Here is a 70,473-nt window from a genome sequence, read left to right on the forward strand (position 1 = left end):
TGTAGTGAAAAATGAATGTTGCTAACACACTTCCACATTTTCTCTTCTGTTACGGCTGAAAGCTTACACTGGAGAAAGCCAGTTTACTGCAGCATTATTCCTTTTTTCTTCCAGGAGGTATTTTTCCTTTAAACCTTAGAGAATAATTAAAATTCCTCACACAGGACAATGGTAAATAAGATTAGGGCATGCATTTCAAATGTAGCATACTAATGGCATTTTTGGACCTCATAATAAATCATCTCTATTCTCTGCAAGCAGTAGAGAAAATGGATAAAATATCTGAAATATACATCCCAATATATGAGTCCCATAACTTCACTCTTATCTTTCCATGTCTCTGACTTGCCCAGACATCTTGGCATTGTAGACAGAATATTAGCTTTTTTTATACATCACACAACAACCCAATAATCTCATTAACTGCAAATACTGTAGGAATGCAGCAGCCTGCTGATACCCACAAAACCATTTCAGCTTTTGCCAGGGCCAGTTGTCAGCAATAAGCAGCCAAACATACATTGCTCTATCTGATTCACTTTATCATTTCATTTTACAGCTTCTGTTTAGCACTGAGCTGATAGAAGAGAAATGTTTTAACATTCAATATGAGGACTGCTTATGTCAATACACTGAAGCTGCTTTGGTTTTGTACCTAACCTTTGGATGATCTCATCTCTTCCATAGGTTTCTGACATTTATGTTTGTTCTGAGTAGCTGCAGTTTACCCTACTGCAAACAGTAGGATCATGACTGGATATTTCCCTTATCTGATAGGTTTTCTCTCAGCTTGCTTTTCTTTTTCCTTCCATATAACATCAGCAGAAACCATTGCAGTGTTTTCCACCTCCCCTGGGCTATATCACACTGTATCTATTGAGACAACTACAAACCTTGTTTCCTGGTTTGGGGCAAATCCATTTCTCCTGATTCAACTTTGAGTTCAGGTAAATCTCAGCCCTCTGTTAAACCCTGGGAGGGTGAAATGGCCATGTGTATGCTATGCCTGATAAACCCTGTCCTAGTTTGCAAGAAATCCTGCTGGTTTTGCACATTAGACATTTCTTAATATTTCTTTCCTCTAGGAAATCATTTTGGCTAAACAAGGATAACAAATTAGTTTGTCTTCTAGTTTTCACAACTAGTAGAAATGAAAAGAGGAATAAAAGATTAAGGAATATGGAGTGTGGGTGCTTTTATTTTCAGGAAATTGCATAGATAAAAGAGAATTTTTTTCTTCCAACAGACATTCTCCAAATCCCCTTTAAGTTCAATTTTCTGCTGTACTTCCCAGATAAGCATTCAGTACTTCTTGGTTTTAGCTCATGCAATCAATATAAATCAGAAAATTGTTACCCTCTGAATGCTAACTAACACATTTTCTCTTTTCTCTTCAATAACTTCAGGCTAGAGCAGGTACTCCTCACGCGGGTTGCTGTTTGCGGTCTTCAAAGATGAAATCTTTATCATGGACTTTTGTTACTTTACAATCTTTACTATTGACTTTCAAGTTCCTGTGACAATGGAAAGGCTGTCACTTTGAGGCCAGCCTTCAAAAAACTTCAGCTTATTTACAGCAGCATGAGCTGAGCGTGCCAGCTGACTCGTGCCTTATTCCTGTGTCTGTGGGAAGGCTCCTTTTCTGCACCAGATGCACCACCAGCATCACACCAGCCATCACAGCCTGAGGGCAAGCGCAGACCCCCATGGGGTTGGCATTAGTGCTCGCTCAGCTCCCTAAACCTACTGCCAAGTAGGCAGCTGGAAGCTGTGAAGTTTAGTCAGAAATTTTGATGGAAAATGCCAAAAAGATAACTAAAAGCTGCCGAGGCTTTTCTTACATCAAGGACTCAGAAGTTCCACTTACAGAAAGCTTAGAAGTGAGATCAGCAATTCAGGGAGCTGGAGAATTTGATTATATGATAGCTCAGTTATTGTGATTGTAATGGCAACTCCACCTGAGGCTACAACCACTTCCCAGGTCAACTCAGCTGTTCAGGATGTATCTGGTCTGGAGGATCTTGTTTAGAAATAGCTGTTAACTCTTTTGGGGAAGATTTCCACGGCAAGCCAGCAAAATCAGTGATACAACAATATTAACAAATCTCACTCACACAAAAATCCAGTTAAATGGAGAAATAAATGCACACTCATTTCCCAAAGTACAGCACACGTGAAGTCCTCCCCTAATGGATGAGCACCAAAGTGGGTGCCTGAATCATTCCAATGACTTTCTAGCAGAAAGTATCATTGTATGCAGGACTTGGTCACCATTTTCAGTTCAGCACTTGGAAAAAAGCAGTAACCTGCTTTGAAGGGGAGTCAATCCATTAATTAATAATGGGAGACAAATTAAAATACGGTAGCATTAAAACAGTATGAGAAGGAAGGTGTGACTGAGGTACTGTTCACCTAGACACAGGCAGCTCCCACACAAGCACAGAATTACAAACAGGCTAAGGTGACAGCCACACAAGTACACCCTTACCCCACTGCCCAGGGCACTGCACCTCTGGGGGTGTCCCCACAACACTGTGCCTCCAGTGGTGCTCACAAGCTATTTCAGATTCAGCAAACCCCATACACTCCTCCTGCAGCAATTCAGCATTTTTTTGGACCCCAAAACGACTTGACATTACTCTTGAAGCTATCCAGCTCTCCAGAAGCTCTTAAAAAACAGACACTCCACAAGCACAAAAACCCCTCCAGATTTCCTCAGTCAGCCACAACTTTTCCAGTTTGTGACACAGCCTTACTCATCGTCTAGCTACAGCACGTTTTTACAGCTACAATCCATTTAGCTACAAAATATGGGTCCAAGCCACTTCCAGATTTTTCCCCCCAGAGGAAAACCTTCTCATTTAACCCACTTCTCAGCTTATCCTTCCGACAACATAGCCACACTGCTTATCAGAAGGAGCAGAAAAGACAGGAATGAAGAAAACAGACAGAAATAACTCTTTTTCTTCCAGAAATTTCAAATGCTATCATTCTCTTATTGCTAGGCATCCTGCTCACCTCCTCCTCCATGCAAGTGTGAGCACCAGCAAGGGTACAGGTCTCAGAGGTATTGCACATAGTGCTGCTTTATAGCTGTCGTTTCTGATTAAAAGCTGCAGGTGTACTCCACTCGAGCGAGGCTGGATCTCTCTCCGGGACTGCCGTCAGTCCGCATAAGGCCCCTACATAAAACAAAAAGAAAAAAAAAAATGAAACGCTGCAGCTCTTTGTGTTCATCTGGCTCAGCAATGAACATCTAAATATAAAATGTTTATTGTCACTTAAGGTGAGCTCTGTGTCCCAAGCCAACGAGTTGGCATCCTGCAAAGCCAGGCATATATTTGCAATTGTTGCCATCCAATAGTTTGCATTGTTATGAACTAGATTTAATGGTTACACTCTGTATCTATTACCCATTTAAATTACTCTTCCAGCATGTGAATATTAAACACTGGAAAAGGCAGATGAATGCCTGTACAAAACTACAGTAAGAAAAGAAAGATTCTAACAAAATGTTTAATAGAAACAAGTGGCACCCTGACTCCAGTGATGTTTCACTCCTCTCTGCTGAGCCCAGAACTGGATGACATTGTTCCAAACTTGTTAGCGTAGAATCATAGAATAGTTTGGCTTAGAAGGGGCCTTCAAATGTCATCTAGTCCAACCCGCCCCCCCCCCGCAATGAGCACAGGCATCTTCAACTAGGTCAGGTTGCTCAGAGCCCTGTCCAACCTGACCTTGAAGTTTCCAGGGATGGGGCATCTACCACCTCTCTGGGCAACCTGTGCCAGTGTTTCACTACTCTCACTGTAAAAAATTTCTTCCTTATATCTAGTCTGAATCTACCCTTTTTTAGTGTAAAACCATTACCCCTTGTCCTATTGCAACACTCTCTACTATAAAGTCTGTCCCCAGTATGCCAGTAAAGAAAACATTTCCATCCTTACTATTGTCCTGTTTGAGTCTTGATTTATGAGATCTAAATTTTACACATGAAAGCATTCTTAAGAAAATCATACAAATTAGTCCCTCTGACCTAAATGGCAATAGGAAAATAAATAAATAAATAAAAAAAAATCACATCACCAAGCTGCTTTTGATAACTTTTTTCCCCACAAAAACTTTCCTGCAGACCAGGTGTTCTTCCATGTTTATTTTCAAATCTTTCTTCCGTCTTTCAAACTTAAGGGGAAGAGATTCAACATTTTTGAGCATGATTCCAAGTGCCACGAAGAATTATTGCACTGGGGAGAAAGGAGGACTTTCCACTCAAATTTTATTTTCTTAATTTGGTTTTTTGTTGGTTTTTTTTTTAAATCTCATGCCCAGGACATGGACATCTTTCCATAGACTATTTCTAAAGCTGAGTGCTTGGAAAAGTCCTGTCATCAGGACACTGCAGCGGTGTTCAGATCATTCTGCACTGGAGAGTCCAACATCACCAAAAACTTCCTGAGAAATTTTGAAGGAAAAAAAAAAAAATCTCTATTTTGAAGGAAAAAAAAAAAATCTCTATTTTGAAGGAAAAAAAAAAATCTCTATTTTGAAGGAAAAAAAAAATCTCTATTTTGAAGGAGAGAAAAAAATCTCTATTTTGAAGGAGAGAAAAAAATCTCTATTTTGAAGGAGAGAAAAAATCTCTATTTTGAAGGAAAAAAAATCTCTATTTTGAAGGAAAAAAAATCTCTATTTTGAAGGGAAAAAAAATCTCTATTTTGAAGGAAAAAAAATCTCTATTTTGAAGGAAAAAAATCTCTATTTTGAAGGGAAAAAAAATCTCTATTTTGAAGGAAAAAAAAAATCTCTATTTTGATTTTAAAAGACACCATTGTCAGGAACAATTATCCCTCATTTTTCTCATTCTCTTCTTTTGCTATAGCTTCTGGGAGGGAGCTATCCAGCTGTCATTTCCTCCTTAGCATGACACTGCATTTCTTTGTTGCAGCCAGCTCTAGGAAGTCATTTGGACAGTTAGTGTCCAGCCTGTAGAGGACAAGTCCAAGTCTCCCCACCAAGTGACACTGTAAGGACATCATGCTGCCATGGTCCATCCTCACCATGCAAGGAAGAAAAACAAGCCAAAAACGTTTTACTAGTTCGGGTTCCCCTGAAGACAGGGAAGGGGGCCAAGATTGTGCAAAGTTAATCGTGCCAGGGTGCGTGTACGAGGGGTCCCCGTACACGAGGGTATGACAGTCCCTTGGTACAAGACCTGGGCACAAATGTCCTTCATAGCACTGGGGTGGGAGGGAACAGTCATCATTCAAGCACATCCCTGCGTGGATCCTTTGGACTGTACCCCTGATCCCTCCTATGTACCTGAACTGCTCGTCTGGATTTCTACAGCAGCTGTTGACACCCTTCCTTGGCCTCCTCCCAGCAGAGCTTCCCTGCTCCTGCAGGGCTGGCTGGCAGAAAGGGCCACAGGACCTCCTGCCATCTTCCAAAGCAACAATCCCCGTAAAATGTAATGGATCCCAGAGGTGTTCAGTGGCAGCAGGAAGAAGCAAACAAAAAAACAAAACAAAAAACCCCAAGAACTTTCTAGCATGAACAACTGAAAAAAGATCCTTTGAATCACCAGATCTTCTCTGCTGCCCATAGTCAGTTCTCCTAAACTCCCCTAAAAAAAAAACACAAACCACAAACCAAACCAAAAGAAAGAGAAAAAAAAAAAACCCCACAAACCACAAAACCAAAACAAAAAAACCCCAGTGAACAAAGATCCTCACATTCAGCCTCCAGTGAATAAGGGCAGGGAATGAATTATGGGATAGCAGATCCTTCACAGACCAAGCCTGCCTGGTCTCTGCTCTCATTTTATTGCGCAGCATCTGCCTGCTGCTCCTGGCCCAGCAGTAGCCACTGCCACGACGCTACCTGTCATCGGAGAAGGGTGGCAGCTTCTCATAGGGCTTAGAGGCACAGTCTGACACATCATGAAAGTCATTCCCTTTCTTAGTCACTAATTGAAGTTGGTATTGCAATTTTCCTCTCTGACCTTTGGATTCTTGCAGCACGGGCATTACTGTAAAAATCTCCCAGCATTGTAGTCTGACCATTACAGGCTCTTATTTCCCATAACCTGCTCCCAGTGCAGCCCACTGACAATCCTCCCAATGCGGCAAACGCCAGAAACATCTGTGGTAGCAGATTCCCCCCAAGTTAAGGGAGAAGCTGGAGAGTGGATCAGCCTGGTTTGGTGAGAGCCCCTGCTAAATATTGCTAAATGCTTCTCTTCCCTGTCCCTCTGCTCCTGCCCTTGTGGGTGCTGTGGTCCCAAGAAATCTTCAGACAAGGGGTTTCACAAACCCTGGCCCTGGCTACAGCCCAGTCCCAGGGAGCTGCAGGAACACCCCAGATAAATGTGTGTGTGTGTGCACACACCATCCTCAGGCACTGGGACCACCGAGGTCCCCAAACACTGTGGTCCTCCCTCGCAGGTGCTGGGTAAAAGGGTGTTTTAAGGTGATTCCAACCAGTCTTGCACGAAGGAAACAGCCTGGAAAACAGCCTAAACATTTATGTAAACACCATGGAGAAGGGGTGCATGGGTATATACAGAGAGATTTTAATCTTCAGCTTTTCCAAAAGAAATAAGCACCGAAAACAAACAAAACCCACCCCAATTAGATGAGGGGTAAGCTTTCAACACCTCTGATTTGACCACACCACCTAAAAATAACCGACAACCATCACACCCTAGTGATCATCATAAAAAAAATTGTATTGAAGGCCTCCCCAGTACTAAGTTCCAATCAGATAGTTCAGAAACTCAGATTAAAAATAGACAGAACTCCACTTTTTGTTCTGAAACAAGTGCAATCATTTAAACTACTGTTAATAATATGTCATTGCCAGGTAGTTGCCCTCACAAGATATCTGACACCTAATCTATTACCATCTGCTTATATTCAACTAAAAATGAGATGCAACAGCATTTAAAGCTATACAGAGCTCTTTCAGCTGGATAAAAAAGCATGAACACATTTTCTTCACTCCTCTCAGTCTGGCTCATACCTCAAGGTCTGCATAGGTTGCAGAGGGTGATTTTTAAATTCCTACAGTCTTCTCAGAGTTTAAGCTTTAAGTTAACACGAAAAGATAGATTTGAGCTTCCAACACTGCAAGATACCGCTGTAATATGGCATCAACAGTCATGCCATTTTAATCAACAATGTTCCTATTCAGTGAAGCACATTTCTGATCTTCAGCCAAATCATGCAAGAGAAAATTGCATTCATACTCCCTGGTACTGCTGCTTCTCAGTAATCCATTACTGCATTGAAGCAGGTCAAAAAACCTGTCTCAAAGACACTTCTGCTATCAGATCTTCAGAGGAGGGGCAGAAGGGGCAAAAAGCAGCACATCTCCAGCCCACAGTCCCACCAGGGCTCCTTTACTCACAACTAGGGACACTCATGGACCTCAGCAAAAATGGGACAGTGGTGAAACACACTCCCAGAAGGCAAGCCTTCTTGCCTCCCCCGAAAAATGAAGCCAGACCTGCCTAAAGCTGAAAACAAGGCTGTAGAAAACATTATTCTCTGCAAACCGCAGAGAGCCGTGCTCTGCAGAGGGAAAGCTCCCATCTAGCTGCCTGCACAGGCACGTACCTGGGACAGAGAGCAGAAATCACAATTTGGCATCTCAGACAGGGACACAAGAACCCCCTTCCCTGCCTGCTACTGATATTCAGCACGATACCGAGATGATGAAGAGTCAGGCAATGTCCGAGATTCTGATTCATCTCTGATAATCAGAAAGTAGCTTTACCTGCACCCTGGGACCAGCAAGCAGCCAGCTCCTTCAGCACCTAGACATTTTGTTGGCAGTGAAAAGCTTCATAATCTTAAGCCTTTACTTCCAATTCAAATACTTCATTTACAAACAGCAAATAATATTTAAGTGCTGTTAGTACTGGGCAGATAAACATCTAGTATCTTTGGAAGAGAGGCAATCCACAATCTGAAGGAAATGCAGCATGGCTTCTTCTGCCTTTTTATTTATTTTATACTTAATGCATTATTATCATCCTACAATATGTGTACTATTTTGGTTCAGTAATTAGGTTTCTTCTCACAGTTGCATCCAGGAAGACAATCTCTTCTGGAAGTTGTCTTTTCTGTCGGTGAATAATTAAAGGAGTATTTTTGGCAGGACATTTTTCTCTCTTCCATCATCTTGGGTTTTGGTTTGGTTTGGTTCTTTTATGCCTAAGCTCTTGTTTCCAGCTTTTGTATCCACCTGTGTTTGCACTGTGCTTAGTCAACACCAAAGCCCAGACATCACATATTTGCAGTCTTGGCAAGTTTTATGAGTCCTGACAACTGTGTAGCTGAATTTCTCACTAATCTTTCAGCAGGACCATAACCCTCAGAACCTCTAAAAGAACTTTTACCCCTAAATTCTTGTGTGCCATGCGCCCATCGACTGAATAGCACTCCACAAAGCACTGTTAAATCTTTCAATTTCCAGGAAGTACATGCAAATTTTATGCCACATTTGAGAAAAGAAAATCAGCTCAGTAGTAGAGACAAAACAGAGAATTGGTCAGATGACAGGAGTGATTTAAGGTTACAGCAGATCACTAACTGCACTCAAGTCAAAATCTCAATGAAAGCAAAGATAAATCTCTTTTTGGACTTATTAGCAAGTGTGTCACCAAAACAAGAGTTCTCAAACCAAATCCCTAAACCTCAAAAGTGTTTTGGGAAAATGTATTTTTCCCCCCCCTCTCAATGTTGCTTCTTTACTTACAGTTGTGTCTCATTTTTTTAGCTTTCCCCTCTACCACAGGATCACAGCCCTAAGAGATGCCAATACCCTGACACAGATTTCCCCAAGAGCTTTGGCATTAGCACCAAATGCCACAATGCCGGTAAAGTCATGAGAGTCAGCAGAACCGATAAGCAGTGGAGATCCCTTAAATTACCTTTTCCTGGCACCCTGAACTGCCTTTCCACACAGAGAATGAACTGGGGCGACAGCTGGGGTCGACAGGTGGCGACTATTCCTGCAACTCCATCCCGACTCTTGCTTGATTTCTGCCTTTGGCTTCCCGAGGGCAGGCAGATGTTCGGCCACTGCCAGGGAAGCAGAGCTTCCTCACGCGTAATGGTGACCTGGGAAGAGAAGCACCACAACCCTCAATGCCCACCCTTCATCCTTGTCTCCCTGAGCGACGGACCTCCCCTCCCACGGCATTCCTGCGAGCAGTCCTGTCCCATTCCCTGCCCGCTGCAGACCACCCACCTGCAATTAGCAAGGGCGGGCACCAAATGAACTCCTCCTGGAGCCTTGCACAAGTGCTTCCACTTCAAGAAGCACAAGAAGAAGCGGGAGGGCAAGACGGGTTCCCGCCGAGCCCCCCTCGTCCAAATGCCTGCCGCTGGAGAACGCCCAGCTCAGCCGCTTGCCCTGCGCCTGGCACACTCAGCTCCCAGGACTGCCGGAGCCCTCGGCACTGCAGGTGCCTAGAGGAAACTCCTGGCCCCAGGAGAAGGCCCCACCTTCTTCTCCCATGGGTCAGCACAGCTGGGGAGGGCTGCCAGTCTCCTCCCTTCAGGCGGTGCTGCCTCGGAGGATCGCTCCCCTCGGCTGCCACTGTGCCCTGCTTTGGGGCCCGCCCTTCCCTGAGGCGATGTTTCCTCCGATTGGCTGCATGAGATCGCTCCTCCCATCCAGTGATGGGTCAGGCGGCTCATCAGTCATCTCTGCTTTGCTCTTGCCAGCTGTGATTGGTGGAGCGGGCATGCCCCGCCTCCAACCAACACCCCCCCCCCCACACACACCCGGCAGGGAGCCCGGCTTTTTCCCCTCTTGCCACCTCTCCTGCAGGCCTCGAAGCTTGACTGGTGGGTTACCTATCGATCACATGCCTTGCCCCCGCCTCCTCAAATGCGATTGGCTGTCCTGGGCCCACTGACTCCCCAGGGACTGCTGGGTGGAGGTTGCCAGGCAACGAACTCCACCTTTAGGGCTGAGAGCCTCAGCATGGAGCTGTGGGCCCTGAGGAAAGGCTGGGGGTCATCAAAGGCGGGTTTGGACCCGAAAACCGAGGATTTCGGCCCGAAACAGGAGGCTCTGGGCACTACAAAGGATAGGCGCGATGCTACAGCTGACGCTGGGGACCCTGCGAAGGAGGGGAACCTCTTGGTTCCTCTGCCCTTTGCCCCAGGGTGCCGTGTATGGGGCAGGACTCTGGACTCGGGGAGAGGGAAGCTTCCCCTGGGTCACGGGCAAGGCTGTGCCAGCCCAGAGCACGCAGGAGGTTGCCACCTCTGAAGACCAGGACGAAGGAAGACTGGCCAGCTTGGCCCTTGCCGGTGCCCCCGCCACAGCAGGAGCCCCCCTCAGCCTGCTGTTCAACCCAGAAAGGGGCTCCGTTCCCGCTTACATCCTCACCTTTACCAAGGAACACCTTTAGGAAGAACTGGGCAAGGCGGAAGCACGTGCTTCCTTTGAGCGAACTTTGCAGAGCGTTCCGTTTGGGTCACGCGCGTGTGGTGGGACCCGCGGGACAGGGGGCTGAGGCTCACGTGGGCTCGCAGCCGGGCCAGCGTGCACAGCAGCCCAAGGGACAAAACCACGTCTCTGCTGGTGGCCTCCCTGTGTGGAGCTGCCCCTGCCCCCTGCAGATGTGCGGAGGCTCGCTGGGGGTGAGGAACAGCACCAGTGGGGCCTGGGTTAACGGGCAGGGGTCCGATGGGCCAGCCAGATGCTACTCTCCGTCCCTCTGCTCGGCCCCTGTGCCGCTGCTGACCCTTTAAGGTCCCCCCGCCATTCCCCACTCGTCCCCCAGTGCCCCCCTTCCGCCCCCTGCCCACACACCTGTAACCTCCTGTGACCCCCTCGGTTCCCCCCAGTGCCCCCTACTCCCCCCAGTGTGTCACTGGGCAGTGCTGTGGGGGGTCCCAGCGTGATGGGACACCGGGAGGGCGAAGCCTGCTGTGGCGATACGGTCGGGGCTCTCGCGGGCTGTTCCCTGCACCAGCGCGGGCTGGTGCTGGAGGTGGTCGTGCCGCGGTGGGAGGGGTGGCGAGGGGATCCCCATGGGCAGTGGGAGGGCACGCCAAGGCCCCAGGACCCCACGGGGAGACCCCTGCTCTGGGCTCTGTCCTGGCATGACTCCATTGTCCCCAGCCCGGGAAGATCTGAGAGGGGCCCCACAGCTGGCAGCCCCCAGCCTCGGTGTCACCCACACGTTGTCTCACCAGCTGCCAGGGTGCTATTAGGGAAAGAACAGATACACTCCCCTTTCGGTGTCTTTTGATGAGCTTTAATTAACTCCGTGGTGCTGGCTGGGGCCAGGTATTGCGGAGGGATTGCTCTAGTGCCTGCCTCGCTCGGAGGTCCCTGTCGTCCTGCGGTCCCGAGAGATCTGGAACAACACCACAGGCAGCGCCGTGGGGACCTGGTCCCGGCCAGGTGCTCCCCTGGCCACCCCGCTCCAGGGACCCGTTCGCCAGGGATCTTCCCACAAAAAAAGACATCCCAAGCAGCAGTATCTCGGTAAAAGTCCTCTGACCCCTTCCTTCCCCATCTCCTGCCTTACCTCAGCAAAGAAAGCTGTAGCTGTCATCCGCAGTTGAACTGAGCAGGAATTCAGCCACGGCAAGAGGTTCTTCACCAGACAGGGGGAGACGACTCCAGCGTTGAGCAGGACACTGCGCAGGGGTCACAAGCGAGGGACACAGTTACCCAGGAAGGCCACAGGCCGGGCCTCCAAAATTCACTTGCGCTGATGCAGACACTACTCTTCAGCTCCCGACGGCTTCCCGGGCACGCCGGGAGGGTCCCAGCGGCCATTTCCCTGGGCACAGCCCTGCAGGAGTTGGCCAGATGCATCCCTGGGGCTCTTACCTGGTCAGGAGACGCACCCCCTCAGGGTGAGCCACGGGGACTTCCAGGCGAGCCCACACTCCCCAAATCTCGAGCAGCTGCGTCCATTTCTGCGCCATGCATTTGCCCAGCACCAACTTTATAGCTGAAAGGAAAATCCTGGCAAAAGAAACAAAGTGCAAAATAAACAAACCCAATCAAACAAAACAAGTCCAAAGAGCACCACCGCCAGAAACCCCAAGAACTCTCAAATCGCAGCAGGTTCGGGGAAGACTGATCTGCAGCAGAGCTAAATACCCCTGGAATGATGCTTCACAGCCTTCCAGACTGCAGCTAACGACACTGGCATTTTCTTCATGCCCCAGACCCACCGAAGCAGAAGAAAACCCACGCCTCTAGACTGACTCCACGCTAGGTGTCAACCAAGGCCAACACCTCATACCTCTTCCCACCAGCCTTTGGCCAAGAATGACACCAGTGCCCGCAAGAGTCACTGCTCCAGCGGGGGTCCGTTGAGGGAGTGCAATGCTATTGTGCACACAAGGGTATGCAGGAGGCAAGAGGACGGCCATCCGCAGTATGAGCTGCGTAAGACCTTCCTGCCTGGGAGCTGGAGTTGCTCCACGAAGGAACAGAAGTAAAACCAACCGCGACGACCGCTTTCCACATCTAGGAAGTGGGGCAGGCGAAGCCCTCCCTCAGCCCCACAAAGGCACATGCCTTGGCACGGGGAACTGAAGCCAGCCCCTCCATCTGCCCCTTCGGCTCTTTACCTGCACGGCTTCTCCACATGCAGTTGTTTCCAGCTGGTCATGAGCAAAAGCTGCCTCTCCCCACCCAGCATTTCACTGGCCCACCTGAGCAGGCTGGGAAGGAGGTGGGGAAGCAGTCGCCTGAGCTCCTCCGTGCTCCTCAGGGCAAACACCACCTCGGAGATGGCACGGGTGATCTGCAGAGAAACATGACCAAGAACCACCTGTTCAGGGAAGGCCTTTTCCCACCAGCCTGGTTCCCCCGCCTGCCCAGGGTGGGGGGTCACTGTCCGCACTTGTCACTTCTGCGACAGCCTTGTGGCTCAGGAGTACCAAACTGCCCTGGCTCCCCGCACTCCTTGAGGCCGGCCCAGCACAGCGCCCTGCGAATCTCCACGGGCACCCGCAAAGGGCACCTGACTCCCTTGCGCCCAAGCGTGAGTTAGCAAGCAGATGCCGAGCTGCAGAAAGGTGTCTGCCGTTGAACGTACCGTCAGAGTCTCCAGAGCAGTCTGACAGCTGTGCTGCTCACAAGGGGAGGAGTCCGTCCCCAGGCGGTCGTTTCCTGCTCTGTTTAATTTCTCCACTAAGCACCTCAGGATCTGAATCCCAAGGATGCTTCTCCCCAGGCTCCTCCACAGCTCCACCGTGTCACTGCAAGGGAAGAGACGTTCACCCCTGAGCCCGTATCCTTGCGGTCCTGCGGTGCCCTCAAACCTCCTCACCTGCAGTGCGGCTTACAATGCCCCACTCACAGCAGAGACACAAGCACGCAGTCTTGCAACACTCCAGACTGCTTGGGCAGAAAAAAAAGACCTGCTTCTCAACCGGACCCCCCCAGGGCAAGGAAGCTGCAGGGTCCCTGTTTGACTACAGTGGGGAGGTGGGTAGTGCCCGTACCTGTCCATGAGCAGACTCTTCTGGAGGAGACTGCTGATTACAGGCTCCTGGTGAAAGCGGGTGAGGAGAAACACTGCACGGAGCAGGAAGGGCCTGTGGGTGCTCTGCTGCATGTAGCTGTAAAGGGTGTTCAGGATTTTTGGCACCTGAATGGAAGAAGAGGAGAAAGAAGGGCTCCTTTACCCCCTCCTGTGGGGCCCAGGCAGAGTCATTCGGCACATGAGCGATGCCTGCTGCCTCGACACAGAGTCCAGATCCAGCTCGAAACCTCACGCCTTCCACCCTGCCTGACCCTGGCTCACATCTGGAGCCCAGTGTGCTCTTGGCAATCGTGCACCTGCATGCACACACGCACACGCATGCACACGCTCACATGCACAGCCTCGGTCGCTGCATGTGCCCAGGCCCAACCCCATGAGCGGCTGCGTGCCCTGTGTGCACACAGAGGACACGGACCCATTTCACGCTCAGCGCTTGGCTAACTCTCCCCATGTGTCTGTAGCGATGCAAGACCACGACCAAACACGCTCTTTGAGACCCCGCAGATGCCTTGCAGGGCCTCTGCAAGCGCACGTGTCTCCTTCCAGAGGAACCCCGTTCTCCAGGGACGCTTTTCCTTGCCTCTACCCTCCTGAGACTGAGTTAGTCTGCACTGCTTGAGCCACTGGTGGCCCTAGAGCCCAAGCGGAGCGCAGCAGAGCGTGAGCGGAGGAGAACAGGAGCCTTGAAAGGGCAGGCACAGCACGAGGCCAGAGGCTCCCAGGCTACAGATGGGCAGCAACTAGTGGCTAAAGGAAGGGCACCTCACAGGCTGGGTAACACCACAGTCGGGGAAAGCAGTGAGAGCAATGAACAACTATGCAACCTGTGGAAAACCTAGCGTGCCCAGCAAAGCTCAGAGTAGATGGAATTGGGGACCAGTGAAGAAAGAGAAGGGTGAGGTGGGTCCCAGGGCAGGGAGGACTGACAGTGACCCCAGAGGAAGGGGAGGAATGGCAAGGCTGGTGCCTCCCAGTGCCTCACTCATGGGAAGGACCCGGACCAATGGCAGCCTTTGGACAAGAAGTGCCCATAGCCTTGTCACCAGCCGGAGCAGGCGCCAGCAGCGGGTGCTAATGCACGACTCGGACCATCAGTAGCCCCTTGGCTCGGCACACAGGCGGCATTTCTTGAGCCCATGCCAACTGCACAGGGTGCAGTGCAACAGCCAACAGGAGAAAAGACGAAGTCTAATGGAAAAAAAGCTCTCCTTTACCTCCTGGACTATCTCCTCTCTGCATTCCACCAGGAAGATGAACACCCACTTTCTCACTGCTCTTGCACGTGGGGGCATGACATGCAGCAAGCTGTCCAGGATGGCAGTCAGAAAGTCCACAGCCTGTGCTGCAGGGATGCACCTGCAAACAGCCTGGAGAGAAGTCAGGAACAGGAGAGCCCGCATCACAGCTCTGCCCCAGCGATTCGGAAAGGAAAGGCAACTTGACGGGACTGTTAGTTCAGCAGTCATGGAGGGGCCAGTCTCTTGGCCCTCCTGCTGTGCCTACAGTGCTGTTTACATCTGGTGCAGCTAACCGATTTGGAAGTGTCTACCCCCTTGTTGTTTGCTTATATACCAAATTGGTATTCTGACAAGAGCACTCACGCACGCACACGTGTGTGCAAACGCACACATCACGGTGTCTGCTCCAGCGTGCCTTAAAGGACGGTCTTGCCTCAGAGCCTCCTGCTACTTGCTAACAACAGCTGTCCTGGACAGCCCGCTCTGGAGACAGAGACTCTGGAGGGGAGCAGGGAGACGTGCAGGAGCCCAGGAGCTGGGCCCCCACCCCACTGTTTCGGGGCCAGTTACCTTTGTTATTTGGGTACAGGTCTCCGCAAAAGTCTCGGTGTCCGGGCTGTTCAGCTCCTCACAAAGGCACCGGATCTCATCTGCCTGCGGCACCTTCATGCTCTTGGCTGGAACAAACAGCAGGAGAGAAGAGGAGTCACGTCTACAGAAAGCCAACCTCTGCCCCCAGATACCAATAAAGGAGAACCCCCGTGGTGGCAGGGAAGGCCACAGGGAAAGCCAGGGCCCTCCTGAACTTGGGGCAGCGGGATTTCCTGAGCCTGATAAATGGCTGACAAACCCCGGGCTGGAAAGAGCCCTCTTCCTCCTTAAACCTTTTGCTGGGGCTTCAGGGTTTCAGCAGCCTCTGCTCCTAGCAGCTGCGTCCCCTATTCCCACACAGGCCGCCATCGTCTCTGGGAGGCAGGAAACCTCCCTGTGACTTCCTCAGCACAGGCAGACCCTGCTGCCTGAAGAGGAAAGGCTGCAAACTCAACCCTTTGCAGCACGCTCTGGGCCTGCAGCTCAGATCCCTCCTCCCTGCCCAGTTTGCTCTGGGCAGCAAATTGGCTTCCTCTCTTGTGCTCCCCAGGAGATTTCTTCCCTGCCAGGGATGACTTTGGAGACTGCCTGGGTAGCTGCCTGTCTCTCCAGGCTGAAGGCAGGGAGCGAGGGGGAAGGCACCCTCTGAAACGTCGGGGACCTCATCCGAGCGAGTTGTCTGACCACCCTCTGTCTCTCCTGCCTGGACCGTGGAGAGGGACAGACGTGGAGGGGGACAGTCCCCAGCATTGGTGACGACGTCCTGCTCTCAGACAGCAGTGAGGGATGGCCCTGACCACCCAACCTCACGCACGCCCCGGGGAGGTGGGACTCGGCAACACTCTCTCAGGGATCCTTCCTGAGATGGGCAGGGGGGCAGAGGGCTAACAGGGTGGGGGCACAAAACCAGCCCAGCACGTTGCCTCCCCCTTCCCTCCACGGGACCCCGGTGGCGCCAGGCCAGGAAGGGAGGGAGGGAGGATCGGGCTGAGCAAGGCTGGGAAGCGCCTGCTCTCCTCACCTTGCATTTGGAGAAGGTAGCCAAGGCAGACCCATGCCCTCTGGTGGCACGTGTCCAGGCAGTCGCTGGTCAGAGACCCCAGCAGTCCCACCAGGGAGCCGAACTGCTTGTAGGGACATCCTCTCTGCAGGGGACAGCAGCAGGAAAAACGTTGCAGGCAGTCCCAGCGCCCGCTCGCCTCTACTGCCCAGCCTGCTCCCTGGGCAGCGACCAGGCAGAAGGGCTGCCCCATAATCCCAGGGGCCCCGAAAGCCAGCACCCAGCTGGGCAGGGCTCCTTTCCAGGGCCACGAATGGTGGGAATGGGGCACTAGGGCACGCGGAGGGTCCCTACTCACTGTGAGCTCACATCGCTCCTTGCAAGCGCCCAGCACGTGGGTGCAAACCCGCAGGGCTCTCTCCCGCTCCCATTCTTTGGCTGAGGTGAGCCAGCCCTTCAGGACCTGGGGCAGGGGGCATCTCTCTCGCAACAGGAATCTTTCTCTCCCCGAGATCCCTCTCCCTCTCCCTTCTTCTCTGGCCCCTTCCTGGCGCATCCCCCGCCCCACCAAGCACCGGCCCTGCAGCCTTCACCGCCTCGCGCTATGCAGCTGCCTCTGCCCTGTGTCAGGTCTTGCTTCCCTGCTGGCGTCTCCCTGCTCCGGCCTTCCCCCCAGGGCTGCTCTCGCCCAGCTCAGGGCTGGCTCTTGGCTTTCCCTCCACCAGGGCCCACTTCACTGCCTGTCCTGAGGCTGCAGTGGCCAGGCACTCCTGACCCCCAGCCCCGGCCAGATGCACAGCCCCAGAGCAAGGAGCCAAAGCCCCATTTGTCTGGAGGAAAGGTATCCACCTCCTATCACCCACTAAGGTCTCGATTCTCTGCCCTGGCAACGCTTTCCCTGTTGCCCCGTGGCTACTCACGTGGAACACTTTGCAAAAGCAGGCAGAGGTCGCCTCAGCCTCCAGAAGGGTTTCTATGAGGTGGCCCAGATCTTCCATGCCTCTCCTGTGCAGAAGCTAAAAGCAGCAAAGGAGAGCTGAGGCTATGCATCATGGGGGCTGCCAGGGCGTGCTGAGGTGGGATCCTGACCCAGAGGTGGGCAGGCACTGGCCGGTGGGTACCTCCATGTTCACAGCTGCCCTCACACTCTTCCTTCCCTTTTTCATCTGCTCCTCGGAAGGATGGGACAAAACACTCTGGCAGCACACTGCCAGCAGGTTGCCATTTTCCTTCCTGCTCAGAGGCGGCCTCAGCTTGCTGGCCAGAGGAAGAAGGGAGACAAAACAGAAAGGGGATTTACTAGCCCTCTCCAGGGTGGTTTAAACCACAACTGAGTCCCTCCTAATCGAGGGCCCCAAATCCAACCCCCCCAGCCCATGCCAGCGAGCACTGCCTTCAGCTCCAGCAATTCCTACCTCCTCCCAGGCAGCAGGCAACCCCCCCACCCCCCCCAGGTTAAGGAACCCCTGGGGCTCCCTTCTTCTGGGAGACACCTGGAATGGGGAACACCCTCCCACTCCACAGCCCCAGCAGCTCCTGGCCCCATGCTCAAGCTGGGCTGGGGCACACTGGGAGTGCCCAGAGCCTGGGGAACAGACCTCACCTCAACTCCTCCAGGGCCTGAAACACTCCATACACCAGGGAGTCCCAGGGCTCCCTCTTTATCCAGTCCTGCAAGTCCCAGAGACAAGTGCAGAGTTGGCAGCGGGCAGGGACACGGGACAGCCCTCCCGCCGCCCCGGGGACAGGCTCTGCTGCCAGGCTTGGGCAGACGCTGCCCCATCTCCCCCACGGAACCCCAAAGGCACAAAGGCACTGCAGGAGGGACCCTGCTCCTCAGCCACAGCCACCCAGTACCAGCACCCGAGGGCCCCACCAGCTGCGGACACAGCTCCAGGAGCTCGCGTGAAGCCGAGAGGCCATCATGCCTCTGGGGAAACCAGGCTGACGGCACAGCCCAAAACTCCCCCGTGTGACGGCTCCAGCTACGGACACTCACCAGCAGGGTCCGCATCGCCTCCTGCTTTAAGGAGAGCTCAAAGCTGCCGCAGTCGCCCACAGCCTGGATGGCACAACTGACCTCGGTGATGCTCTGCACCAGGGCGAGCTTGAGCTGCAAGTCCTGAGGCCAAAGAGAGCAAAGCACCCCTTGAACTCTTTGAAGGGCTGAGAGGTGGAAGAGGAGCATGGGCAGGGAGAAGCCACAGAGGGCTTGCATCTGGACACTGAGGACAAACCCCTCCTTGGGAGGTCTTTAGGAAGAGACCGCCCATCTCGGTACACCCCAGCCCCGAGGGGCCGGAGCTGGGGCACCCGGGCATCCCCACCCTACGCGCCCTGTGCTCCTACCCTCTCTTTATCTCTGGAGAGCCTCAGGATGTTGCCCATGATTTCTTTATCCACACAGGTGAGCAGCTGCTCCTTGGGGGCATGCAGCGCAATGCCGCTGTAGGTGCGCATGAGAGCAGCACGAATGGTCCGGGTTCGCTCCATCTTCTGCCGCCGCTGTACCTGTGTCGACAGAGATGCCCTGAGACATCAGCCCCGGGACTCCTGCGGCGGGCTCCTGCGGCAGGCCCTGCCCCGCACCCTCGCCAGCTCTTTGTTTCCCCCAGCACCTCCCAGCAGCTCCCCGAGCTGCGAGTGCTGGGGCTGGGAGTTGTTCCCACCCCGCAGCTTGAGTTCTCTCTCTCGGAGAGGGAGGAGGTGCAGCCAGCATCACACACGCTGCTGGCTGTTATACCACTGACTCGAGAGGCCGGGGAGCTGTCTGGAACCTTTCTGCGGACAGGTACCCGACATAGCCTGTCACGGTCCTGCTCAGAGCCGTGCAGCCTGTGCGGGTCAGTGGCGCAGATGAGCCCGGTCTGCTCACCTCCCCAGGCCAGGCTGCACTGCTCTCTCTGCAGGGCCCTGCCCTGCCCAGAAAGGCTTCCCCACAGCCCCCAGGTGGGGAGCAGAGCCAACGAGACCTCACCAGGCTCCTGCTCCCAGCCCTCAGCTTTGAGGAAGGGGCAGAGTGTCACACTGTGCCCACCCCCTTGTCACCAGCTCCTGCTGAAGTTAAGTCAGGGCAATGTGGCTGCGAGCAAGCAAGCAAGCAAGCAACTGCTGCAGCTGCCCCAGCTGGGTGGCTCTGATCCACCAGGTGCCAAACCCCATCCTCTCCAGAGACCCCTCAGGGGCCCCAAGGCCAGGATGTCCCCTCTGAAACACAGGTCTCGGGTAGCTCTTCCAAGAAGGTTAATCTCAAGGCAGCTGCCACAGGGTGGCTGCTGCAGGTGTAGAAGTGGAAAGAAGGCCAAAAAAGGAAAGCCAACCAGCAAGCCCCTCGTTCCTTTACCTCCCAGCCCGTGGAAGCCTGGCGGGACCAGTCTCTGGTGAAAGCGGCAGAGAACATAGTCACCGTGCCCAAGACCAGGTGGAAGTGGCTCTCGGCAGCGTGGGACACAACAGAAATCATTCCCTGCAACCACGGAGAAACGGGGAGTCGGTTCCAGTCCAGGCATTCAGCCGTGGCCAGCGACCGTGGCCGGGCAGGACGTTGCAGCAAGCCGGAAACAGCAGCAACGGGGAAAGGAAGGAGGTCTGGAGCTGGGCCAGGAGCAGCCCTCCCTCTCCCCCAGGAAAATCCAGGGGCTGCTCAGGACAGGAGCATCACCTCACCTTGGCCTCAGACAGCTCCACAGGGTTTGTCTCCTGGAGGAACCTCAGCACCTGCCCTTGGACGTGTCTGAGGTCCTGACAAGCTGCCAGCACCGTCCCAAGAGCCTTGTACAGGAAAAGCTGAAAGAGAAGAAGCCGAGCCCGAGATGCAGTCATGGCCCGACCCGTCAGGAGAGGGCTGGCCCCAGATGGACCCCACCACCTCCGGGAGCAGGCAGAGCCGGCCACGATGCCAGGCTGTGGCCAGCCGCTGGGGCAGCCCAGGGGAAACGCCTTTTGGGGACGAGGGAAAGGAAAGCAGTGAAATCTGCCTGCGTGGGCAGAGTACCAGCGCCAGCTCCAGCCCCAGTGCCGGGCAGGACACACACCTCCTCCCAGGAGCCGGCAGCAGAGCTGCCCAGCCGCTGGCTCAGCTCCTGGCTCAGGCCTACGGTCCAGGCCTTGTCCTCCACGGGCTCCAGCGACGCTCGCAGAAACTGGTGTGAACGGGAAAGGAAGCGAGTGTTCCCCAGACCTTGGCCAGGGCCCTTTCCACGCTCACGTGTCCCGGGATGCTGCGGGGGAGAGCTGCCGGGAACGGCAGTCTCCTCCCTCACCCCACCCAAGCCTCTTTTCACCAGCTTCCCTCTTCTCCTAACGCCTCATGTGAGACCCCCCGGCAGGCCGGACTTAGAGGAGGAGGCAGCGCTAAGGCGCGTGCCACAGCGTTAGAGGGCATTAGCCATCAGCCGTGGCACGTGTGCAGGCAGCAGCTCCTCTTGAGTGGGCAGGCACCTACTGCCGGGGGAGGCGCAGGGTGCTCAGGAGGTGCCCCCACCTCCTGGTGCCTACACAAGCAGCCCCGAGCTTCCTCCCACAACTTTGCTGCCTCTTCTCCCCCCTCGATTTGTGACACCCCCCGCAAGGATGCTATACCTTAAGCACACGGCGCTCCCACTCTGCAGAGGCCAGGGAGCTCTCAGTTCTGCCTAGGAAGCAAGAGGAAGCAAAAGCTCTCGCAGCTATTTAAGCTCACACCAAAGACGAGTCTGGCGCTCTCCTCTGCAGTCCGACCTCCCAAAAGTCCCAGGCCATCAGGCTAGAGAGGGCCTACGCGAAAGCCCTTGCGAGGCCAAAGACACAGGAGGGATCCCAGGGGCGGTCGTCAGAGGCATTGACTCAATCTGGGGAAGGACGCACTGGCCGCAGCAGATTCCCACTGAGCGACTGCAGCTCCCACAACAACTCCAACCACCCAGTCCCAACACACATTTTCTCCCGAGCCACCCATTGCCTTTTGCCCATTTCCAGCCCTTCTCCCAGGCTACTGCCGAGGACAGCTGCTGCAAACCTCGCCTGGCCTGGGGACTTGGTCCTCCAAAGCCGAGGGCTGCACCCCCTCCAGGAGCACCAGTCACGTCCCTCTCCCAGACACCATCCTTGGGTGATGCCAACACCTGCCCTCTGAGGGGACATCAACGGCCCCCTCCATCCCCTGGGCCGAACTGATGCCAGGGGACAGCTGCCCCCAGCCTCAGCACCGGCTCCCTGGAAGGGGAAAGGCAGCAGAGCAAGTGCTGGGGAACTGGGGACAATTGCCCTCCGTCGCGCCAGGCAGCTGCGTTTTCCTGCCCCCCTCCCTCCCCTCCAGCCTCTCCCTCCCCACCTGCACTTTACCTTCCAGGTACTGCAGCAGGAGGGGGATCTCGGTCGCCCACGCCGCCCCCAAGCCTCTGTGGATCCTGCCGTGGAGGGCCTGCAGCAGCTGCAAGGCAGCGACTGCACGTTCGCGGCTCGGGTAAGGAGCTGCCGCCACCACCTAGAGGAGGGCAGGAGAGAAGGGTCGCTCCTGCCGCCAGAGCCACAGCTTCTCCCAGGAGGGAGCTCGGGAGGGAGCTCGGTGCCGCTTGGCTGGCAGCAGGCAGCCGACGGCTTCACCCAGGGTGCTGCCAGCCCTGAGAACGGAGTGGGATCCCTGATGGGCTCGGGCATGCTGCCTCCTCCTTGGGGGCTCCCGGCGCTGGCCTCAACAGCATCTCTACCCCGGGATCTCCCACCACCCCTGGCCAGAAAAGCTCTTTCCCCAGGGCCCCGCTACTCACCAGCAGTCGAGCCAGCAGGGCCTGGGGAGCTGGCAGCCGGGCTGTGGGGAGGCAGAAAGGCTGGGTGAGCCGACGAGCCTCACGCCTCCGATAGCCCCACACAGGGCTGAGGGCTGAGAGCAGCTGCGCTGCAATAGCGCTGGCTGGGGGGCTCCCCAGGGCTGCCCAGCAGGAGATGAAGGCAGCTCCAGCACGGCCAGGAGCGAGCCCCGGCTCACCAGGAGAGCGCTGCGAGCAGGAGAGCCAGGCCTCTGCGCCGGGCAAGGGGCCACGCAGGGCAGAGCCCCTCGTGCCCAGCAGCAGAGCCTGTCTCTGCCCTTTGCTTTTCCTGGGCTCCTGCTCAGGGCTGGTGGGGCGCAGGGAGACGCGGGCTGGCCTGACCCCTGGCCAAACCCAGCAGCAGCACTCGCTGGGGCTCCTACCTTGCTCCTGGGAGTCCATGGCATCCGGCTCCTCCTCCTCGCACCCCGCTCTCTCCCGTCTCTCAACCAGGGCTCGGAGGCAGCGGGAGAGCGGGATCAGCATGCCGCTGTACTGGGCTGGCACCACGTACTGCAGCAGCCTCGGCCACAGGAGCTGCAGAGAAGAACCGGGCAATTCGCCACACTGGCATTTCCGCTCAGCGCGAAGACGAAAAGGACGGTCTGCATTTCACTGAGCCTGGTGCGCTTCAGCGCAGGAGGGGACAGGTTCAGGGCATGGGGGAGCACACGGAAAAATGTCCTGAAGGCAAGAAGCGGCCACAGCAGCAGGACAGAGGGCAACTTACTTTGGTCATCCCTCTCAGAGTGACGTCCAGTGAGCCCACGATGTCCAGGCACAGGGCTCGAATTGCTCCATCCTCTGGGTTTTCCCAGGCAAAAAGGCCTCCTGCCACCTGTAAGACAGAGTTGGCAAACCCCCAATTACCTTCAGCTCCCAACTGATGAGGCTCAGGCACCCCTCACCAGTGCTCTTCTTGCTCCTGTGCCTGCCCCCCTCCCGATGGCCAGACGGACCCAGCTCGAGGACCGGGTCCCAGACCCTGGGAAGGACTGGGAAGCCTGGGAGCAGACAGTGCCGCTGCTTGCCGACTCGGTCCCCTGGGGCCCAAATGCTGCTGTCGTGCCACCAAAGCAGAGGTGAGGAACGTGCCCTTCAGCAAGGCTGTGCTCAGTGCCAGCCCTGGAGGCAGCACACCCAGCCCGACAGATGTGGAGGAGCACCCAGAAGCCCTTTCCTTTGCCCTGCTCCCAAAGCAGAGCCTCCCCGAGCCTCAGAGTGACGCACATGGATCTCCCAGCTAGAGGGAAGGTGCGGCCAGAGGGAATGTCCTCGGCGAGTCAGCGGGAGGCTCGGCCATCCCCAGCTTTCACCTCCTGGGCACCCAGCTGAATGCTGGGAAACGCTCACCACAGGGACTGCCAAACGGCCCGTCCCCTTGCCAGAAGGGATGTGGGCCCCCAGACTGTTACTGGGTGGGCAGGGTGTGCTTTGGAGGGCCAGAGCACGAGAACACCACAGAAAGCTCCTCTAGCCAGGCCCACCTGTCCGCACTGGCTGTGTTTTGCTCACCGTCCATCAGCATTTAAGGACGGAAGATGTCCTGCCCCTACAAGACGCTCCCTTTGCAAGGCGGCTTTGCCGAAGGCGCCCGTGGGCACAGCTCGGCACCACAGTGCTGGGTGGCATGCCGAGGTGTAAACCCACATCATCCACTGACATCTCCACCAACATCGGCACAGACACCCACGAGGAACGGCCATTCGGAAGCGGCTCTGACGGCAGTGCCAGCGCCGATGGCTCTGCAGCATGGAGCTCTCCAAGGCCAAGGCCGCCGGCAGGAGCCCTCAGCACGGTCCAGGCACTGGTCAAAACAACCAGCCCTGGGTGTCCTGCTCTGCCCTTACCAGTGTGCCCGAGGTCCGGCTGAACTCGCTGAAGATGTGCCCCACCACATCCCATGGCCAGCAGCTCTGGGATCCGGAGCTGAGCAGCTCCCTGCTGAACTCCAGAACTGCCCTCCGCACCTGCCAGGGGAGAGTGTGGTTATGACCCTCCTGTTCAAAACCCAAAGAGTTTGCGCCTTTGTGGCTCGCAGAGAGGTGGCAAGGCCACGGCAGAAGCTTTCGCTCCTGGCGTCAGGGCTGGGCTTCAGCACCAGGCTGGACGGGCATTTGCCCCGCAGAGCCCAGAGACCTCCCCGCTCTGCCCTGCCAGCTCTCCCCAGGGAGGAGCCATCAGCCACCACCTGGGCAACGCGCCAGCACTTCCCCAGGCCCTCTGGCTCTGTCCCAAGGGAAAGGGTTTCTCTGCCTCCCCTGGTGGCACCCTCTCTTCCCAAACCAGTTCACCTGGGCACTGGGGTCACTGCACAAGGCGCACATGGCCTCCACCAGCTGGGGCAGCTTCTCTCTCACCGCAGGTGCTGGAAGAGATACGGAGAGGTGTGCATTGAGGCAGAGCCCCAGTGGCAGAAGGGATCCCCTGAAGCTTCCAATGGGACAGAAGAGCGGGGCCTGACTGGCTTCACGGGAAGCAGCGGCGTAGTCGGAGCAACCCCACTTCCAGAGGCTATTTTACAGGGACCGAAGGCTATGGCAACAGAGAGAACAAGAGAAACAGCACGGGTACGAGCAGCTCCTGTGCAAAGCAGCCCACCTGCCCGCCCACCAGCCTGCCTGTGTTACACGCCCGTGGAGCGCCGTCCCTGGTGTGCCGGCATTTCTAACTGCCGGGGGAGAGCCCTGCTGCGGGGCGTCAGCTCGGCTGGGGGACCCGCTCTTCGCAGCTCCCTTTGGGTGCAGGTGCACCACTTTCGGCCCGTTCCTGCTGTCAGCCCAGCAGCCCCAACCCCTGCCTTGCGTCCCTGGTCTGTGGCACTGACCGTCAGCGCGGGCCAGCGCTCCCAGCAGGCCCAGGGCTGCCACGCGACCGGCCTCACTCCCACCGCTCAGCTGGGAGTGCAGAAACATGCCTGTCTCCTCGGGGCGCATTCGTGCTGCGGGGAAGAAATCGCATTCTGCATCAGCAGGCAGCTGTCCCCAACAGCCAAGGACAGGGAGAGAGCTGCCACGGCACGGCGGGCCATCGCCCAGTCTCCTCTCCTTACCCTGCAGCATGATGCAGCGGGACAGCACTGCCTTCTGGGCAGGGCCAGCCTCCTCGGTCACATCAGGGAGCTGTGGGAGCAAGATCCATTTTAGAGAAAGCGGCATCAGTGCTGAGAGGGACCGAAAAGTAATGGCGCTCTCCGTTCTCCTCTCCCTGGGCACTCTGGGCATGGGACCCACAGCCGAAACCCAGCCCACCCCACGGTGGCCCCGGGCACACACAGAGGTTTGCGGCAGCCCAGGCTGCCCAGGAGCTGAGGCTGAGCAGCGCTGAAAGGCTGCCCTCAGGGTGCTGGCGCTCCAGAGTCCTCCTGCGACTTGGCCGAGAGGGAAATGGCTGTGGGAACCGGGCTGCCGCTCAGGCCCGTTCCAAACAGCCAGGATCAGGCCTCCTGCAGCCTTAAGATGGCACCTGGATCGAAGTCCTGGCATGCTCCAGGCCTGCAGGAAGGTCCCAGTGGAGGAACGCCCTGCTCTGCCCTGCCAGCCGGCAGGTCCTTCCCTTCCGTGGCAATCATGGGTGCAGGCCCCAGGCTTGCGGCAGGGCGCAGGGCTCCCCTTACCTGGCGGCGCACAGCGGTGCTGATGGCAAGAGCCGTGCCCTGCGGCATTGGGGTCTGAACTCCCTCCAGGATCTCCAGGACATAGCTGAGGCTCTACAAGAGAACGGGGGGGAAGAGGAGGCTCAAGCCACCTAAAGGCACTTGGGAATGGAGAAACCCAGCACGTCTGGGATAAGGGGAGCCCCTAACATCAGCTCCCAGGGAAAAGCCTGACGAGCAGAGCAGCATCAAGAGGGTCTCTTTCCTCGGAACGGAGCCCGGGCTTGACAACTCAGTTTCCCACTCATCAGACCTCGCCAGTCGCCGCATGGGACTGGACATGGCCCTGGGCATTCGGGCAAAGCTCTTCCTGCACACAGAGCCCCAGGGAGCTGGCAGTGCCTCCCTTCCTGAGCAGATGAGCCCCAGGGACTCTTGCCTCCCTCCCGCCCTGCCCCGGGTTTCTCCTTTTCTGCCCAAAGAGCCCAGGAAACCTCAGGCCTCCTCTGCTCTTCCTGTTCCTTCTCTAAGGGCTTCCCAGCTCCTCCTGGCACCCCACAGCTCCCCAGTGCCTCTTAGCACTCGCGCAGACCCACCCCAGCAGCCACGCCAGGCCCTGCGCAACATCTCACCTCGGTGAGCCGGGAGTTGTCTCGGACCTCCTGGTATTGCTGCAGGAGCCAGAGGAGCTGCTCCCAGGTCTGCTCTCGGTGCTGCTCCTCATGCAGAAGGACCCCCAGCATGGCAGCCACTGCCCCGAGGACAGCCTGCTTGTCCTGAAGAGGGAAGGGAGAGGCTCCGCTTGGAGGGCTGAAGGTCTGCCTAGTGCTCAGCATCCCCTGAACACCGGTCTGCCCTTCCCACTGGGAGGGGTTTCCCTTTCCCTTCTGCCCTGCAGAAGAAGGGCTCGCTCCAGAGGAGAGAGAGCACTTCCCCACCCTGCTACCCCAGCCCTCCCTGCAGAAAGGCCCCAAGGCTCGGCTGCTTCCCGTCGGGAAGCCCCCTTCCCCTCGGCCCTCTGCTCGCACCCCACTGGGCACAGACGGACCCAGCGCCATGGACATCCCTGCTGCAGCCCCGGGCGTCAAAGCAGTACTTCTCACCTCTTCCTCCTTGCAGTCCAGCCAATTTGCCACCACATAGCGGAAGACCGGGTAAATGGCTTCACAGAACTGTGCTACCCCCTTGCGAGGGAAGGGGCATTGCTCCCAGCTGCAGAGGTATGTACTGACTCCTTTCGACCATTGCTCCAGGACTGCACCAGGACAAAGGAAAAGGGAGCATGTGAGAGTCTGCAGCAGGGACGGTACCTTGCGTTCACGCCCAAGCCTGCTTTAAGGACGGTCCCAGGCTCAGCAGGGCTTCCCTGGATCTGGATCTGGATCCAAGGGCAATCTGTGCTCTTGAGGTGCCTGGGTTCAAACACCCCACCGTTTCTCTCCTCCTCACACCCATCGCACCTTCTCCTCCTCAACGGCCCCTTCCCCTCCAGCATTTCCAACTGCACACCCTTCCCTTCCCTTTTCCCTTCCCTTCCCTTTTCCCTTCCCTTTTCCCTTCCCTTCCCTCATACTCGCCCTTTCAGAGTAGGGAGTTTAATCCCAGAGGGAAGCGGGGGAACAGAAACCGTGGGAAGGGACCCAGGAGTTTCTCCGTGCAGCGCTGCCGCGTCCCACCCACAGAAACCTCCTGGCCTTCCCCCGCTCCTCCTACACACTCGCTGCAGTTTGGGATTGCCCCGGGCTCACACCCACCACGTTCCCTCTGAGATCACATGGAGGCATCGAAGGCCGCCCCTGCCCCTAAGACCCCAGCCAAGGAGCCGATACTCACCACTGCAGATGGCATGCAGGACCTCGCCGCTCCCCACCTGGGTCAGCACGGTGCGCAGGGCGAGCAGCGTCATTCCCACAAAGGGGATGCACCGCAGGGCTGCAGAGGAGGCAGGGACAGAGGGACCGAGAGGGTCGGTGAGAGACACGGGAGACTGGGGTCCATCCCTGCCAGGGCTGGGGCTGCTGGGCCACGCAGGACGTGCCGGAGGGTGTGGGACGGGCTGCCTTCCCCGGGGGGAAGCCCTTTGGGGAAACGGGGAGGACGGTGGGGGGCCAAGACCCCGCGGGTTTGTCTCCAACAGGTTCCCACCCTTTGGGAACTGGGATCGGGCTGATAAGGCAGAGCTGCCAACTGGCCCTGGCGCGGAGCAAGGAGGCACGGCAACTCCGTAGCCCCCCAGTTCAACACAGGGCGTTTAGGGAGGGGGAGGATCCCTTCTCCTTGTTATCACAGATCTCTACCCAAGGCCCAGGGTGCCATACCATAGCTGCGGGCCATTTTGCCCAAGGTGAGGAGCACAATCTCATCAGGGACCTTCCTCATGGCCTTCAGGTGGCTCTGGAGCTCGGACATGACAAAGTGGAAGTGGGAGCGGGCCAGAGCTACCAGGACGTCACTAGCGGCCATCTTCACGTCACCTGTCACACCCTGCAAAAGCGTCACAGGTTAAACACTCCGGAGAAAAAGGCTGAGGCACTAGGGCAGGCTGAATGACCCCATCTCCTCTGCAAGACCCCTCGGGACAGCTGTGCTCGGGGCCGAGCGGCTGCTGCCTCTTGTACCCTGGGATAGGCGAGCAGTTCCCTGGCGAAATGAGGGAGGCTTTGCCCCAGAACAGCCTTGTGCTGCTGCCCCCTCTCCCTCTCCATGCAGATGCCAGGATCAAACTGCCACAGACTCAAGACCCCCCTGGGACCTCTCCGTGGGGCTGGTGGGTTGCCACGGCCCTTCCTCAAAGCAGGACAAACAGTGTTGAGCTTGAACCCAGCTGTCGCTCAGTTAGAAACAGCCCCGAGTCCGCTTCTCTGCACAGTTCCCTGCCTCCCTGTGGAGTGACTGCTAGAAGTGACTTATCAGTATGTTCCCCGCACCCCCTTGAGGGAAGGCAAAACCTCCAGGGTGGAATGCAGTGGACACGCAAGGAATTGGTTCCCTAATAATTCTCTGTGCAATGTAACCTGCAACCTTAGATGTTAGCAACACCAAGGCAGTTTGGTGTGCTGACCCTAAGAGAAGTAACACGGAGGGTGGAGTGGAGCGGAGACGCCACGGCCAGTCTCTGTGATGTTATCGCAGGGATAGGGAACTGGAACGATAGGAAGGGTAGGTCCCTGCATTGAATCCACGGAAGCAAGGAGGTAAAATCATGGGGGTTCTGTCGATCTACTGCCCTACTTCTGATTTATCTCCTAAGTGCCCTGTCCTGGGGTACTGACACGCAACATCACGTCCTCTGGGTGAACTTTGCTCATTAGAATACCAAAACACACCTCCATCCCAAAAGCTACCCGCCTCCAAAGTGCAACCACCCCTCACTGAGCCTGCGCTCTGAATTTTTTTCTAGCATGTCCTTTTAAAAGCAAAGTGAGAGAACTTAATACCAATCAAAGTAAAGGCATGCATGACTGGAGTCACTCGAGCTCCACCTAAATAGGAAAATAGTGTAAAAAGGCCCAAAGAAAGGGTGACTATTAGGGAAGATACCGTCGTGGACAAGTTGGGAGGACATCACTGCCTTCTGGGGTCAGTCGACAGGCTGAACCTCTCTTCCCCCCAGAGGGACACCTCTTGGGTGAGATTCGAACACTCGGCTGTACCGAGTGCTTTCCCGGGAAACTTAGAATTCTTTAGAGCTCTTTTCCTTCCATAATTTAATGCGCTTGTAGTCGACTGTATTATTATTTGCACGTGCCTTGCAGACAGTGTATTTATCATCGGCAATCCAAAAGAACCTGTACTCCTGTTGCTTTAATAAACTGTACTATTCATTAAAATCTAGCCGTGATAGTTCATTGAACGCAACCAAGCTCCTTAAGTCTGGCTGTGATAGTTCATTGAACGCCACTAAACTGAAAGTACAGTGCGCTATTTGTGCGTCCGTAATCGTGTTAGTTCAACATATTGAACGCGACCGGACTTACAGTGCTGAATTGGGCATCACCCAGAATCTAAGCCTAGCCGCCCCCAGCCCCTCGGACATCTAAAGACAAGCTGGAACGCAAGGGGGGTTATTTTCTGCCCAAAGTCTTTACCCTTTAACACAACACTCCCCTCTCCAAATTCCCTGTCACGACGAGTCCCCAGAGCCTCTCCCTTAGGACCTCTGCTGGGTCTGAACAACCGAGGAACATCTCTGCGCCACTCTGTATTTCCCCCAAAACCAGGGGCAGAGGCAGGCTGCTTGGGTGGCCTTGAAAGAGAACAAGCTCACCTGGGCTGCTCGCATGTCACTCAACGCCTCTGCTATCAGGCGGTTCACAGCGCCACTCGTCAAACAGCCGTCGTCTCCCCACAAGACGCTCTCCAGCTCCCGGTACGTCTCCACTCGGTCACCCTGGGGATGGACCACAAAGGGGAGTGATGGGACTTGCTTTGCCCTTGTTCCCAGGGAGCCACGACAGAGACCTGCTGCCCCCCAAATCATCTGCGTGACACGGGCACGAGGGACGAGTTGCAGGCATCGGTCAGGACAGCCACGGGGAACAGCAGGATCTTCCGCGGTGCCTCTGACACGAGCAGAGAGTCAGACAGGGAGATCGACTCCACCGGGGCAAAAGGCCACATGGGAGCCTGGGCGGTCACTCCTGAAAACGGGGGATGGCGGAGGTCAGGGGGAAAGTGCCGGACAAGGAAGGGTGTGACTGTTCACTCAACTCCTGCCTAGATTTTGGCTAACCCAGCTCCTGCTAAGGCCTGGTGTATGCTGGGAGCAGCACCATTAGGTCAAAGCGAGAGCACCGCGTAGGCAGGACGCGTGGCTAGAGAGAGCTAAAGGGCCATGATGCAGCCATTACCAGCTGCGGATGGCTGTCTCCGGCAGCCATTACCTTTTGTCTGGCAGTTTCCTCAGAATCCACTAACGTAAGGAAATGGTATAGACCCAGCCTCCAAGCTGGAGGGTATAAAACATCAGCTTACTCAAAAAGCTTTTGAAGCAGATCCAACAGCAGCTGAACTGCTGAGGCTTTCATGCTTCCCGGTGCGACACAGGGGACGCCCACACCGTGATGGAGGAGGAAGGGTGAGCGCTCTCTCGGTTGGCTCATAGGTTCATAGCAAAAAAATTCTTTTTTTTGCTCATAGGTGCACGATATTAAGAGTTACAGGTTATAAGTTATGAAACCTTATGACTTGACTGGTGAAGGAGTGAATTCACATGATAGACGAGTCTGGGAGAAGGGAATTGAGCCCCTGTCATGTTTTTTCATTGTATTTCTTACTGAGCTCATGAAATAAAGTTGAAATCACAGCGTATGTTGTCCTGTACATTTGAGAGATCCAAATGGACCGTGGCAAAGGGGAAGGCATGGGAACGAGACCATGCCCCGAGGAGGGGAAGCCGTGAGCACCCTGCGCCTTGGGGCCCAGTGTTGCTCCTCGCACGGGCAGGAGCCCCAGCACTGGGAGCTCCCGGGGAAAGGAGTGGGGAGCAATGGCATTAGTCCAGCTTGAGCAGCAGGATCGGCGCCTGGGGACAAAGCGCCTGCAGGAGGGCAGAGGTGCTGTCAGGTGAGACGCCCCTCTGCCACGGCACCCGGGGAAGCCAGGGGCATGGAGGGGAGCCCTCAACCCCCACCTCACCTCATGGTCTTGCAGTCGCTTTAGCAGAGAAGTCCCGACGGCCACAAAGGTAGTGACGGCCGCAGGGACAGTCCCCGTCACACCGCCTCTGTCCTCAGAACGCGCAGGTCTGGACTGGGAACGCACGCATGAGCAGAGAGCTGCAAGAAAAGAAAGAAATGGCTTTGCTGGCTGCAGGGCTTCGCGCCAGGGAGGGGTGAGGATCTTCCCAGACTGCCCCAGCACTACCAGCCTGTGCTGGGCTGTACTGGCAAGAGGGAAGTCAGTGGGATGAGGGGAGGGAGTCTTCCCCTCACCGCGGCAGTGGGAAGACCACCCTGGGGGACTGGGCCCATCCTGGGCTCCTCAGTGACAGAACGGCAGCGATGCGCTGGAGTGAGTCCAGCACAGGGGCCCTGAGCTGGCCAGGGGACGGACACGGGCTCCGCAAGGAGAGGCCGGCAGGGCTGGGGCTGGGCAGCCCTGACAAGAGCCGGCCAGCCCAAGTCACCTCTGAGCGGTCCCCAGCTGCCTCACGGAGGGCAGGGAGAGGATGGATCCAGGACCCTCTGGGACGTGCCTGGCAGCAGGATGAGAGGTGATGGGACGCAGCCCCCAGCACCCGGCTGGGACAGACACTGCCTCCAGCACGTATCAGACCCCAGCCTCCCACCAGCCCCTCACCTCTGAGCGCTCTCATCCTCCGCATGGGCAGCAGGATCCCACGGATCGACACGCTGCTCCTCCAGGCAAAAGCCATGAGCAACTGGGGCAGCACCAGCCCCAGGAGGAAGATGTAGAGCCCAACCACTGTGACCTCACAGAGGGCTCCGGTGACATGGGGACATGTGCTGGGGACGCAGCAGCACCCTGGGGACCCCCCAGGCCCAGAAATGCAGGATTTTCCATCCCTTGAATTTGCTCATGGTCCTCAAACAGTTTTAGCAAAGACTTGCTCCAGACAGCCCTTCCCAGCTCTGTCCCTGGGAAGACTGGGACTTCTTTTCTCTCTCAGAAGAGAAGACTTTTCCTTCGGCAGGGGACTGATACGGGTGGGGTGTCCCAGGCCCTTGTGCCTGAAGGCAGGAGTCTGGAGAAGAACAAGCAGCAGTGGATGGGGATCAAGTCAGGTGAAAGGCAGAACATTAAAGCAATTAAGTTTACTAAGAGTAAAGAAATGAGTCTTAGGACCATCAAGAAGAAGGAGAAATGTTTGTAGAGCACGCAGATGGAGTAGTGCTCACAGAAAAAAAGTACTATTTGCGAATAAAACAGGATAAGAGAAGGAGAAAAGTACACAAGCAAAGGGGTCTGGAACCAAGTAAGTTGCAGAGAACCAGCTTCTTGGGCTTTATACACTTGTGGTAGACCTACCTCTTCCTGCCACATCTTATTAAAGAGAATATATTTATTTTGCTTTTCCGTTCAGCATTTGTTGTTGATTTTCTTTTCTTGTTACAGACAAACCATTGTATATTTTGCTAATGAAATATATTTCAAGTTGTATAGTTGAATCCCAGCCTATTAATCAACAATGTAGAAAGCTATCTTTTGACTGCCAAATAGAGCACAAACTGCTCGAAGTGTTTTATTTTAATGCTCTATAAGTAGTGGCTAATACTTCAGCTATATAAAATGAGCTATTGATATTTCAGTGCATTCCTATTTGGAGTGCAGAAAGCTTCGGATTTTTTCATTTGTATGTAATTAGGCTCTAAATTTTAATTATTTGCTCTACAAAGAAGGTAGAGAGTAGAGATACAAACATAAACTTTCTCCTGTATCCTTGTCATTTAATTACCATCATTTCACAGTCTAAAATACAAAGCTTTTCTCAACCACCTAATGAATGAGGTTCTTGTGTAATTGAATGCAGGGATATGACTGAAGAGCAGTAACTTCTGTGTCATTTAAAAATATTAGTGGAAAACAAAGTATGTGAGCTTTACGGAATAGGCAACACTAGTGAGCAGTATATTTAGAATATCTTTCCTCTCAGGACCAGGAAAAACAAAAAAAATGTTTTTACTCAGTAGATATGACATATGCTTATATCTGTAACACTTACTTGTTCACCCTACTGAATAACGCTGTAAAAGTGCTTTTCTAGGTTTTCAAAGTTTTTGAAGTGCTTAATTCCAGCACCGGTAGAAGAGAGTAAAAAAGATTCCATCCTTCTTTGTGCACTATGATTTTGATTGATCACTTGCCAGTAAATTAATACTATACAAACCAGTGGACAGTAAAGGAATTGCATACATGGCGTTGAATGTACACTTTGAAAATGGTATTTTTCTTCTCCCCAACATTCTGAATGCTAATATATAGAAAATAAAATCTTAGCCTAAAGCTCCAGCCTCAGGCTGTGTCTTCAGAGACAATGATTACAATCTCTCTGTAAACTGAAAAATTTCAAATACAATTTTGAAGAAGAACAGAGAGACAGGAGAAGCTCAGTTTAAAGCTTCAAAGAATTTCTTGTTCAGTTAACTTACTTTTAACATATTTATTACTTTGGGGAGGAATTCATCTGCTGGATTTCAAATTTTCAAGCAGGATTTCCTACCTTTCTACATGATTTCCATTTTTTTCTCTCTACTAAGGGATTAAAACAAACCACTGCGGGGGTTTTTCCAATGGATTTTAGACTTAACTTTATTGCAAACAAATGTTACCAGTTATCCTCTCTATCCAGCTGGTTGGTTTTCTTCTTCTAGATTCCTAATATGCAGTCTCACAAACAAAAAAACCAAGATCCTTACTTGCTCCGCCCTAACTCTTACTATATGCTGCTGGTGCATCTGAATGAAAATATTTCACTGTATGAAAAACATATTTTTGACAAGCCAACAGCAATTTTTAAAAAAATTATAAATTCTCAGAATAGTAATTTATCCCACAGTTTGGATTTAAAAAATTGAAAAAGATCTCATCTGATGAGGTATTCATTTTAAGCTCACAACTCATGTATCAAATCAGTTTTCATAAATCTGAAAAAAAAAATAAAAATCATCTCTTTGCTGAAAAAAAAATGATAGACTTCAGCTAAAAGAGTTTTTCAGAAAGTCATGTGTGTCTGTAAAGAGATGCTTACAATAAAAGTGCCTCTTAGCTACAGTGGTCTTGTGTACTTAAGCACATCTACTTTGATTTGCAGCCAATATCCTGATATCAAACCAATTGTCCTTCTATGTTTTTCTTCTACTAAACTGTTGTTTGTTTTTTTTGATGACTGTAAGTAGTAGTGCACGTGACAGAGCTGATAAGGAATCCAAATTTCTGCCAGCCTGTGTCTACATCCTGTTTAAATAACCCCCTGTTAACTCCTATGGAAGCTGACGCAGCTGCAAGGAAGATACTATATAGTTCATTATGCCTTAAAAGACCTCGTCTGACTTGATCAGCTCATCCTAGTAGTACTTCTGGTAGTACTTCTGAAAAATAGCTTTATGGATAAGGACTTCAAAGTCAAGTTCTCAGGAACGTTTTTATTTCAGGAACCTTAATGAAGCATCACAGCTACAGCAGTTGCATGTTTCTGTTCTATCATTTCATTTTCCCATACTTGATGACTGACCACTTGAACAACCACAGTGCATTTAAAATTCATAAATGTATGTTAACATAATACTAGGGATGAAGTTCTTTTGCATGACATTGAGGGCAGAAGACAGGAGCAGAAAAGGGCTTCACAGTTACAAGAAGAACAAGATTTGGATTAGAAGCAACTCAAGCAGCCTGTTAACTCTTGAAGCACAATTTTTGTGAATTTCCCTTGTCATCACTTCAGAAACACTCTCTAAATTATGAGCACGTGCATGGTTTTGCATTCCCACTTTCTATTACCCATTGATATCAGAAGCTGAATTAAGTCTGACACTTTAACACTAATGGAAGGGATTACCCCATTGCATTTTGTCTAATCTTAATTTTCTTCTGTTTAACTTCAGAGTTAGCTATTCATTTTGCTTTGGTATTATTGTTTCTGGTTTTTGTTGTCTTGTTTACCACTTCCTTTAACTTTGAATTCCCCCTAGGGGTTGATTAGCAATGTGCAATTTAATGGGGAAAATGACTACTTCCTTGCCTTGCAAGATTTAGAAATGGCAATTATAAAAAGTTCCCATTCCAGCTTTTGCTCTGAAACCAAGTCTTTGAAACAAAACTCATACTGCCTATCTTCAGCAATATTGTTTTGTGAGCTCTTCAGCAAGCCATTTCTTATAAAATTCACAGTAAGGACGACATTTTTTGCTTTGTGTCCATACAGGGACACAAATTTGCTTTTCAACTCTCAAAAATTCCACATCTTTACAGATTTTAGACTAATTTCAGGCTGCCTGACTGCCACAGTTTGTGTGCTGCCTGATTTGTTACGTTTGCTGCCAAATCCCCTGTTCAACTACGCTTATACGTCCCAGTAGCATTCTTCATGAGGACACATTGCAGGAGACGAGAAACTTTATTCCTTGCATTACCTCAATTACACATGTCCATCCTTAGGTTCTTTACAATCATATAGTATCTGCAGATATACTGATGATCTGCGTACTGGTATATGCAATGTACATTGTTTCTTTTTATAGCATTAATGATACTCAGCTTATCAGATGGAGAACATTTTCCTACTATGATGACATTTTTTAGTGCATCATAATACTTGTGTGTATCTTTCCACTCTCTTCTAAATATCTCTATGTTTTTTGTTTGAATTTCCTGGTATTTTCACATTTCCTTGAGCTTGTTTGCAGTCATGGTTTGAGACTCTCGAGTTTTAAAAAAACATGAGATCTTGTAATATCTTTCAGGCTCTTGAACAGGAGCCGGATCTCAGGGAGCAGGAATGGATGGACTCTCCAAGGAGATGTGGAAGGTTCATCTGCAATAGTTTGGGAACTCCAATAGGACCCAAAGGGATACTGTAAGGATAGTAAGGATTCTAACATTGTATGTTCACTCTCGAGATCTCCATATGACCTAAATGGACCTAAATTTCAAAACAACTTCTACTATATGAAAATGTTAATACGAGAATGCTCTCAGGGAAGGATCTCCAGTCAGTGAATGTACTGTTGAGATAAAGAACACCATCTGGACTAAAGAGCAACCTGTGAGAGATACTAGGCCACTAGATAGTCTCAACTAACTAAACGGACAAGAGTAATGTCCTGTATGTATCACACAGCTACCACACTCAAAAAGCCCCACAGATAGACTGTATCACTTCCAGATAAATCCCTGATGCTTTTGAGATTGACACTGGTCTAGAGAAGGAAAAGAGTAAATAAAATGGGCTAGGGACTAATCTCTGGTTCGCAGGTTGGCAACACAGCAGTTTCTACTCACTTGCCAGAATTTTTTTTGTCCTCAAAATAGTACAGTAACATCTAAAGTGCCTATTGGGAACAGATCCTAGCATATGCTGTTGACTCAAGCCACTCCTGAGAACTGTCTGGGAGATTACTAGGTTGGAGCAGATCAAAACTATGCCAGAGTATGCTAGCAATAAAAACGCATGGATGACTTCTCAGCAGTGCTCGAGCCCTTGCCATTCACTGTTTCACTCACTTGTAAATACACAAGCTAGGTGACCAAGACTAATGCACTGAAGTTGTCTTACTGAAAACAGCAGCACCAAAACTGTCACTGCTTTTCTAACATACAGCATGATTTCTGTATGCCTGCTATGATGCATGTGCTTATACAAGACTCAGCAGGACTCAGTTGCAGTATCGAAGTCAGACTGAGGAGTCTTTAGAAAAGTATTTCTTGGCACAAATTTCACCTCTTTTTGTATAAGCACTAGCTGGGGTCCCAATTTTCACATGTCAAGACAAGTGCTACTTTTCATATGAAGATTTAAGTCATACAGCCTTATGCAGATCTGGCAAGAAACTATAAATGTAAAGACACAAGAACTGATGAAGCTGAGGTTGACAGGGAACATCCTAGCTAGAATATTATCCAGGGAACTGCTGAAGCTGCCGATCTCTGTCATCTTTTCAAAGTCACATGTAGCACAAAAGAGGGCCTTCTTCAGAAATTAATGGCTCCATAGATAAAACAATGGATTAGATCAGTTTCTCAGGAACTCTTTAAGTTCTCTGTCCTCTGCTCTGATAGGTGTTGATTCAAGATCTCTCTGTACTCAGAAGCTCTACAGTTGGATACCCCGGCAGGAGCAGTGGGGGACAGCAGCCAGGCAGACCAACACCTACTCCTTGTTCTCTCCGTTAAGTCGATAAACCTGAAGGAGCATAAAAGTGACTCCTCTGAGAGCAAAACCAGAATGGGATGAAGGGGCCTGAGATTTTTAGAACTGGTCTCCCATATATCAGAACGATGTAGCAGGAAACACTTTCTTTTGATCCCAATTCACAGTTCCTTCATAGCCAGAAGAAATTTCATTACAGGAATTTTCAAACCACTAAACTGGCAAAAAGGCATACAAGCCTTTTTATTCCTTCTTCTCCTTTTATACTTGTTCCATAAAACCATTTCCCACTCTCCAGCTCACGATCTCTCTAAGCAGGAAAGTCCTATCTGCCACACACTTGTCATAACCTAGGTAGGATATGACAAAGTTTCAAATACATCAGTATTTATAAAATTAGAAATGTCAAACTGCAGAAAAGAAAAATAAAAAGGAAAAAAAGGGTGGTGGGGTAAAAATCAGTTTCTACCTTGACTGTTAGGCTCTTAAGCTGCCAGTATTTAACATTAATGTTTCTACTTCAGGCTCATGATTGCTACAGTTCTGCCATTTGTGGATATCAGTGTGAGATTATCTGCCTTTCACCAGCTCAGGCAATCCACTTCTTGATGGATATGATTTTATTTTACCTTTTAATGTTTAAAATGGTGAGAATCCAGCCCTCCAAGCTATCATTACGCTTCTCTTGATTTAAATACAAGAAGTTAGCTCCACTGGTACATTCATCCACAGGAACGTTAGCACTTCCAACTTCATAGACAACCATAAATTATTTCTGTCAACAGCAAATTACTAAACATAGTACAACACTCTATGAAAGACAAAAAGAATGCACACAATCAGCATTTCCCTTTATGACTATGAAAAGCTCTAACAGCAGATAAGCCTGAACTAAACATCAATCAAATCTGGACCCCAAACAGGGTATGGCTTATGATATGTCACACATCTGGACTCGACTATCGAAAGCAATCATGCACTTAGGAAATTTGAGGCTGTTATGCAGAGGTTTAACTAGAGTCTTGGCAACTCAATTTGGGACATGAAAGGTATTTGCACTACAGTACCAGGTGCAGTAAAGGAAACTGGTCTTGCAGTTCGATTCCAACACCGCGTCCGCAAACAAAACAAGGCAGCTACGTGTGAGGAACGTGGATGGAAATCTCACCTGCCATCCTGAAGTTACGCTGTGGCATTTCGTCACTTCTTGTCACTTTCCTCGGGCTTGGTAAAGCCTTTGCAGAGTCTGAAGCAAAGGCCCATAGCTTCTTCCTGTTTGTAACAGTGGATGCCTGGGTTTTGGCAGGTTGGTTTGCTGTGGGGCACCACTTGTACCCTCGATTTGCCTTCACACATGCGTCCTTGTACTAAAAAAGGAAAATTGCCAGTCATGACGTTATACTATCCACAGGGCAATAGAGTGCACTGCTTGTAAGAGCATTTAATACAGCAAATAATCCTTAAATATCTTGATTTTTTTGACAGTTTAGTCACGTGCTTAGAGTCTGACCGCCAACACAATCTAACAAGAAGAACTATTAAGATAAGTAGAGCTGCATTTAAAAAAGTGGGGGTTCTCTTTCCTCTCCTGAGGGTTTATCACCCAGAGCAGGCTGAAGTTCTGATCCTGCAAACTGCTCCCCAGTGCTTGAATGCTCACTCTGGGAAACAAATTCTTTGGCAGGTCCAATCTTTGTTTACTTTCTAGTTTGAATGAAATGAAAGCAGACGTTTAGCAATAAATGCAGCATGATGCTCCTTTACCTCATACTCCTTTTCCTCTAATAGATCTGTACCTTAGACTAGTTGAGGATATTCTTTCCCAAAGCAGGCACTGAAAACCACTTAACCGTTTAACTGTGAAACACGTTACCACATCAGGTGTGTGCCGTTGGTGGAGCGGAGACTCCCCGGCCACCCAGCGCTGTTTTGCCTGCTTGTTACTTGCTACAATAAACCTTGATTGGATTATCCCCGGGCTGGCGTACAAATTTTCATCATAACTTATAACAATTTGGTGCCGTGACTCGGATAAGGTTAACTTCGTTTGGAATCTAAACTCTGGGGAGGCGCCCCATCCTTGGATGGCCCCGGAGTGGACGATATCCTTTCCAAGACCCTTACCTCCGAACTCTAAATTTGGCAAGCAGGCAAAAGAACACTGCAGTACCCCATAATTTTCGTGCACGAGGATCCGGACGAAGACTCCAGGTTAAGTGAGTATTGAAAGCGTTTCCCGTTCAGTCGGGGTGGGTTTCCCAAAGTGTGCATAAACGAGACGCTCCCGAGAGGAGCAAAGTGAGTGCGGACCCTCTTGTAGTGCGGTTCTCATTTCCCACGAGGGCATGAGCCACGAACGAGGGGCACGTGTGTGTGTGTGAGAGAGAGGCACTTCGGAAGATGGGGCAGAAGAAAAGCAAGCCTTCTGACTCCATGGTGGGTTCCCCGGGGTGTAGGTCGCCTGGGAAGAGGGATGACTCCATAGGGAATCCTAAGGTCAGTCTCCCTATGATACCGCCAGATAGTCCTTTAGGGTAATGATTGCCCATTGGGATGACTGGCTGCCCAGACAGGGCAAAAGCAGAGAGAAAATGATATATTAATGCATACAGGGGTGGGGTGGTAAACAAATTAGAGGAGATCAGGTATTTCGGCCTGTTTTGGGGACGTTTGACGATTGGATATGTCAAGCCTTAAACATATATGTAAATTCTAAGGAACCCTTGACTTTAGAAGAGAGTGAATATGCTCATTTATGGATAAAATTAGATACCCAAATCCATGTATTTGCTCTAAGTGAAAAGAACCATAAAAAAAAAAAAAAAAAAGAACTAAAAACCCCGAAGAACTTCCCACACCTCCTCCCCCTTATGTTCCCCCTACACTCGCACCTGACCCAACCCCCCCCTTCCTCCTCTTCCCCGACAGCCCCAGCCCCAGACTTAGACCCTCCGAGTTCCCCTGAGGAGAACAGGGGAATAACGAGGAGTCAGACCAGAAAGAAAAGCAGTTAGAAGAAAGATTATACCCCTTGAGAGAAATAGCTATAGGGGGTCCACAGCCTGGCATGGGATTTGTGTCAGTACCTTTGAATTCCGGAGATGTAAGGGAATTCAAGAAGGAGATGGGGAACCTTTTAGAAGGCCCCTTGGGAGTATCCGAAAGGTTGGACCAGTTTTTGGGTCCTAATATATATATACCTGGGAAGAGTTACAGGCAATTTTAAGTATACTATTCACAACAGAGGAAAGGGAAATGATTCGAAGAGCAGGAATGAGAGTTTGGGATCAGCAGCACCAACACGGTCCAGGCGCAGATATTAAATGGCCACTACAGCGGCCAAACTGGGATAACCAAAATGCAGAACATAGAACTCATATGGCAGATCTGCGCATTATAATTGTTCAAGGCATTAAGGAATCTGTTCCTCGAGGACAGAATATTAATAAAGCATTTAGTGAACACCAGAAGAAAGATGAGACCCCCACTAAATGCTTAAAGAAGATTAGGGGGGTCAGGGGATCTATTTGCTGGGGACCCCTAAGAAAACAGAGCCCTTGATAAAATTAAAATTACGTCCCCAGCATCAAGAAGTAGAGTTCCTTGTGGACTCTGGGGCAGAGAGATCTAGTGTCCAGTTAGTGCCCCGAAGATGCACACTGTCCTCGGAGAAATTACAAGTAATAGGAGCAAAAAGGGAACCGTTTCAGGTACCACTAATAAAGGGAGTAAAAATAGAAGCTCCATCTCGACTTGGAATAGGATCCTTTTTGTTGGTACCTGAAGCAGAATCTAATTTACTGGGAAGAGATTTAATGATTGAATTGGAAATTAATTTGGAAATAAAAACCAAAGAAATAGCAGTAAAATTGTGTGTCTTGACAACGGAGGATGAAGCTAAAATTAACCCCGAAGTGTGGTACACTCCAGAGTCAGTAGGACGATTAAACATTGCTCCATTTGAAGTCACTATTAAGAACACGGAAATTCCAATTAGAGTCAAACAATATCCCATGGCACAAGAAGGTAGACATGGATTACAGCCTGTAATCGAAAGGTTGTTACAGCAGGGATTATTAGAACCTTGCATGTCACCACACAATACCCCCATTCTGCCCATAGAGAAGTCAGATGGCTCCTATCGCTTAGTTCAAGATTTAAGGGAAGTAAACAAAAGAACTGTTACCAGGTTTCCAGTCGTAGCTAATCCGTATACGTTGTTGAGCCAACTTTCCCCGGAATTGAAGTGATACAGTGTTATAGACTTGAAAGATGCCTTCTGGGCTTGCCCCTTGAAGGAGGAATGTAGAAATTATTTTGCCTTTGAATGGGAAGATCCAGAAACCCACCGGAAACAACAATTAAGGTGGACTGTACTTCCACAAGGATTTACAGAATCACCAAATTTGTTTGGGCAAGCTCTGGAACAAGTACTAGAAACTTTTGAATCAACCTCAGAGGTAACTTTAGTGCAGTATGTAGATGATCTGTTGTTAGCTGGGGAAGATCAAGAGACTGTTAGAAATGAGAGCATTAGATTATTGAACTTTTTAAGCCTGAAGGGGTTCAAGGTTTCAAAGTCTAAATTACAGTTTACTGAAGAGGAAGTAAAATACTTAGGACACTGGCTGAGTAAGGGAACTAAGAAATTAGATCCTGAACGAGTGAATGGTATCTTATCCCTCCAGGCACCAACAAGCAAGAGACAGATAAGGCAGTTGTTAGGACTTTTAGGGTACTGTAGACAAGGGATTGAAAATTACAGCAACAAAGTGAAGTTTTTGTATCAGAAATTAGTAGGAGTAAGATTAATAAAACGGACTCAGAAGGATGAACAGAGTCTAGAAAGCCTCAAAGCTGACCTTGTAAATGCTCCGGTATTAAGTTTACCCGATACTAAACGACCGTTTTATTTGTTTGTGAATGCAGAAGGAGGAACAGCCTTTGGGGTATTAACCCAAGAATGGGCTGGAAGAAAGAAACCTGTAGGTTATTTTTCCAAATTATTAGATCCAGTTAGTAGGGGATGGCCTACTTGCCTACAAGCTATAGTAGAAGAAACATTTGACTAAATTAATCATTGAAACTAAAATGAACCGGATAAAATGTTTACCATTAGCACTATTAAATGTAAGGACACAACCCAGAGCAAACACTGGGATTTCTCCTTTTGAAATGTTATAGGGGATGCCCTATGACCTAGAAATGCCGATTGAACACCCAAAGATAGAAGAAAAATTCTTACAGGAGTATATCATTAAACTCATGAAGAGACGGCAAGAACTAATAAAGAAGGGACTGATAGTGCAGAGGCCACCATTAGATATTGCAATACACAAAATTATGCCTGGAGATAACGTATTGATCAAAACTTGGAAAGAATCATCTCTAACTCCCTGTTGGGAGGGACCGTTTCTTGTTCTGCTTACTACAGATCCTGCAGTCCGGACTGCCAAAAGAGCATGGACTCGTGCAAGCAGAATCAAAAGACCAATGCAGAATTCTCACTGGGAGGCGACCAGAGACCCTGACAGCTTGAAAATTAAGTTCCGAAGAAAAGCGGATGAGTGAGACTATCTTTTGTAAAGATCCTCACTGTATATGTTATCCCTTTGTATGTTACAGGTGTAAACTCTGTAGAGAAAAGTGGTGCACACATTGCTCCTATGGGTATTCCCCTCTAGTGGTATTTGCCACGAATGTTATTATTACAAACGGGAATTAACTGAGCAAGCATTACGTGTGGGAGTATCAACCGGGAAAATTACAAAGGACTCCAAAGAGTGGTGGGATATTTTTGCTAAAGGCATAAACCCTGAGAGGTGTTGTCTTTACGCCAACGAGCCGTGTTCAACGAAGGCTGAAATACTGCCAATATCTTGCAGACGAACAGTGGTCAGAGTGGGGTGGGGAGCTTGGAAAGTGAAGGATAAAAACTGGGACGCATATAAGTCAAAGCGAATCAAATATAAAGGAGGTTCCCCTGAAGAATACGACTGCTGCCGAGAAGATGGTACACCTCACTGCTCTAAGCAACAGAGTAGGCAGAGAAGAAGGCAGAGACGTACTGCTGTTCGGATTAAAGTTGATGAACCACCTCCAGAGAAGGCTCACGGAGCCTCTTGACTTATTACTCCCAAACAAAACGTCCTCAGAGCTTCCCCGAAGTCTCCCATCTCTCACCAGGGGTAAAGACAAAAACCAAAATGATTATCAACAACCTCGGAATACCTGTCGCAAGGGTAAGGGTACACCACTTTTCTTGAACTTAAGATTAAGCATTTGGATGATAAGACTGTTACTAATGCTGATAGGGATAACCCAAGGTAAAGGGAACCCCCACCAACCTTATAAATGGACGCTCTATAGGTGGGAGGATCAAATGATATTACAGCAAGTAATTGCTACCGGGGCCCCAAGTTTTAATCAATCGTTATGTCAACTCGTACCCAGAGACCCATGTCTACATAACTTAGGCTTTTAGTTTTGTCCTAGTTCTCATAATGTTAATATTAACCTTTGCACCTTGTATATTGAATAGAATTACTGGATTGATAAAAAATCGATTAGAAGCTGTACACCTAATGTTGATAAGAAGACACTATAAGCACCTAGAAGAAGACGAAATTGTTAAAGAAACTCCCCTTCTCTCCCTAGCTCGAGAAGCTCTTGCCCAGTTTGAGGAACAAAATAAGAAAAACAAAAAGGGGGAATTGTAATAAACTTTGCATAACCAATTTGTTCATCAAACCTGTTGATTGTTAAAATATATTGATCTCTACAACTTAGTAACTAAGCTGCTTTTAACTGTAATAACCACAGTAACAAGTGCAGAAACTAGATATTGAGCTAAGTAAGCAGGATGAGCCAGTCTTGATTACCTTATCATATAGCTCCTCAAGAGCAGTTTTCTGAGAAAATAAGGAACTGGTCCCAGAAACCGGCCAAGGCCGATTCCGTGGCTTGGATAGATAAACTTGAGGGAGTGTCCCCTTGGAACTAATCGTAATACCTCTCGGAACTAATTGTAATACCTCTTGGAATTAATTTTAATGCAAAGCGGGAATAGGTCATGCATATGTATAGGCGTACCTGCAACTCCCATACATATGTAACACTTAACTGTTTAACTGTCAAACACGTGACCACATCAGGTGTGTGCCGTTGGTGGAGCGGAGACTCCCCGGCCACCCAGCGCTGTTTTGCCTGCTTGTTGCTTGCTACAATAAACCTGGATTGGTTTATCCCCGGGCTGGCATACAAATTTTCGTCGTAACTTATAACAAAGACGCAGCGTGCCTTGTGGCAGGATCACCATCGCAAGTGTATCGCTTGCATTCATCTCCATCTTAATCTGCCGGCTGGCACTTGCTCCCTCCAGGCTGTAGCCGGGATAAAAGCGATGCAGTTTACAAGAAGCACAGCACCGTGTGAGCCCGCTGTGTATTTATAAAAACGGCTACAAATACTAAAGCTCTGCAGGGACCGCTGACCCACACAGAGGCTGTGTTTTCTGAAGAGGGAGTCTGTGTGAAACCCACAAACCCAGGACTGCGACCCCCCTCACCCTGCCCCTTCTCTCCTTCCCTCAGCCGGGCCCGGCTCCCACACCCCCACGCCCGCCCAAGGGCCTCGCTCGCCTCACGGGCAGCCCCAGCCCTCACCTCAGCCGGGCCGCAGCTGGAGCAGAGACTGCAGAGACCAACATGGCCGCCCGGCAGCCCCGTGCCCCAGGACTACAGCTCCCAGCATGCCCCGGGGCGCTCCTTCCTGCTGCCTGACCCTGCAGGGACACCGTCCCCGGCCCGGCCCCGGCCCCCGCAGGCCTCATGGCCGCCTGCCTGGGGGAGGACGAGGGCGAGGGCGAGGACGAGGACGAGGATGAGGACAAGGAGGAGGGGAAGGACAAAGGGGCAGGACGATGAAGCCCCGTGGGGCAGGAACCTGTGAGTCAGGTTCCCTTCTGCACTCAGCATGAAAGGCCTTGTGAGATATTGTCCTGACACAAAGAACCCCAAACATTCATGAAATGCAAATCAGACCCATACCTCCAATCCCACATGTAATGAGGTAAGAGAGATTTTACAATAGCCAATATATTTTCAGCCTGTATCTCAAGATAAGATGATAGCTTTTTCACAGACTTTGAGCAATACAAAAACCAGGACTAAAACACCCTACCAAACACCACAAGATCCAAGATAGAAATCACAATTTTTGCTGGGTAACATCAACACCACCTTTTTTCTTTCCTTCTTGAAAGACTTCCATTCTTCTACCGATTTTATTATTTTCCCGTGAAACAGAAGTGTTCTAGATGCTTGTCTTATAAAAAGGCTTTAGTGAATAACTCTAGTTTTAAAGATTACAACCAAATGATCTTTTTCTTCTTTCCTGCTGAGATTCCTGACTTTTGTAAGCCTCTGGATTTCACCTCTACTGCAGGAGAACAATAAAAAACTTCTTGCTTATGAATTTTTAAAATGTGAAATGCAAGTACAAGATGAATAGAATTTTGAACACACACTATTACACTATGAGCGATTACCCACAAAAAGTAGGGAACACATACAAATGCTTAGGCATTTAAGATGATTGCTACCCCTGTCTCACAAAGCCATTTTTTTCCTGCTGCTTTATTCCACATTCCCTTGGTTGTAAGTTAGTTCGGTGCATCCTTCTTTGCACTGTAGCTGTTTTCTTCCTTCAGAAATGAAGGGGAAAAACCTATGTATGTTCTTTCTGTTTATCCATCGGTAACATACCTATAGCTCCTCTGCTAATTTTTTTTAAACTTTTTGTGCCTTGAATTCACTTAAAGTGTATATTCCATATAAACCCCATTTTCCCTTTATAAACTATAAATAACTGCTATATCAAATCTTGTTGACTGGGTATATGGATTTCTGATATTTTGGTTTATGAAACAAAAGCAGCCACCTGAAAACTTCACAGTGTTTCATGTCTAATTGCCTGAGTTATTTAACTGTCACCTCACTTCACTTGCTTCAGGAATGATACGTGAGGATGTACTTACTGATTAAAATGACAATTAAGGTAGGTTACCATCACATATCTGTACGAAACTTTGAACATGCTGTGTTTCTCAGCTTTTACAAATGCTGCTATATTTACATGCAACATAGCTGAAATTTGACCATGAAAAATGTATCCCTCACACATAACAATACAAAGTGTTGAGTGAGGCACATTAAAACAAAGATGTGTTCACCTAATTCTAACGTCTTTATAGTTTAAAAATCACCTACTAAAAAGCTATGAATGTTTTGCCTGTGAATACAAGAATTAGCTGCTTTTTTTTCCTCCAAAGAAAGCAACAGGCCTGCCTGCCAGTTTCCGGGCAATTGCAGTTGGTATTTGAACAAGCTTTCTCCTTCTGAATACAAAAGAACAATTAACTTGAAATCTAGAAGTGAGACTAGAGTAAGGGGGTATATACCCACTACAATCTATTGCAAAGCCATCTGCAAGGTTCCACATGAGATGATTGTTTTGTACAGAACAAAAAATAAATAAACAAAAAAGCACACGCAGCATTCACTTCACCTCCAGACTTCTAAGTGAAAAGATGTATGTAACCTGGGATGCAGTGAACTATCTAAGGGAAATCGGGCCTGATAATCAACCTCTTTCATGTTTGTCTTACAAAAGCAAGGCTTATCTTTCTATTTGTTTGACAGACCCCAATTAGAATGAGTCCCAATTTTAACATGAGTTCTGCAGAACAAAACTCCAGGTAGTTGGGTGTTTGTATTGCAATTCTCACTCCAGATCAGCCCTCTTCTATTTATTGAGGAGCAGGTGCTGAGAGAGAAAGCAAACTGTCTTGCCTTGTTTGGAACAACAACACCATCCTTAGCAATGATGTACCTTCATGAGTAAATTGACTCATGTGGGTAACTTCTAACTTGGCTGCATAATTATGCAAGCAACTTCATGGGATTAGTGGCATAAGTAAGTGCTCACTAGAGTAACAAAAAGGGCTTCATACATTAACATTGTTTTTCTTTCCCTTCAATGTAAGGCTCCTGTAACTTGTAATGCAACACAACAGCAAGCAAACATCAAGAAAAAAAACCAAAACAAACAGAAAACCCCAAATATGGGCTAACTTAACAGAGCATGCAGGCAGTAAAACTTCTTACTCAGAATCATCCTGGCAAGACGGCCATTCTGTAGGATGAGCTAGCATGAACTGTCCAAAGAGTAACCGCAGTGTGCACTGTTGCTATCCTAGCAGGAACTCTGCTGCACACAGTGAATTTTTCCTGCTGGAAAATGTCAGTTGTATCCCAAAACATGGTGTTTTCGTTTTGGTTTTTTCCTTCATGGATGTGTAAGTACTTTACCAAAAAAACCTGTACTCAGTAGTTTATCGTATTTAGTTCACATCCCACATTTCTCATGTCGTTAGAGCTTATGGGACTGTTATTTACTCACAAAAGCCTACTGAAGTGATGTTAACCTGTACACTGTAGTGCATTGCTTCTACTTCTGAAGACAAAGTCCAAATAAAAGGCAGGAATGCCCTTCATTGCAGAGGAAAAAATACAGCTGCCACAGTGATTCCTTCTGTTGCTCCTGATGCTGTATATATTAACATCAACATCTGCTGACATTGGCAAAGAGCAACATGGAACTAGACTTACCATCAAGAAATCATGTTTTTGTGTGATAAATAGGCAGCAGCAGCTGTTTTTACAGCTGGGAGATTTCATCTAACTGCGGGACCAGACACAGTCACTTCTTGGACATTCCAGATTGTCTTGAACAGTGCTAGAATGAACAGAGAACAGAAAGAAATGCTGAAATTGCAACTTTTCTTATGGTAAGTTGCAGTAGTATTGGCATTCTTCTGAGTCTTCTTCCACGTGCTGCCCAATTCTTTTTTTGTGTGCTGTACTATGAGAATGTCTTCAAGGCACCTTGATAAAGGACATGCTCAGGACTACACTTCTCTCAGATTCTGTGCTTGACTGCTTCCTCTGTGTTCCCGACCAGTTAAGTTCTCAAGGTTATACCCCAGCTTCATCCCACTGGCCCAGAATAGGAGAACCACAAATTACAGTAACTTTTCTGGGTATGACGGGAACAGGCAGCCCCACGCTCACCGTGCAGCTCATCTCCACACATTTTCTTGAGACGCTTTTCTGACTGCAGCACCATGAGCGCTTGGAAAGCCTCTCCTGCTTGTTTTGCCTGCCAACAAACCACTTCAAAGACTTCAGCCCTCTGTTGTCTGCTCACATGCTACCCCACGGGATGGCCACGTGCTCGTACCTGTAATGCACTCACAGAAGAGGATCGAGAGGGCTGTGAAAGTGGTACCAGCTGCAGGTGAAATGACTTATGTAAGGGATTTTTCTATTTGGAGAAGATCATAAAACAATAATATTTTGGGCTACCAATAAAAAGACAGTTTTGTGATAAAATAGGAAGTTTTAGGCTCCCTTCCTCCCTCCAAACAGTGAGCAGCAGCCTCTAGACAGGAGCATGGAATAGTCCTGACCAGAGTCAGCATTGCATCACATGGACCTGGTCTAAAATAGCTCTAACAAAATCCCAGCCTCAGAGGAGAAAGCAGCAGCAGCAGCAAAGATAAATCCTGTGATTATAACCAGAGTGAGGTTGTAAAGTCAGTATCTCTCTTCAGGAAAGTGACCATTAAGACTATGGCTTCAGTTTCTGTCCTGGGGCCTTTTCAAGCTGGTTAGGTCATTGTTTTAGAAGTTTGAGGTTTATTCAGGAAGAGATCAATTCACGAATGGATCATATATTTTAGCTGATCAAGAGAATAAGTGGCACATGGCTATGTCTGTTAGTGTGTGAGCCCATGTCCGTAGAAGCCCCGTCGACAGCTTCACCAAGATTACCTTCTCACAAGGCCATTCTTCAATGACCTTCAGACGGTTCAAAATACACAGCCTATCTTAATGCCACTATCCAGGAGAGGATGTTTGTCCCAGCTAGTGTTGCATGGTCTGAGAGCTGTCTTTCTCAGGGACGAATCGTCTAGGGTGAAAGTGGTTTTCGTCTTAATGAGGGCAGAGCAAAAGTGTGATGCTGCACAGACTCTCCCTCTCGTGGGGAGGGAGGTCCATATTGGTGTCTGGGTCCAGACCATGACATTCCCTTTCTCTTGCAGTGTGAAGTGTTGAGGCACACAGAGCAATGCAGAAAGCACAAAACACCAAGTTACCGTTACCAAGTTGGAAACTGTATCTGCACCCTATCAGCATGGTCATCTTCTTTCTCACTGTCCCATGCCAAGAGAGAGCCTCCCCAATTTGACCACTGCTTTGGCTAGAGAAAACCCACACAATTCTAATCCTCATCGCAGTGGCACAGGGAGATGTGCATGAAGGGCGGGAATGGGAAGGGTGCTACATAGACAAGCAAGGGGAATCCAGGGATAGCCACACACTTGTGACTAAGACACAGTGGCTTAGGGAAATGCACAGTTCTGGGGCATGAAGGTCCTAGCAAGAAAGACTGCAGAAGTCCCAAGCCCTTCCCCTCTGCTCTGTCGAGCCCTGGGCTCCCCAGTGCCAGGCAGAGACGGCCACATTGGAAAGAACTCTCCCCCCAGTGCCCCTCCCACTTTCCGTTGGGCTCAGAATGTTGGTCGTTGGGCTTAGAATGTTGGTCGTTGGGCTTAGAATGTTGGTCGCTGGGCTCGGAATGTTGGTCAGTTGGAGCCCACGGCCGCCAGAGACAGCAGCACGGAGCTGTGCTGGCACGCAGGAGCGCTGGGAGGAGGCAGGATCTGACCGAGCGGCACCGAACCGGCACCGGCACCTCGCCTCCCATCCCCGCTGTCGCCGACTGGCCCGCGTCCTCGGTCCACGGCGAGGGTCCTCCTCTCCCGGGCAGGATGGGCCAGGCCAACTGCTGCTGCGGCTCCAGGTGAGCTCTCCCTGTGCCTCGGGGGCACGGCCGGGACCCGCGGTGGCAGCGGCCTTTCTCATGCCCGCCGCTCTCTGCTCTGCAGGGAGGCTCTCGCCGACGCCGAGGCGGTGCTGAGCGCGGACGTGCGGCTGACCCGGGGCCGCAAGAGGAGCGAGAGACGCCTTCTCCTCCTCCAGGAGGAACTGGTGATCGCCAAGTTGCAGTAAGACCCTCAGAGCCCAGCTGCCTTTCCCCCAGCCCTGGCCCTGGCCCCAGCCCCGGGACACCCCGGCCCCAGCCCCAGGCCCCGGCCCCTTGGTGCTGGATGCGCCCATCGATGTCTGTCCCAAGGGCAGGTGGGGGACAGGGCTCGGCCCGGGGGGACCCCGAGGAGGACACCCCCAGCTCACCGCCTGCCTCTCCTCTCTGCTCTCTGCAGACGCGGCACCAGCCTGCGCCCACAGCTCCGCCTGGCCCTGGACCAGCTGTGGGTGCTGAGCGGCAGAAAGGAGGCAGCAGGGGAGGAAAAAGAGGAGGAGGAAGGCGGCGACGAGGACATCCTCATCCTCGTCTGGCCCACCGGCTCATGCGTTGTCGCCTTTGGGTGAGTCGTGGTGCCACATCCCGTGGCTGGGTGGGAGAGGTTCCCAACCGTGCCCAGAAGAGAAGGGCAAAAGTCCTGCTCTGGCAGGACACAGGGAGCCAGGGCTTGGGCAGAGTCCCTGTCCTGCCCCACGGGGCTTCTTCGTCCTGCCCCTCTGTCCTTCCCCACGGCGCAGGGCTACACAGAAACACGCCTCTGCCCACGGGCTTTGAAGCAGCGGGGCCTGACGCTGGTTCTCCTCTCTTTCTGCAGCTCCCAGGCGCTGAAGGAGCTGTGGGTGGGCACGCTGCTGGGGTAAGCCAAAGGGGGATGCTCCAGGCGCAGCCTGATGGGAGAACACAGCTCCCCAGCTGGGGAGAGGTGCCCTCGCAGCTGCCAGGAGCTCTCGGGGAGAGCTGCCTGACAGGAGAGAAGGGGCAGCTCGGGGCTCAGCCAGCTCTCTCCCTGTCCCTTCCCGGTCCACAGGACACCAGAAGGAGCAAAGCAAGCCCGGGTGACCCATCTCCCCTCCCTCAAACCCCTGGAGAAGCAGCTGAGCCGCCGCCACGCCGTGAGTGTCTCCCCAATCTGGGCTCTGTCCCCGAGCCCTGGTCCTCCAGCCGAGCAAGCGGCAGAGGCATCGCTGCTCACCTTCCTCCGCTCCTTCTCTCTTGCCCAGTGGAGGACATTCAGCGCCGGGAGCCTGGAGAGGCTGATCGAGGGCCAGGCAGAGGTGAGAACGGCTGCCTTTCGCCCACCTCTGGCTGTGCCGGCATGTGCGGCAAGTGGGGAGAGGTTGTGGGGAGGGTCTCATGGTGCCACTCGGGGAGTGGAGAGGGTTGGGGAGCCACCAGGAATGCCAGCACATCCTCACTGGTGGCACTGGGGGGAATCCTGCCATGCAGGGCAGAGAGCCCCACAGGGCACAGGGTCCCAGCTCTGCTGCGCTCAGGCTGCTGGTGCCGGGCGGCAGCTCGCCGGCGGCCCTTTCTGCTGCGGGGATGCTCTCTAAGCGCAATCTCATTTTTGCAGGATCATCCCAAGCAAGGGCCACCGACAGCCCCATCTGGGAACAAGGGAGGCGGACTTTGCCGCTCACCAGGTGAGTTTTGGAAAGGAAGGCAACCTCCTGCGAATGGTTGAGCTGTGCTCACTTGTCCCTTGAGTGTCGCCATGCAGGTGCGGCACCCCAAGGCAGGACATCACCTGGACGAGCACAGACACCCGCTGGGCAGCGGCCGCTGGACGTGGTTCTGCGGGGACACGGAGCCTCTGCTGCTGCCCACGGCTTGGAGGAGGGCAGGGCGAGGGCTGGGACAGGCTGTCCCGGTGGCACGCCGGCTCTCAGGAGCCTGCGAGATGGAGCCGCTGAGCTGGAGCCGCGGTTCCAGCTGCTGGCTCCCTGCTCGTCCTCACTGCTCAGCACCGCGCTGCAGGCAGGGCAGGCTCCGGGAGCAGCGGCCTGGCAGTCTCCATTGACGGGATCTTGCTCTGTTTTCCTTTGCAGCAGGAGGAAACAGCAGGAGGAGCAGGAGGAGGATGGGGCTGCCCTGGCCCTTTGCTCTGCGGAGGACCCCGGCCGCTGCCCAGGCGCCAGGGCAGGCGGGCTCCGGCTGTGGCAGGGCGCTTTTTGGACAGCCCCTGGCAGCCCTCTGCGGGGAGGACGGCTCCCTGCCCCGGCCCATCCAGGTAAGCCAGCCTGGGCAGGGGGTCCCCAGCCCTCCCTCCCGCTGCTCCAGAGGGGACGTGGCTGTCCCCAGGAGCTCTGGGGATGGGGGATTGGGCTCTTCACCCCCAGACCATGCTTTGGGGGGCAAGGAGCAGGATGTGGGGCAGCGCTTTGGTCACTGCTGTTGGAAGGCAGCTTCTCAGCCAAGCAACTGTCCTCCTGCCCCTCCTGCAGGAGCTGCTGGCTGTCCTGCGCCGGGAAGGACCATCGACGGAAGGGATATTCCGAAGAGCTGCCAGCGGAACGGAATTTCGGGAGCTGCGAGAGGCCATGGACCACGGCGCCGACGTCGACCTGGGCAGCCAGCCTGCGCTGCTGCTGGCCGTCATCTTGAAGGTGAGCGCTTCTGACCTGCAGCTGGAAGAGCTCCTGCCTGGCCTGGAGTGTTCAGAGGCTCACCTGGAGCCCCTGGCATTGCAGGACTTCCTCCGAAGCATCCCCGCCAAGCTCCTCGTGACAGACCTCTACGAGGACTGGATGGCGGCGATGCAGAAGAGCGGCAAGGAGGAGAAGATTGAAGAGCTGAAAGCGTAAGTGTGGGCAGCAGCCTGCCTGTTGAGGAGGGACTGGTAGAGGCCTGGGACTTGCCTGGAAAGGGACGGTCTCCTTAAAAAGCTGTGTCTTCTGACAGCTTGCTTTTGCTGGGGTGGGCTTAGATTTCGGGGGAAAGGGCATGGACAGGGAGCCTTCCCTGGCCTGGGCTTGGGGGAAATCAGGATCTAGGAAGGAACGCCGTGCTTCCTTCCTGAGGCACAGGAGCACTGACCGCTGGCTGAGAGCACCTGGAAATCTGTGCAACTCACCCACTGGCTCCCACCTGCCTTGGGCAAGCTTCGGGGATGGCTGTGGGCAACATCTGCTCTGTTAACGTTGAGTTCCTGTTCCCTCAGGGTGGCCGAGAAGTTGCCTGGAGCCAACCTCCTCCTCCTCAAGCAGCTGCTGGCCCTCCTCCAGCACATCGGCCACAACGCCTCCACCAGCAGAATGACCGCCAGCAACCTGGCCATCTGCCTTGGGCCAAACCTCCTGAGCCCACCTAATGAGGACCTGCTCCCGCTCCAGGCCATGCTGGCGGTGACTGAGAAGGTACGCTGGATCGAGCAGCCGGCTGCAGCCTTGCCGGCCCATCAGAATTTGGCTGCTCAGAGGTCCCTGGTTTCCTCCTCTCCCCAACAAATGCTGGTGGGGTGGCTGCCTGCAAGAGCAGCCCCACAGCAACAGCCGTCTGCGCAGAGGCAAGGGTCAGCAGCGGGAAAGGCTGTGTGATACGTTTTTAGGCACCTGGGTTGAGACCAAGGCTTTGATGTGTGCAGGTGAACGTGCTGCTGCTGTTTATGATTGAAAACTTCAGTGACATCTTTGGGGAGGAGATGGATGGCCGCTCCTGTCCGTCAGCCAGGGAGTCACCAGCACCCACGGACGGAGCCACAGGTATGAGGAGGAACTGAGGGCTGTCACATGGTGGGGACTTGTGTTCCTGTTCCATACTGTGCTCCTGGTGGACACCTGTGCAAATGGAGGGAGCTGCGAGCACTCAAGACTTGACAGCAGTGCTTTCCTATTGTTAGGCTTCCCACGTGACCAGAGTGATGGTATTCATACAGTAAACATCACTGCTGACGTTCAGCATCTGCCCTTCTACGTGCACTTGCATCAGGGAGATGCTTTGCGAATGCTGCTCCTACCTCAGCATCATTTCTAGCAGGGCTGGGCATTGAGTTCTGTCTTTTAAGCCCTGCTTCTCCCATCACCTCTGTTTGGACACTGTCTATCGGGGCAGGAACACTTTGCTCTGCAAGATGAGCTGAAGCTCTGAGTTCAGAAACCTGCTGACAGAGATGTCCTTTTGCAAATCGTTTCCATTCAATGGAGGAGACGTGACAGAAAACAGGGCATCAGAGGGCCAAGAAGACAGCTGGTGTAAGGCTTTGGCTGGGTTTTGCTTTACCTGTTGTCCACTTCCAAGAAGTTACATTGCTGCACGTGCTTTTGCTTTCCAGAGCTGCCTTTGGAAGACCAAAGTGGCCCTGCAGGTGAAGCAGACGCAGAGGACCAGTCAAAAGCCTTCCTGGACACACCACCGTCTCTGCTTGTCCTCCCCAAAGAAGCAGGTGTAGATATGGCAGTGGAATTGGAAACAGGAGAGGTATGTCAGGTCGACAAACGCTGTGACGTTTCTCATGTATGAGAGTAGTTTCTGACAGGTCCAAGTAGCTGCTGTGCCTCTTCCAGGCATTAGATCCCTTGGGGGGTGGTGGGCGTTTTTTTCACTCTAGAACGATACATAAGAAAAACCAGAAAGGTTGTTTCAAATCTGCATTAGGCATGTACTTAATCAAACTAAATACCTACTAGAAGACAAATACAAAAAGGCAGATTTCAAAAGAAAAGGCTCCCACCTCAGAAGTTGGTATTGCTGCCAAATGAATAGCAGCAGAACTACGTCTCGGGAGGGCAGAAGAAACCCCAGCAGAAAGAAATTGGCAAGCCTTTTCTTGCTCTCCTTTCCCAGCATTTCTCTGAGCTCTATCCTACCCTCAGAGGCCCCTCAGTCTGTGGTGCCCCAACCTGCAAGGAGCAGCCCGTCAGCTCCTTCTGCACATCAGGATGCCAGGGCTCGAATGTGCGGTGGCTGCTGCAGCCCCTGTGAGCCCCGAGCGGGATTGCAGGCTCCCAGCTGAATGGCCCTCACAAATTAACTGTGTCATACACCCGTGTGAAAACTGTGTTTGAAAGCAAGCTTTGAAGAAAGGACGTCATTCTTGCTACAGTCTAAAATACTCTGAAAGGGACAGCAAGGTCGTCAGTCTGCAGCTCTGTGAAAATTAAGGCTAAGTGCCGTGCAGGTTTGCCATCGCGCTTTGTGAGACAATCCTGTTTGTTAGAATTTGCTCAGCTGAGCAGCCATGGGTGTAGTTGTCAACTTCAGAGGAGTTTGGCTAAGATCCTACTTCATCAGAGCTTCATGAAGTCTATTTTGGGACAGGGGACTGTGCAACATGTGGATAATGCAAACCAACCAAAGGGATCTTATTTTAAGAGCTAAGTTAGCAATTTGGAAAAAAGTACCTTACTACTCCAGGCGTCTTGCTACCTGTTAAGTTCAACATTTCTGGTTCAGGTGCCTGTACCTTTGCCTGCAATAACCCCAGAGAGCACAGCAGAATTCCTGGTATGTCCAGAAGAACTGAAAAGTGTTTCAGAGGAAGAAAGGTAAAATGAGCTTTCTTTGGTTAAAGTAAGAACTGACTCCAGTGGATCGTGGCTTTACCTATCTAATTGCACTGTGGAATATAAAGGCTTGCAGGGTCTTCCAAGGAAAATGAAAACCGAAGAAACAGAAAGAGAAAACAGGCCTGTGGAGAGGAGAGTGAAAGCATACCAGAAGAGAAAAGGAGGAGGAGAGAAAAAGAGCTTTTGGTTATCAACAACTGAAAAAATCCAGGAAGGTCAAGAATCCTAGGTGTTTGTTTGACCCTTCTGTCCATCTTTCAAAACTCTGAAGACTGGTCTAAGTATATGAACTATTTCTATGATACACAAAGATGGCCCCAGAAAGGAAGCATGCACCTGCCTTCTGGAAAAAAAGTATGTCAGGAGGAGAATGCCGTTCCCAATTTTGCAGTTTTTGTTTTGTATTTATTGAAGTTCTGTTTGCTCAAGGGTAAGCGCACACCCTGGCAAGGTCATGAAAGTCCCAATTCTGAGCTATTTAACCTGCTACCTAAATAAAGACGCAAATGAAGTCTCACTTTTTTGTCTGTGTCAGTTGGCAATCCTCACACTGCCTTGTATTATCTGAATCCCAAATACACAGCAAGGATTTGTTCCAAGTCACTTTAGACTCTAAGATATTGGCACTTTTTTAAAAGGCCAAATTTCACCTGAGGTAAGTTAGAAGGGAAAAAAAATTCAAAAAAGAGAAGACAAATACATCTGGTCACTATACAGAAGGGCTCTAGTCTGGTGCCTTCACATTTTTTTCCATGCACAGCCCACTAGATAGCAAAGCCGTCTGGGATGTCTTAGGTGCAAACTGGTAAAACCAGACAGCTCAGCATGGTGTTTTGCAGAAAGAGTGACTGAAGTCCTGGAAGCAACACAATACCAGGCAGCTATGTTGCTCTGCCCAAGGGAGCGTGTTTTGCCTGCAAACTTGGGTTGCTTGGAAGGGACAAGGAGGGATGATGCTGTGCAGAGTTTGGAAATAACTATATCGTAGCTATCCAGGGGCTCCCTGTCGAGCCCTGTTGCGTAGCAAAGGGGCTCTGTAAACCTCTGTAAACTTACAGGTCTCTAAACAGGCTATTACCCACGTTGGTAAGGTGCCAAAGCAATCTCATAGTCAATGCCAGTGCTAGTTCTCTCCTCTGGGCTATAAACAATTCCTTCACAACTGTATTTCCTGAAGAAAGGGGAGCAAAATCATGCCTATTCTTGCCTTTATGGTTTTGTCAGTGCTTTCTGACTCTATCATTGTAGGTGCTGATATTCTGTTACTGATTGGATTTCCTGGCTGAGCCACTGGGCCTCCTGGGATCCTGCAGTTGATGTCCACAACAAAATTATATTTTTTATTCTTATGACTGTGTCTGCCGTATGATATTCTGGAATAGGTAGATTTTGTTTTGTGATGAATCCTAGTGGAGGAGTTTGGGATCATCCATCGTCCCAGAATCCTTCCTGGCAGGCATCAGGGATGTGTTCAGAGGCTTTATGAGTAAAACTAAAGCACTGAATCACAGAGAATAGTTGAGGTTGGAAGGCACCTCTGGAGCTCACCTAGTCCAAACCCCCTGCTCAAGCAGGACCACCTAGAGCTGCTTGCCCAGGACCATGTCCAGATGTTTTCTGAATAACTCCAGGGAGGGAGACTCCACAACCTCTCTGGGCACCCTGTAAAAAAAAGTGTTTCCTAATGGTCAGAGGGAACCTCCTGTGTTTCAGTTTGTGCATCTTGCCCCATCACTGGGCACCAACAGAAAGAGTTTGGCTCTGTCTTCTTTACACCCTCCTTTCAGGTATTTACACACATGGATAAGCTCCACCCTGAGCCTTCTCTTCTCCGGGCTAAACAGTCCCAGCCCTCTCAGCCTTTCTTCACACGAGAGATGCTCCAGTCTCTTCATCATCTCAGTGGCCCTTAGGAGGTGATCCTTTCATACTAAGAAGCTTTCTCGGCCTCCTCTACCCTCCAGGGCTTTCACCCTTTAAATCCTCAAAATATTTGAATATTCAAAAGAGGCTTTTAAATCGCCTGGAAATTATCTCTAACTAAAGGAGAGTGTCAACAACAAATCAAAAAGCTAGACAAGCAGATGACTCAAATGGGTACAAAATGTTCTCTCTGGTCTATCTTTTTACTGCATTAAGAACAAACTTGCAAATTTAAACCCCTCATGACTGAGGCAATATTCCTGTTTCAGATTTTTTTTTACTCAAAGCATTTACAAATTCCTCAAGGATATTACATGTAAGTCTAGAAAGGTAGGCATCATGCTACTATTTCACTACTTGATGGTAATAAATATAAGACATCATATTTTCCAGGGATGTAAGCTTATTTGTATTAGTAAGAAAAGGGAGAAATTCAATGTATTTTCTCCCTGGTACCTCCACTAACATTCCTGCATCTTTCCAAATAACTCCATACCAGTATGCTATATAGGAGAATCACTGATGGGGACTTTGTCATGTCAAGGTACAGGGGTTGGTTTTTTTCTGCTGACTGTATCTCAGCACCCTCAGGAGACAAAGGACTGCATCACGTAAGCCTGAACCAAACACGATACTGAAACATCTATCTTGTGACTCAAATGGGAACACAGTGGCATATTTTGACTATTCTTAATTTACAAGAGGGTATCATTTTTACACACTAAAGACATCAAAGAGAGAATACAGAATGCAATAACAGGAAAGAAATAACAGGAAGAAACTAATAATGATAGTAATAATAATAACAATAATAGGATTGGAATATACAAAACAAGTGATGCACAATGCCATCGCTCACCACTTGCTGACTGATGCCCAGTTAGTTCCTGAGCTGTGATCCACCCCCAGCCAATTCCCCCCAGTTTATATACTGGGCATGACGTCACGTGGTAGGGAATACCCCCTCGGCCAGTTGGGGTCAGCAGTCCCAGCTGTGTCCCCTCCCAACTTCTTGTCCCCCTCCAGCCTTCTTGCTGGCTGGCCAGGAGAAAGAGAAAAATCTTTGACTCAGTCTAAACACTACTTAGCAACAACTAACAACATAAGTGTGTTATCAACATTATTCTCATACTAAATCCAAAACGTAACACTATACACCGGGGGGTATACGCTGGGGGGGTGCCCTGGGCTTTCCGGGGGGGAAGTGGCAGAGTGTCGGGTTCTGAGTGGTGAGCAGTTGCACTGTGCGTCACTCCTTTTGTATATTTTTTTATCAGTACTGTTGTTGTTGTTGTAACTTTTCTTTTTGTGTTGTCCCAGTAAATTGTCCTTATCTCAACCCACAAGGTTCCATTTTGGGGGGGCCACCACCCCAGCCCACTCCCCATTTGTATACTGGGCATGATATCACATAGTATGGAATAGCTCCTTGGTTAGTTCAGGTTAGCTGTCCTGGCTGTGCCCCATCCAGGTTCCTGTGAAAATTAACTCTATCCCAGCTGAACCCAGGACAAAGATCATATGCGCCTGTATTTTTTTATGATTCAGCACTCCTCAGAGCTGAAATTAATCTCCTACTGCACAGCATTAAACCACCCAAAACAGCAGAAGGTGCGGTATTGCACGTCAGAATACTGCTAAAACTACGATTCAGAGGACGGCCTTAAGCAAGTCTGACTTGGAGAGATTCTACGTACTCCAACATGCTACTGTGAAAAAATTTAACACATATGAATACTTTGGGGTTTGTTTGGGTTTGCGGTTGTTTTGTTTTGTTTTAAATAAAAACAACAAGCAGCATCATGTTGGCAAAATCAACTCCTCATGGACTGTTCTGGATGGTTTGCTATTTACGCTGCATCAGTCCTTTGCCTTAACTCACATGTTATTATTCACATACTAAGGCTACAGTGCAATAAAACATGCGAAAAATACTATGAACAACTTTAAAATAATTTCAAGCTACAGCTAAAGGAATCTGCACGAGATGATGACAATTACCCAAACCCCTCCAAATATTATGGGACAATAGAGAAAATACATTTCTTCTGGGAAACTAACATAACATGCAAGGAAGAAATACAGCAACAAATATGGATAATATAAATACTTTAAAAGAAAAGCTATTAACCCTCCCCTGTAATTATTACTTAGAAGAAGAAAATGCTAATTTAAAACTGAAGAAAAAAACATGTTTCTGTAGCATTTACAGTGAACACACATTTCCAGTATAGATATAATTTGAGAAATTTATTTCATGGTATTAAGATTAAAGTAGGTTTATATTATCATATATTATTATTATTTTCAGAATATTTTCAGCAAACTTCTCGTACTCTAGCAATAAGCAGGGATTTCTTAAAATTAACAGCAAAATTTAAAATATTCATGATTTCAACTTTGATTCTGGGCACAGGCTTATAGAACGTTTTAATAACTACCATAAAACAACTATTGTTTGGTTTATACAGTGTAATCCATTACTTAGCAACATTTATCACATCTTCATCTAACAACTTTCTTTCCTACATAGAAAAACTAGTGAACTGTGGCCACTTCAATTTTATAAATTGGAACACAGCCAGAGTGCCGCAGTTCTGAAAGTGACATTATGGAAAGTGATAATCACTGAATGGTAAAGCTTCTGGTAAGAAAATTGTATTAAAAATACATAATCCACTGGATTATGAAATTTTCATATGGTTATCACATTTAGGGCTCCAAATTTTCAGGAAAGAGGAGGAAGAGAAAAAAAGAAAAAGCATACTTTTATTTGGAAATGACAACTTTTTCTTTGGGTCAGATTTGAGTAAGAATTTTTTCTTATGACAGAATCATATTATGAAAATAGGTATAAATACGTAATTTTTTGCCTTGGATTAGAAAATGTCTAAGAGATAAAACTTTTTTCTTTTTTTTTTTTTTTAATTATAAAAATGAGGATCTGGATAGTGATATGAAGCTGGAGCCTGAAGTTTAAGTGCATTCCTGCAGCCCACAAAGGAGAAGAGAGAAAATGCTGAATCTTGGATTAGGCAATGGTTTGTCCAAAAGGCAATGGATCAGGGAAATAATAGTAATAATTTTGGTGACCATCATAACATGACAATTAACCTGCATGATTTTTTTATGATGGAGGTTGAGTTTATGCACTATTAGAGGACATAAAACCATACACCATATTTTTACAGTTGGGTAAACAAAAGAAGTTTAATCCTCCAAAAACTTAGAAGGACGTAGAAGAGGACAGAGACTGAGCCTGACTCTCTTCAACTGAGCCAACAGTTGCTATTAGGGCACTCATTAAAAATATGGAAGATTCATTCTGGCACCACATCAAATGTTACAAAGATGTAAATCTGTCTCTCAAACACTGTGCTGTTTTTCCATGAAAACATTTGAATGTTATCAGATCTGAAGTGGACTCAGATGTCCAAACCTCCCTATTTCTTGCAAAATGGAATTTCTGGGTTTTGGCTATTACTACTGATTGCACGAATTCCATTGACAATTTTGACAGAACTGACAGTCTTGAGAAACATTTCTATTGTGTACAAAGAGCATCTTCGAAGGGAAAATTACTCCACCAGACACGATTAATTTGCTTTAACATTATTCTCATACACTCTACTTTGTTTTTAACAAGAAAGCACAAGATACTTGATTCTGTTGTTAGAAGTAGCAGTAATTTCATTTCAAAACAAAGATCAATGTATTTAAATTTCTGCACAATTCATTCTAAACTAAGAATATTTATCTTGGCAAAATTGCCTCATAAAGAAAGGCACACTGTAATTTAACTGCCTCGGATCAAATGAAGCTAGTGACAACACCATTCTTATTATAGTATGTTCCCATTTTATCTTAATCTGTTTCTAAGTAGGGACGAATTTATTAACCTCATCCAAATATTTCTCACTTCCAAGACATGACCATGCCTTAGTGTCAATTGAGAATGAAGCCAAATTTCCGTACTTTTACCAAAGCTTTTAAAGCATCATGCCATAGCATATGTGCAGGTGCAGATTTGATACAGAATCCCATTTGCCACAGTTTTCTTAAACATAATCCTTAGTATTCAAGAGCTGCAAAAGTTGGATCATTCTCTAGTAGATTGTTTTTAATTCCTTGGCACAGCAGTGCAAAATATTGTGAATGTAAATACATTTCTATAGAGACATTCAGGTCATGTCAATTTTAATCACCACAGTTTCTAGTTACTATTAAAATCTCTATTATATCTGTATTTTTCTTATTATTGGTATTTCAAGCTAAAAGCAATTTATACTTCATTATTCTTAGACTCCTCAGGGCATATTTGGAAGATGTAGCATTCCATAGAAATGTTTTATATGCATCATACAAAAATTTAAGTAAAGCATCTAATTTCACACTGAGTCACTGAATATAGGGTACAGGCATTTGACAACAGGGTCTTTACTTCCAGGTTATGAGTTTGAATTCAACGTGGGGCAGAAAAGATAAAGATATCACCAGGTGCTAAATTGTCCATGACTTGTATTAAATGAAGTTCACAGCTTTTAGAGTCAGTGGGGACTATTACGATTCTCAGGTCTGGCTCCAGATCCAGCACCGGCCACAAAGCTTTACAGAGCAATTTCTGCATAAAACCTACAAATTGTATGAGGTAAAAAAATTCATTTGGAAAGGCATTCTTCTTGGTTTACACTTCATCTGATGAAAAATGTACTCCACTGCAATGTCCCCTTCACTATCAAAAACGTGTCAGTGCCCATTTAGGTAACAGAATGTTACAAAACACATTAAAAAAAAAGAACAAAGCCTTTCAGCAGAGATAGCAACGTAATGGAATGTACTTGCCCTACGCAGATGGAGTAGTGCTCACAGAAAAAAAGTACTATTTGCGAATAAAACAGGATAAGAGAAGGAGAAAAGTACACAAGCAAAGGGGTCTGGAACCAAGTAAGTTGCAGAGAACCAGCTTCTTGGGCTTTATACACTTGTGGTAGACCTACCTCTTCCTGCCACATCTTATTAAAGAGAATATATTTATTTTGCTTTTCCGTTCAGCATTTGTTGTTGATTTTCTTTTCTTGTTACAGACAAACCATTGTATATTTTGCTAATGAAATATATTTCAAGTTGTATAGTTGAATCCCAGCCTATTAATCAACAATGTAGAAAGCTATCTTTTGACTGCCAAATAGAGCACAAACTGCTTGAAGTGTTTTATTTTAATGCTCTATAAGTAGAGGCTAATACTTCAGCTATATAAAATGAGCTATTGATATTTCAGTGCATTCCTATTTGGAGTGCAGAAAGCTTCGGATTTTTTCATTTGTATGTAATTAGGCTCTAATTTTTAATTATTTGCTCTACAAAGAAGGTAGAGAGTAGAGATACAAACATAAACTTTCTCCTGTATCCTTGTCATTTAATTACCATCATTTCACAGTCTAAAATACAAAGCTTTTCTCAACCACCTAATGAATGAGGTTCTTGTGTAATTGAATGCAGGGATATGACTGAAGAGCAGTAACTTCTGTGTCATTTAAAAATATTAGTGGAAAACAAAGTATGTGAGCTTTACGGAATAGGCAACACTAGTGAGCAGTATATTTAGAATATCTTTCCTCTCAGGACCAGGAAAAACAAAAAAAATGTTTTTACTCAGTAGATATGACATATGCTTATATCTGTAACACTTACTTGTTCACCCTACTGAATAAAGCTGTAAAAGTGCTTTTCTAGGTTTTCAAAGTTTTTGAAGTGCTTAATTCCAGCACCGGTAGAAGAGAGTAAAAAAGATTCCATCCTTCTTTGTGCACTATGATTTTGATTGATCACTTGCCAGTAAATTAACACTATACAAACCAGTGGACAGTAAAGGAATTGCATACATGGCGTTGAATGTACACTTTGAAAATGGTATTTTTCTTCTCCCCAACATTCTGAATGCTAATATATAGAAAATAAAATCTTAGCCTAAAGCTCCAGCCTCAGGCTGTGTCTTCAGAGACAATGATTACAATCTCTCTGTAAACTGAAAAATTTCAAATACAATTTTGAAGAAGAACAGAGAGACAGGAGAAGCTCAGTTTAAAGCTTCAAAGAATTTCTTGTTCAGTTAACTTACTTTTAACATATTTATTACTTTGGGGAGGAATTCATCTGCTGGATTTCAAATTTTCAAGCAGGATTTCCTACCTTTCTACATGATTTCCATTTTTTTCTCTCTACTAAGGGATTAAAACAAACCACTGCGGGGGTTTTTCCAATGGATTTTAGACTTAACTTTATTGCAAACAAATGTTACCAGTTATCCTCTCTATCCAGCTGGTTGGTTTTCTTCTTCTAGATTCCTAATATGCAGTCTCACAAACAAAAAAACCAAGATCCTTACTTGCTCCGCCCTAACTCTTACTATATGCTGCTGGTGCATCTGAATGAAAATATTTCACTGTATGAAAAACATATTTTTGACAAGCCAACAGCAATTTTTAAAAAAATTATAAATTCTCAGAATAGTAATTTATCCCACAGTTTGGATTTAAAAAATTGAGGCAGCCTGCAGTCTTTGGGGGAAGCCTTTCTGTGTAGAACAGCCCCTTAGTGTAACCTGGGCAGGGCTTGCCAGTGCTACTGTAACACAGATCAAAGCGAAGCCTGTCTCTCTCTCTGATTAGGTCTCAAATATGTTGTGTGACTTCTTGTTGCAAGCTTGTTAATGCATACAAGTTATCTTTCTGCTCGTTCAGTCTAAATGACTCTCAGTGAAATCTTTGCTGTTCCTTCCTGGTGCAGATGAACGTGGAGTGCCTTTTTCACAAATATTTGATATTCTTCCTCTCTGTGTGCTTCTGCAACTTATTCTCAGCAAGCCAAGCCCTGGGTTCAAGGCTTCCAACTGAACAACACTGCTTTTTGCTTTTCTGTTTAAGTCTAGTCCAGCTTTTGTTTTGAGAAGCTGCTTATCAAGGTCTTGTTGCTGTGCACAGTAAACCTCCCAGTGAACAGCTCTTGATGCTGTTCTCCGGATACCTGTTTGGTCTCAGTGCTGCCTCTTTTCTCACTGTCTCTTGCAGCAGTATCAGTGTGTCGTGATGTAAACCTCACTGTTCTGTCTCCTTGAAAATTCAGGTCTGTTTCTTTGTTGTTGTTGTTGTTGTTGTTTTTTTAATGTGCAGAGTATATTGGAAGCCTTTGGTTAGTTTAGTCTCTGCTCCTGAGTGCTGTACATGCCTGTTTTGTGGCAATTGATGTAGGTGCCAGACATTTGACTTAGCTGGCTGCTTTTAAATTTTAATTTTTAAGCTGCACCGGTAGTGGACACTACACTCGTTAGCATTGCCCATAGCAAGGGCTGCATTAGCTTCATTGGTGTAGAAGCAAACACAAAATACTAAGTATTGGATGTATTTTTTCTGAAATTCTGGAAAGTAACTTGTTCTATTCTCCAACCTGGGTGAAAATGCAGAAAGAATGAAAGACAATAAAATCTGGATTTGGGGAAAACTTTTGTAATGTGTTGGTAGATTATAAAGGTAATAAAAGCTGCTTTGCCTGTACTGTGGAGGACTGATTCTCTTTAGTCTTCTATGAAAAATGCTTTTAAAAGAGTTGAATCTGGACTGGTAAGTGTGTCAAGGAGGAAAGAAAGAATCGCAACAACTGGTGTCTTAGCCTCTTGGCTGTAAAAGCAGTGTTCATTCCCCAGTCAGGGATACCTGTGCACAGAGTGGGTTAGTCTGAATCAGAGGACTTTCTCTGCAGTTTGGAGCTGGGTGATAATAGAAAGGTTGTGTGGCCTCTGGCTTATGCGCTAAACTCTCCTGGCTTGCTCGAAGAAGCAGAACATTTGGTCTGGCTCTGTTTCTGGAGCAGACTCCAAAACTGGAAAAAAAACCACCCCCAAAAAACAAAACAACAAACCAACCCTCCACCGTATCTTGAGGAATAGCCACGAAAGGTAAAGGTGGTATTGGTAAAGTGGTACAGAAGCAGTTTCTGAAATTTGCTCCTGTACCTGAAATACCTTTCTGGCAAAGCGGCGAAGAATTGATCTTGCCTTCCTCTGTAATGGTGTCTCTCCCTGTGAATCCTCTAGCTTGGTTGAGGAAACTATAAATAATGAAACGATGGGAGCAGGAAGGTAATAAGATATAAAGTACAGTAAGGAGCTTGATAATCTGATAGGGTTAATGTTAGTTACAAAGTGTAACCTGTGACTTATGGCATAGCAGGAGTGATCAGCCCAGGGCCTTGCGTTAATCCTTTAGGCAGTGCAGGTGCTGAGGGTTGCTGGTGGTTGGTGTTTGTATATATATGAGCTTCTTGGTGATTTCCAAAACACCTGTAAAAAAACCCCCTACAGTTTGGCTAGGTTGATACTTTTATTGTAAACCCATGCTTTCCAGTGTAAATAGAAACTCTTTTGAGTCCTGCTTTGGCCCAGAAGTGGTACTGCTGGAGCTGTGCTGGGCCACTGTTTGGCCGTGACTGTAAAATGAAATACGAACAAAGCCTGGGCCATCAGTGTAGCAGCTTCAGCTGCAAAGGAGGGGACTGAGCTGTTGTGGGAACACCAGTGAAGCTGATTACACTGAAAGGAGATTTTATCTTGGAGATAAAAGACAGTCCGGTGTTGGTGGCGTTTCTTGTTCCAGAGCTCTTGTTTTGCTCTACAGCAACCAGCTTTTTCAGCCTTTTACTGATGTTGTAATTAATCCGGCTGCAAATAGGACTGTTGGTTCTCAAATATTTTAAGGTTGTGGAGAGACTTTATTAGTAGTTTTCTGAATTCAGAGGAGCCTGTTTCTGGAGCTCTGTAGCCCATGTTAACTGGGCTGGGAAAAGGCGGTATTGCTTAAGGGGTATCTCTTGCTGCTGTTGTCTTTCAGTGCTGCTGGCTGCTGTTGGAAGCAGAAATTGCTGCAGAGCACTTTAATTACTTAAGTATAGAGAAACTTACCTGTTCACTTCTTTTTAAAATAAGCGCCATCCGGTTTGAGATCTTGCTTGCCTGGCTCCTACCTGTCTTTGGAGGTTTGTAGCCACTGAGTCATGTTTTGCCAGCTCTCACCTCTGCGTGATGGTGGTTTTGATGGTGGTACACCAGGCTGGCCTGGGAAAAGAGTGCGGGAAAGGCTGCAAAGTCTTGTGGCCGACTGACACCCTGGTGATCAGGAGTGCGTGATGCAAGGGCTTGCAGCCCCGTGACATGGCAGGCCACTGTGACTTCACAGATGTGTCCCTTGAGGTCAGCCTCTGATGCAAACCTGAGTGGGTAGGAGTTGTCTTTGCTCTCCAGTTTGAACCTCACTCTGGAGAGGCTCTCTCTCCAGAGAGGAAGCAGCAGGTGGTCCCTCTGTGGCTGACTGTCTGCCTCCTTTATCTTTGTACGAAAAAGCAAAGAAGCTGTGGTTTAGATACTGCAGTACCCTATGCCAGTTGGACTTTCAATGGAAAAAGAAAAGCCTTACGCCAAATGTAGATCAAGTAAGTCTATGTCTGTTTCTCTGCAGTAATTTCTCTTATTTTAATCTTAACGGTAGGGCCTCCAGTTCTTTAGGTTTTTGTCAACTCCTTATGTCTCCTATAAGGCAGAGCATGTGCTACTGGTTATTTTTAGCATGGAAAATTTTAAGAGCCCACGTGGTCCCATTTAGTTTTAACTGTGCCAACCTTGTCCAGTTCTCTTTCACCCAGATAGTATTTATTTCCTGAGTGCTGTATCACTAACTATAGGGTTTGTAGGGAGGCATCCCGGCCTTGCTGTTGAAGCTACATTTCCAATTTAGCTGCCTGCTCGTTTGCTCTGTGGTCCTTCAGGACAGCCTTTAATTCCAGCCTGGATTGCCACTGCTTTTGGGGTTTGGAAGTGTAACCTCTCCAGCGCTGGGGCGGAAGGGGAGCGGAGGAGGCAGGGACTGGCAGCAGTGTAGGGTATGTCCCTGCAGAGCACCGGGGCTCAGTCGCTTGGGACTTGTCTCTCTTCTTGTAGAGACTTGAAGCAGCTTGCCCCCAGAACAGACCTCCTTGTGTGTAGAAAGCCCTGAAAATCCGGAGCAAGTGCTTGCTGAAGTCTCCTCTCGAACCTTGAGAGTGAATTATCTGGCTTTTCTCTGAACCTCATGCTGCAAACATTTCTAACCTAATAAGGATGTGTATACTGAAGGGTTGTTTGTCCTGGCTAGGGAAACAAGGTGGCTTAAAACTGCTCTGGGACCCTAATGTGAACAAGTAGAATAAGTTGACTGTCCTTGGCGCTTTTTTTTTTTTTTTTTAAGGTAGGCAAGGGTGTGCGTTCATTCTTGTTCTCATCTCCCTGGTCTTTACCAGGAGCTTTCCATAAATCAAGTCAGGATAGAGATTTGGAGAGCTGACTGACCCCTACTCTCCCCTTGCTGTCTTAATCCCATCCTGACCTACCGTGGGGATTATTTAGCAAGTTGGAAAAGTCTCATGTCCTAGCTGCAGCTCTCTGGCCCTGCCTTGACAGAAGGTGTGACATTTAAACCGGATTCCTGACATGCTAGAAAGAAGTGGAAGTGGCTGGCGGTGCGGGGTGAGCGCATACAGTGTGCGAGCTCCGCGCTATTTTTGGTGCGGGACTGCATGGGGCCCTGCGTGTTGGGAAACGGCACTGGGGCATCCAGCCCTTCGCACTGGTTCTGGCTCTTACGAGCCGATCGTCTCCGGTCCAAAGCCTCCAGAGCTGCTGCGTTTCTCCAGCTGGCTCCTCCTGCCTGGAGAGTGCGAGGACTGTCGGGCCAGGCTCCCTCCAGTTTGGCAGTGTTTAAAGCCATGTGATTTGACAAGTTGCCACGTTCTGTTCTGCTGCCGGCAGGAGAATCGCAGGCTTTCTTCCCCCCATGTGTTTAAATGATCCTATTGCCCCTGCAGTCCTGAACTGGCTGTCAAATTGGCAGCGGAGAGCGGGTTTTGTCGCTCTTAAACGTGTTGGAAAAGGCACGTGGGCTTTAGGAGCTCTCCTGTGGAGGCAATGGAAGAGAAGTATGTGCTGCATCTTACAACCGTTTGGTTGAGCAGGTTAAAAATCAGTCATCTTCTAGGCATCACGTAAAAAGTGACATTGTGACCAGCGTATCGAAATCAGGCCAATGAAGTCTTCCCATCACGTTTACGTTAGGAGATGTTTGTTGGTGTTAGCTGTCCCCTAGCCGACCCGGTGCTTTAGGGTGTCTGCTGGCATCTTGTACAGACCCACCGCCTTTCATCCCTTTCTAGCTGATGGAAGGATGTGGAATTCCCATTTAACACGATCACTGATAGTATAATGCAGCTCTTGCTAAAATTAGTCAAATTAAAAACATGAAATTAAATGAGCTTCACAAGGAGCAGTCAGCTAATCCACCAGTCCCCACTGATCTAAATATCACAGAAGAGTGAAGATCTTTATCTTAAATTATATTAATGTTGAAAATGACTCTTAGAACTGTTTTGTCTGCCAGGCTTTGGGATAGGCCTGGCCCTCTGTGGGGCATCCTGCTACTGCCTTCCTGCGCTGCGGAATTGTGTGGGACTATTGTTTGTACAGTTGGTGCAACTTAATAGGGAATCGGATAATAATAGGGCTGTCTGTTTAATCAGGAAAGCTTGCTCGGAATGGACTTATGTGAGCTACTTTAATTTGAGTTTGTGGTACGCCTGCGAGACAGCTTGTAGGGTGGTTCTGCATTAATTATAACAACTTAAGCAGACAGCAGACGAGCACTCGCAGTGGCTCACAATGTGCCATTGTGCTGGAGAGCATAAATGTGAACCTTTTGTCTTGGGAATGTACAGACTTCACCCTTTCCATTTACCAAGTTCCAAAAACCAAACATCCAAATTATTGCATAGGTTTGTTGGTTTTGGTTTTGGTTTTGGTTTTTTTTTTAAATTCCAAATCTCAGATGTTGCCGTTAACTGAAAGTTCATCCTCAGCAGTGAGCCCTGCTACCTGACTGTGTAAAGCCAGCTGGAAGTAACTTGGATTTAGAAGAAAGCAGCTATGAATGTCCAATTAACACACACTCAAGTTTTCTTTGTAGAACAACGTAAATACCTCTTTTGTGATATACTGGAGATATTACTGGATTTCTTAAGTCATGTCTGCAGCTGACCTTTGATTTGGGATTAAGCAAGAAATTTTCTAGTCCCTGTTTTTGCCAGTCATGTATTTACTTGCCTCGGTCGTTAGGACTCCGTGGTAAACAGTACAGAAGCAAGGCTGGCGTCTGAGCTAGCTTGGATAAAGTTGTGTATTTGCTCTTGTGGCATGGGAGGGTGTGGCTGGAGGAGGTGAGAAATCTGGAGAGAATATTAATTTTTCTGAGGCTTGGATGCTCGGTTTGAGCCTGAGGGAGGCATGTTTTTGTCCCTCGGCTAGAATGTAATCAGCTTGTCGTGAAAATCAAGGCCCTAAAGGAGAGTTGTATTTGGAAGCTGTGGTCAGGAGGCTTGCTCTGATAACAAGTTTTTTTCCGGTTGAGACAGACTAAGCATAGTTGACAGAATGACTTGATTGCCTT

At 49.4% G+C, this 70,473-nt stretch overlaps 1 protein-coding gene and 1 long non-coding RNA gene across 2 annotated transcripts; both read right to left on the minus strand.

The window, feature by feature from the left end:
• Positions 1-10,498: 10,498 nt before the first annotated feature.
• On the minus strand, positions 10,499-30,029 carry LOC142027805 (maestro heat-like repeat-containing protein family member 2B). The gene is made up of 33 exons (XM_075022012.1): positions 30,015-30,029; positions 28,066-28,231; positions 27,581-27,679; positions 26,851-27,002; positions 26,380-26,523; positions 25,769-25,861; positions 25,205-25,274; positions 24,980-25,093; positions 24,447-24,520; positions 24,003-24,122; positions 22,883-22,990; positions 22,437-22,689; positions 22,114-22,154; positions 21,689-21,830; positions 20,948-21,000; positions 20,401-20,508; positions 20,033-20,152; positions 19,710-19,832; positions 18,716-18,877; positions 18,366-18,488; positions 17,970-18,037; positions 17,488-17,623; positions 17,287-17,382; positions 16,725-16,829; positions 16,388-16,586; positions 15,346-15,452; positions 14,752-14,904; positions 13,497-13,642; positions 13,088-13,250; positions 12,618-12,793; positions 11,866-12,003; positions 11,558-11,669; positions 10,499-11,383 (listed from the first exon to the last, which is right to left on the minus strand). Exons 1-33 carry the CDS (start codon positions 30,027-30,029, stop codon positions 11,333-11,335), a joined length of 3,930 nt encoding a protein of 1,309 aa, XP_074878113.1. The 3' UTR covers positions 10,499-11,332.
• Positions 30,030-32,053: 2,024 nt separating this feature from the next.
• On the minus strand, positions 32,054-45,293 carry LOC142027813 (uncharacterized). Its single transcript, XR_012649297.1, has 3 exons — positions 45,242-45,293; positions 38,746-38,944; positions 32,054-32,453 (listed from the first exon to the last, which is right to left on the minus strand). It is a non-coding gene; the product is annotated as an uncharacterized LOC142027813 (long non-coding RNA).
• Positions 45,294-70,473: the final 25,180 nt, after the last annotated feature.

Source organism: Buteo buteo, unplaced genomic scaffold (assembly GCF_964188355.1).
Source record: "Buteo buteo unplaced genomic scaffold, bButBut1.hap1.1 HAP1_SCAFFOLD_58, whole genome shotgun sequence".
Taxonomy (NCBI): Eukaryota; Metazoa; Chordata; class Aves; order Accipitriformes; family Accipitridae; genus Buteo; species Buteo buteo.

Bases quoted from the DNA above. Each gene is read 5' to 3' on its own strand.
- LOC142027805 (XM_075022012.1), bottom strand. The intron at 22,991-24,002 runs GTAAGGGCAGAG...TCTGTCTTACAG, and splicing joins GCCGGACCTCGGGCACACTG to GTGGCAGGAGGCCTTTTTGC. The intron at 15,453-16,387 runs GTGAGGAGAGCA...TGTTTGTTCCAG, and splicing joins CTACCTTCTCCAAATGCAAG to CCAAGAGCATGAAGGTGCCG.